A 72,089-nucleotide genomic window follows, 5' to 3' on the forward strand; every position below is an offset into this window, starting at 1 on the left:
TATGAACCAACAATTTCATTTCATTCAGTATTTCTTAGGAAGAAACGTCTCAGGAGAGAATTTTCTGGGAAGTGTTCTGAGAATTTTCTTTTTCAGGCTCAGTCAAAAACACTTGGAGAATTCTGCCCCCACCCTCATTCAGAATATTCATCAAAAAAATTGTCCTCCCCCCCATTTCATTGCCTACAAATAGGTAGATAATTCTGGTCAGCCATTTTCACCAAGCCTATGCTATCCTCAAAAAGGAAGATTCAGAAAATTAGTGTCATATTTCTCATCGGTAGTCCTCATTTAGGTAAACTAGAAATGATCAAGCAACACACATCTGCCCCCTAGTGGGTATAATTTTTATTTAAAAAGAGAATGTAACATTTGAAATCAGGAAACAAAGCAAGGAAAACTTAACCTAAGCCAGTTCTACACCAAGCAGGATATAACACTTCGAAAGTGGTTTGAAAATGGTATATGGAATGAGTTGTGGGCCCCAACAGTTGTCAGTGCACTTCAACACTGTTAGAAAGCAGTAGTGTAGATCCTGTCCTAGTTGCCTCTGGCACATACTCATCTGGCAGTATTTGATATTATCTTACAAATTCATGAGAACAGGTCAGGCCGTTACTAGACAGAACACAGATGTCATGTGTTTGGCTCTTTTTATACCAAGAAATAAAGCTCTCAGTTTTACTAGGCATGCTCCAAATAATGACTATAACATCTTCTCATGAGCATGTTTTTTAAAGATAAAATTACAGTTAAGTACTTCCTTTGACAAGGAAATTAGTTTTCCATTTTCCCTACTGTATTGAATGTTATTGACTGATTAAAAAAAAAGTTAGGTTAGGACGACATTAGATTCTAAAATTAGGATGAGTTCCCTGGAGGCTGGTGCCTCCCATGTCAGTGGGGAGGCAAATCCACTCCAGGTTTTAGTCAGAACCAGCCAGAACTCTAAAGGAACTGACATCGGACTCACCAGCCTACAATGGATGAGTTAATTTCTTCATATGAGCTCACTAACGCCAACATGTATCTCTAGCGCAACTGCCCAGACCTACAGCTGAACCAAGATGGCCACCACTATACCTCTGCTTGGTATTCTGTGGTTGCTGGTGATGGGCAATCTTCCTCAGACCATTTTTTTGGCGGGGGGGGGTAGTTTTCCCAGAGAATACTAGAAAATGTGTTTGTTTGTTTATTTATTTATTTATTTTAGTTTTCTAAGAAAGCTTTGGGAGGGGGAGACAAATGTGTGAGGTGCATCCCCCCCTTTCCTGCCAGTTACCCCAGCCCTTTCTCAAGCACACAAGCCTAAATTTGCAAAGGGAGAAGGTTTTATCGGTAGTGTGGAAGGCTTTCAAAAGACAGAAGAGGGGTCGCTAGCCTGAGCTGTTCTTAACTGGAAATAACGTTCTTGAGCATATTGCTCTTCTAAGGAATAATGCACCCAAACTAAAGCTAAGGCCTCTCCTCTCTTTACTGAGCTCTATAATCACTGCTGGCTACCCCTCTCCTACTCAGGGCTATGTTTGTTTTGCTTACAAAGAAAGGGGGAGCCAAAGGGCGCTTTTTTGCTTGTCTCAGGCAACCAGGCAGCCTCCAACCTATAAGGAGGCAACATGATTTCCACCCCGCCCCATGCAATGCCAACTACCAATAAAGTCTACAGAAGCAGGAATGGCCAGCTGTTTCTCTCTGGGGTTAGCACCTTGAACTAGGATGCATGAGCCAGGGGACTCTCAGACCTTACAGGACACCACTAGGGCTTAAGAAACAAGGGTCCAAGCCAGCACCCTCTATTTCAACCTCCTATACCTGAAACTGTATACAGCAGCAATAACCAAACAGAAAGCTCTGAACTTAGTAGCAAGGCTTAAGCATACATGTACAATTATGATAGGTGGTAAATATATTTCCAAAAGGGGAAAGGGAATAACATACAAGGAAACAGAGCAATATTCAGAAACAGTACTTACAATGCAAAACAACAAACAGAGCAATATTCAGAAACAGTACTTACAATGCAAAACAACAAAGCTGGCTATACTTGACTACATGTACCAAGGCAAGGATCTTCAACAGAACTAGATCTCAGAAACCAATAATCCCAAGCAGACAAGGGAAAGGGCCCAACAAAACCAGACAAAGACAACAGGCAGAGGCATCTAGCCGGATTACAGGCTCAAACCCCAGACAACTCCAAAGTGATCCTTGTTAGCCAATGACAAGCTGGCTGGAACAGCTTTCCCCACCCCTGTGGGGTGGGGTGGGGTAAGAGTTCCCACAGGAATGCAGCTGAGATCACTCAGTCATATTAACTGATGCCTGTTATATCCTTGGGGGTGGAAGCATCTTGAGATAGCCCAAAAACTACGTATAGCCCCAGCCTTACAAAATGGAAACTTACGGACTGCTAGGACTCAGAAAGAAAATGGAGTTCTTAACACCTCGATTCAATCCACTTTTGGAAATAACGGTGGCAGTAGCATGATAAGCCTTGCTGTCTGATGAAGCAATTAGATTGTGCCACAGGCTCACAGTTTACCACTTTCCCGTCACATACTGTACCACCTTATTGAAACAGCTCTGAGAAAAGTCTTTGAGTTCTTAAGGCTGGGAAAACTTGAGTCACTAATTATAGAATGCCAGCAATAAGATTCCATGTTTTTTTAAAAAAAAAAAAAATCATTTTTTTCAAACTGTAAAATGCAAAACTGCAAAAGCATCTACTGTACACAGGTAGCATATCAGATAGCCTAGAACTATTTTTATCTTGTGTTAATAAAAAAATCCAAATGCATGTGTTTTAACACAGAGAGCTTACTTTTTAGCACATTCACTGCAGTAGGTGGTGTCATGCTGTCAGGCTAGTGTATCTTAAGTATTATGGTAGGAACGAGGCAAATTGGTCTTGACATCTCTCTGATCCGTCCATGGACAGCAGGGCTATTTTCTTTCCCCTTTGCCACAAAATTTGGAAACTTGCAGAATGAAGCTGTACCTTTCAAGAATACAAATGTGCTATACCCAGAGCGATGACGCAGCACATGACCTTGATGCTACACGAATTGAAATCCAAGTGTAATCCCTTTCTGTCAGTGTAATCTTCTTTGCCACAGAAATCATTGATTCCTTTTTTCACCCAATAGAGCAAACAGGGGCTATTTCTCTCAAGCCTGCTTTTACCAGAGGATGATTTTTTTCCTCCTATCACAATCATTTTTAGGCTCTTTCTAATAAAGATACACACAGATATTTGTGACACGAAGGTCTGAAGGCTCAGTTAACCAGTGCTCCCAGATCTGATTTAAGACAAGCAGGAGGCTGTGGAAAGGAAATTCCACCAGATAAATGGGACACCTGTCTATATTTTGCAACCTTCTACAGGCTAGGAATCCAGCTGACAGATTTATGATTTTGTGCTATGACTGATGTCCTTCAGCCCTTCCATTTTTTTTATTGCTTCTAGACAGAAATCAGATTGGTGGTTATTTGGTTTACAGGCCCAGTTTCTGCCTCTTTCCCATAGTGGGGGTAACCTATCCAGCTGTAAGAGAAGGGGGTGGAGCTGGTGAGGGGCTCTCTTGAGGCATAAATAAATAAATATATTTAGCCTTTGTCAGAAAAACAGCTCCGTTATCACCCTGAACAAGCAATACTGTGGGAGTATAGGGGTTTGTAAACTTTAAATATTCCTTCTGTCCTGTTTTTTAGTTTAAGCCCTCAAAAGGAGGTTTTTCCTCAATCCCCAGCAAGTAATCCAAAATGCTTCAACGGCAGCAAGAACTGTGAAAGTGTTGACAAAACAGGACAAAAAAACCCGGATGCCTGTAATCAGACTTGTAAAAAACAACCCATTTGATTTATCTGACTTATAAAAAACAACCTATTTGATTTGTATAAGACAATTTGACTTTCTATGCAGTTGTGTGCATTTTAACATTCTTTAGTTTTGTTTTCTGTTCAACTGCTGCCCTCTTTGGTTTGTTAAGCTTTCTACTTGGAATAGAATTTATTTTTTCAGAGCCAGCAGAGGGAGTTCTAACACTGCTGTAATTTTAACTGTTGTAATTACTTTGAAAGGAAAATATTACTTATGGAAAGAAACATGTATGCTTACATGAAATTCTTATGGACAAGTTCAAGTATGCATTTTCTGCCTTTATATACAGGAATCCGCTTATCTGAAGGACGATCCATGATTTTTACTAAGCTCTGAACTTGAATACAATAGGATCTTATTGTAGGTGGGTCACGTTCTTGCTCCAGTTTTAAGACTCTGGGTCAGAAGTGGTTTTTTAGATGTTTTCCAAGCCTATTTAAGTAGGGTTGTAGAGGCACCTTCCTTTCACCATCTGGGGTCAGCTAGGTGGCATTATGCCAAAAAGAGAGTTCCCAATTTCCAGTTTCTTGCCTGTCCAAGGCAATCCTACTGCTGCAAAATGGAAAGAAAGCTCACTCCTCTGTTCCTAACATAGATAGCAAAGTATTATTTTAGTAGCAACAATCAAAACTGCATCATAGTGGATGATACTGAGAATTTCTAAGACTGAAATGCATCACCTAAGAGATTACATTTTGATTGAGCTGTATTGAATACATAAGGGCATTCACATGATAAAACTTAGCAAAGATAGCCCATAAAATATTAAAATGATGAAAGAAATGGGGAGGGGGGTCTTAAACCTAAAGTTATTTAGAACTCTGAGGGGACGGGAAGCAAAGAGTATATACAGATGCATCACTTCTTTCATTTCCCCACCAATGTTACCAAAAGAAAGTGGGAGATCTCTTGCCCTCACAGGATGATTAGCCTGTTTCGGGAGCTCAGCACCTTAATCAGCAGCAGCATGATCTATACTTTATCCCAACCCAACTTCCATATTCGTTTGGGATCCAAACTGTATTGCTTTAATTCTCAATTTAAATGGAATGTGGGAAAGAAACAGTTTACCTGTGGGTATATGGCATAGTTTCTGTAGGATAGTGTTTAGGTTGCTGATAACTAGTGTCTGCTGATCTTCTCACCTTCTTTGCCTTTTCAGTCTCATCTCGCCCCATTCTCCCTCAGTGACTACAAGTCTTGATAGCTATGTGATACCTCCAATATCAGAGGCAGTAAGCCTATATACTGGGTAGGAGGGTGCTGTTGCACCATTTCTTGCTTGCAGGTTCCTGGTCGACAGCTGGTTGGCCACTGTGTGAACAGAATGCTGGACTAGATGGAACCTTGGCTTGATCTTCTTATGTTCTTATGTTAAAAGACAGATTTTACAATATGTTAACCAAAACCCACTTCTTATGTTACCCCAGAAGAGGAGCCCTTGTCATTCTGTTCCTTCCTATGCTGGGAACGCGTACTAGAGTGGTCTACTTATGGCAGAATGAGGATACTGAGTAGACTGTACTACTTCACCTAGCTGGAGGGGAGTAGCATATTTGAATGCCTCCTCATGCACAAAATTCCTTGTACAGGAATACATACATACTAGGAGAAATGTTCTATCTCAATCGACTTTTCTACACACACGGAACATTGAAAAATTTGATTCCTCAACCTGCAGTCTGAAATAGCACAGTCTATTCTTGTGCATCCAGATGCTACCATGTCATTCCCAGCTCATTTTACTGTACATGTTGAACACGCTAGTGTGGCTTTTAGCCTTGCCTGTGTTAAAAATTGACACTTGCTTTGGGGGAAGATAGGAGGACTAGCAAGAGATCTCCCACATAAAGCTTCATCCCACATACCTACTTCCCTTGGATTATCCCCATAGCACTAAGCTTTTGCGGTTGTTGTTGGTTTTGCTATCAGGCGACAGCGATCCTTTGCATACCAAGAAGTGAGTTTAAGAGGGGGAATGTAAACAATCATTAAAAAATCAATGGATGACCCAATTCAGTTCAAATTTGGTGTGCTTAAAGCTCTCCCTAATATCTATTACTGTCCCAATTTTGGTGTCTTTATCTTTAAAGTTTGCGCAGACGTAAGCATTTCTTTAAAATCCTGCTCCTGCGCCCCAGCAGCGGCTCGGAAGATACGCTCAAAATGTAGGGGCTAAATACGGCGAATCTTTTTGCTTTATTGTACAATTGGCAGGATGCATGGGAGTACTTCACAATCAAAGCAGATTATAAGATGGAAAACATCTCAGTCCTTTGCATGCAATTCGCAGTGATTGCACAGTATAACGCTGGTATGATAAAGCTCATAGTCTGGCGCTTCACATGTTATCTAGTAGTATAGAAAATAGCTGTGCTGCAGCTCTTATGCCACTAGGCTTGAGTGGTGCCATTCTCTGGGCCATTTACAATAATTAAAACCCTAAAAATACAATACAATATAATATAAAACCATTAACATAAGAAAATATAAAATCCTAGGACCCATTTAAAAGCCTTATCATATGCTGTCAAATGCCTGCAGAGTAGAGGGAAGTCTTAACATGGCAGCAAAAACATGACAATGTTGGTGCCAGGCGGAGGTGATCTGAAAGGTGGTTTGGAAATCACTTGTACTGCTGCAGGACAGGCATTCCCCAGGGCTACCTCACCACCAATACTTCACTCTGAGGAAAAACCCTTCAGAGCCGTGGGGCTGTGCCGTGTCATGCAAACCTGACCATTCTGGGTTATCCAAGGGTTAAACCACCCCCAGGTAAGCCTCCATTAGTAGTAAGGTTATGTCACTTTGTTCAACCGTCAAATAACCCACAATGGCAGGGTTCGCATACCATGGTGTCATATTCAAAATGGCGGCTGGATGTGCCATGGCTCATCGTGGGTGAAATAAATAACCCACAACGAGCTGATTGTGTTGAGGGAACCAGCCCATTAATTCAACAGGTGAAGCTTTTTCAGTCATTGTTGGGCGTGCATGCCAAGAGCTTTACTTTGCATTTCTGTTTGTCACGTTGCCCCTTCGGACAAAGATGGGAGGGGGGGAAACATCTTTTGAGTTCTCTACTATGTGAATCAATCCATGCAGAAAACAAGACCAGGAGAGAACATTTCTTGCATTTCTGCTTGTCACGCTGCAGCAAAAGACATTGAGGCGACGGGGGAGAAAAACTTGTTATATGTGCATGTGTGACTACAGAAAAAAATGAGAAATATTGGTTAGGCGAAAGCCGATAGGAATCGATTCAAAGGGCCTGTGGTATTGTATATCTACTCTGAAGTAAGTCTCAGTGAGTTCAATGTGGCTTACTTCCAGGTAACTGAGTATGGGAGTGCAGCCTGAATCTCTGCATCTTTACCCCACCCCACCCCATTAAACTAGATACTGGAGGGGGGGACCGATTCGGATTGCGGGGACCACATCTCCTGAAAATTAAGAGGAAAAAAGATCGTCGCTGCTAGACACGGATTTAAAAATAATGCCCGCTTTGGCCTTATGAAAGGGGGGGGGGGGAGAGGGAGAGCAGCGAGAAGGCAAAGGCGACCTTGGAGGATGGGACCACAGCCGCCAGCCTCGCCTAGCCCGGCCCATCCGCACTGCGTGCCGCGCCTCCCTGCTCTCCACCCCTCCTGGTATCGTGGAAGCCAATGGGCGCCGGGAATGTTAGCGGCTGGGAGGTGGCCGGGTTGCTACAGCAGCGGCCCCACTTGCGGCGGCGACCGGGAGTTGGAGCCTGAGCTGGCGGCGGCGCGCCATGGAAGGGCTGGACGGTAAGCGTGGGATGGAGGAAGACGCAGAAGAGCCGGGCCGAGCGAGCGCCCCCCAGGCCCACCCCAGCCCGGCCTTTGAGGAAGGACGGCAGACGCATTCCGGGACTGGCGAGGGCGGGCCGAGCCTTTGTGTGTGTCCCGAGTTGGGGGAAGGGTGTGGCGTCAAGGGGAAGCGGGGAGTCAGTGCGGGCTGGGTGCGGGGGAGAAACGGCGTCGAGGCGAATCCCGCCTCTCCCCAAGGCGGGAGGTGCGCCCGCCCCATACCTTCGGCTAGGAGAGAGCTGAGGAGAAGAAGGGGCGGTGCGGGCAGAGGGCTGCCAGCCTGCCCCCCCCTCACTCACCCCACGCCTCGGCCTCTGCTCCCCGTTTGTGAGCGGGGGAGGTGTGCGGGCCTGCTGGGTTCAATGTCAAACGCCTCCCCTTCCCTGTCACTCCCGATTAACCAAATCCATCACCCAGGGGCTGGGCTGCGCCTCAGACAGTGCTGGGGGCGTATTTACGAAGTAGGGATTGACTAGGACTAGGGCGGAAAGTCAAGGCTAGAGGGATCGACGAGGGCGAGGAGTCTAAAAAGCAGACCGCTTTTGTTTGTGTGGGCTTTGCCGACATGTGTTTCTGAAGCCAGCTACAGAGCAATGTGGATTTAAAACATCTCACTTCCCTGAGTTTGATGGATTTTGACATTCGGGGAGGGTTGGTTAGTGTGTGTTTTGTTTTTAATGTATCTGCCTTAATAAATGACTTGTGGTTGTAATTTATTGGAGCTTTTTGTTAGTCAATTTGAGCCAGGGGTGGTGGAGGAAGCAGACTGTAAATGATTTAAAATATTGTCATTATTATTTAAAAAAGGAGTGGTGCTAGGAATGGTTTTTGGTTTGGAAGGCATCACATGGTGACTATTGGCATAGAAAGCCCGAGAGAACCGTTTTTAATGCAAGAATACTAGCCAGTGTGGGTTTTATATTTCAATTACAGATGCAGAAAATGCAAGGGAAGGCACGGGAGGAATTATTTCAGCATCATTTGTGGGGGAAAGGCCTAAACCATCTGGTCTTGGAATGAGCCCTTTGCTGGCTTAGGAAATCTCCCACTTGGTGGAGTAGGATTTGGCTGAGCTCTCTTGGCATGTCAGAGTTATCTCATTCCAGAGCAATAACCTTGTATGGCTAGCTCTGGTTGTACAAGTTGAGCATTCATAGCTTACTTGTGCCTTTAAGATAAATACATTTATTTCAGTATCTTACCCTTCTATCTATCTAGTCAGCATTCTTGTCATGTTTAGCCAACAAAATGCTTGTTTAGTTTTGCTGTGGACAGCTGACATTCTGAGGATGACGACAGCATTATTTAGGATGCCTTGTCATCTCCTTTGTATGCCTGTGTGTTAATTTCACAGTTCTAGCTTACAGTGATCACAGTGAAAAAATGCTTTTCTCAGTCTGATAATGTTTTACTTTTCCAGTACTGTGGGAGAGGATGTGATGAGTTTTACTAAGTAAAGTGTTGAACTCATAAGACTTCAGTGGAAAAAATGAAAACTGTAGCCTCTTAGGACCATAACTCCCTTCTGCTGCAATCCTGTCCACAGGCTGCTTAAATCCCATTAACGTTAATATACACTGAAGAACTGTAGCCATTGTCTTTAAGACAAAGAAGCGCTTCTACAAATAACTTAATGTCTGAAAATGTATGTGAAAGATTTATGTATAATTCTGTGAAAAGCAATATATTCCTGAATTTTTGGCTTATATAGGTTATACTCTAGACATAAATGCACATGATTTAAAAGAAAAACATTCATAGGAAGAATATTTGCCTGTGAACAAAAGCAAGAAAAGTAATTCAGGTAATCTATAGGTGATAGTCAAAAACTTTCTGGGAGTCACTCTTGGTGGCTGAGAGCCTGCATTTCATGCTGGGATTCATTACTGAGAGATCTTGCATGTCCGTGCCATTGTTAGTCCTTGCCTTGTCTCAGGATGTTCAGTTTGGCAAGGAAAAGGGCTGATTAGTCCACCCTATCCATGCAAGTCATCACATGAAGTATTTCCAAACAGGCTGCAGTTCTGCAGATTTTCTTGGGAGTAAGTCCTATTGAATTCAGTGGGTCTTCATTCTTAGAAACCATGGGCTTCCTCTTCAGGTGGACTGATCTTAGGCATATCCAAATAAAATTTTCTTCAGAAATATTGATTTTATGCATATAAAAATGTAATTAATTGATTAACATTGTAATCCTATAGTTATCCACTAAGAAGTAAGCTTCTCTTAAGTTCAATAAGGTTTATATCCAGGTATAGGATTGTGTATAGGATTGCACTACTAATATTTCTTTATTTGGTTGAGAGCCACAGCGCACAATCCTATGTCCCCTAGACAGCACCTGGGGACATAGGATATTTCACTTTACTGGATCCAAGGCCAGAGACAACTCTGACCTCAGAGCCAGGAAACTAAGGTCCCTGCCCCCTCCCTTGTCCCCTCACAGCCAGCATGGAAAGAACATGAGCTCATAGTAGGGTTAAAGGGGGCATGTCAGTGGATGGGGAAGGGGTGAGACTGGGAATGCGAGGATCCAAGCTCTCCCCAGCCTCCCCCACCCTGAAGCCTCCACTAGACAGGTGAAATGCCCGTCTAGCAATGCACCATCAGCTCTGCATTGGATACACAAAAGCCTCTGAGTTCAGAGACTTACAAGGATCTAGGGCGGATCTGACAGGATTGTGCCCTTAGTCACTTTCTTCATTGTGATTCTGGCTTTTGCTCCCAATATGCCGCATATGGTGTTTGAATAACCCCAACATTGTAGATTTCCTAAAAAAACCTTCAACTTCCTTTGTACTTCCAAACTATAGGCAAAGTGAGGCCCAAGCTTCTCAGCAAGCTATAGATTCCAAGAGAAGACTGATAGTCTTGAACAAAGATAAACCCTTCGAATAATGCTTGGAATTATTGGGTTTAATTCATATATGACTTTCATTTGTGCAATTGGGATAAAACTTATTAAAACTTTAAATTGGGTTTTATAAAGTTAGATTATCCTCCAATTATGCTCGACAGAGTTGGGTCTTCTCACTCAAGTTATTTTTTAATACTCCAACAAGATCCTTCACTGGCTACTAGAGTTCAAGTTTATGCAGGAAATCAAACCAACTGTTTCCCCTTTCAGACAGAAGCAGAAGTTGGAACATTATTTCAAAGCCTATATTACACCCAAACTAGAACATAACCGAAACAAAATGTATTGGTTCAGAATAAATGTTCAATAAGAAACACAGATGTGTTAGAATAATGCTTTGCCTTCATAAAACCACATATGAGATTTATGGATGCTTCTGTTTTCTTCAAGGGCTGGGAAGTAGCAGCACAGAGATCTGCTGCTTTAAGGCTACGTTTGTAGAGCAAACTTCAAAGTCTGTTGAATAAAATATTTCATACATTGCAGACTGCCTCCCCTATGCTGTAGTGCTCAGTCCCTAGATATCTGAAAGGTGTTGTTGCTGAAAGCTTTCATTTCTGTCCTTTGACTTATGAGTCAGTATATACTAGGGCTGTCAGGTTTTGAAAAGCTAAGTTTTAGTACTTAGGCAGATCCCCAGTGGAGCTTAGGATTCAGGAGCAGTGCTCAGTAGTGGTACCCAGAGATAATGGTGGGGCGATCACAAAAAGTGACCTTTCACAGGAGACACCCTGCATCCATGTGCCCGTTCCCTCTCTGAAAGATGTGGAGTGCACAGAACTGGCTTTCTCGGGATCTGCTGCTTCAGGACATCTTGGGGGGATCTACACTACTGCTTTAAAGCGCTTTAGAACAGTTTTGACAACTGTTGGGGCCCAGGACACACTGCATATACAGTTTTCAAAACGTCTTCAAAGTGCTTTAAAGCGCTTTAAAAGCAATAGTGTAGATCCCCCCCCTTGAAACAGCAGCTACTGAGGAAGTTGGTTCCACATGTCCTTCAGCTTTGGGAAGATGAGAGGCATGCAGAGCTTACTTCTCCGGGGCTCTTCCTCTGTGTGTGTGTGTGTGTGTGTGTGTGTGTGTGTGTGTATATGTGCACGCACGTGTGTGCACATGACAGAGGGAGAATGTGTGTGGCCATGGTCCCACCCACCCTGGGCTGTGGTCCTACCCTCTGCTGGCATGCGGCCCTCAACATCCTTTCCCCGCCCCGCATGAATGTGTCCCTTGGGCCAAAATATGTTCTCTATCCCTGATCTAAAGTGTTTGCAATTCCCCTACCACCAAGTAACACATCTATGCATGGACTACAATGGTGTTAAAACACAAAGCAATAACAATAAGTCGTAATTACAGCAAGTGAACCCAGCTGCATACTGCACATTCCCACTTGTATCACACACATGAGCATGGTATTAATGGCTTAGGTAACTAGAAATTCTTTAAAACCTTTACAGATGGAAAAAAAATCAAGGCTGAAATTCTCTACGGAAAAGAAAATATTGAAAATTTATAGCACAGATCTCAAACCCCATGCTAAGTAAATCAATTAAGGAATTGAGTCAACATAATCACAGTCCACAGCTCAGGTCAAATCATAAGCATGATATGATGAACAAATGTATGCATCTAGAAACATTTACCCACTGTACAGTCTTCTTCTCCCCCCCACACACACACATATACTCTCATACATACATGAACATACAGTGGCACACACTGCAGAAATGCACATTCCACTGGTCTTGTCTACAGTCTCAAGAGGATGAGCGGAAAGGCTTGTACTGTCCTTAGCTGGTAGTTTGAGAGCTTACATGGGCTGCAGAGCTGGGCGGGTGACATTGGCAGATGGCTGACTGAAGCAGAGCAAGACTGTCATCCATCCCAGCATGGCTTCTCATTGCTACCTTCACTTTCCATCCTCTTCTTCCTGCAACACTACAATAACCTGAGTGAGTGAGGTAGCCAAGTAGCCTCCACCTCACCATGGCTCACAATGGGAGGCTCAGAAGACAACAACTGAGTATTGTCCATTACTGCACTTTGAATTTCTATGATGCCATGCATACAAATGTGTTCACACCTTTTTCCAAGTCTCCCCTCCCACCAATGGTCAGGGATGATGGGGGTTGTTGTACATTTGGAGGGCATCAGATTGGGGAATTCTGAATACGAAAGAGGAGATGGATGATTTGTGTGCAAGAAAATGAATGTAGCTGGTTTTAAAAAATGTAAACTTAAAAATTAAATCATTTTGCTGCTCTCAAAAACCGTTGTTTTTATACTGTTTATGTTTTTGATGGTTTTACATTTTGTATACTTTTTAATGTTCACTGTTTTTAACTTTTGTAAACTGCCCAGAGAGCTTCGGCTATGGGGCAGTATATAAATGTAATAAATCAAATCAAATCAATATCAAGTGATAATATGGTAAGTATATTGTTTTGCTTATATTCTTGCTATTTTCATGTTTCTGTCTATTATGTTTAAGACATAACATTAGAATATAAGTTTCTATTTATATTGAAACATTCAAGATTGCTATGAACTAGGATAAGATATAGATAGATCATCTCTCCACATTTATGCAAGAGAGTGCTGGACTATATGGACCCTTGGTCAGCATGGCTCTTATGTTCTTAAGTGTTCCTATGCTGCATCATTGCAAGAAACCTGAGTCTTTAAGTGTGCAACTACAATGGTCAAGTAGCTGTGTCATGTAAGTCATTGCATGGCTTATAAGGAGATAGAAAATGTTAGTGTCATGGGAGAGATGGCAGTGATGGAATTATACAGCATCTTGGTGTCATTATAATGACCTGGTATATTTCCTTGCACAGGTGTATTGTTACCTCATTTCCTACACTAGTCGATGCAGGATCCCATTTGAAATATAGGCCAGACATTGAAACATTAAGTTTCAATTAAGCATGCAAAAAGAATCCGACACATCCACCAAAGATTTGAGACTCATGTGCATTCAAACACAGATTAAGGAAAGCAAATGAACCCTCAAAGGGAGCCAGGCACGTGTGACACTTGGGAAGTACAGCAATGAGAAAATGGAATACATGTTCATTCACATATAATGGTAGCATCTATCTCACCCAAATGTTGGATGCTATTATACAGTCTGGGATTCCTGATCTATAACTGTCCCAGCAACACAGCAAACAAGGACATAGTAGTCACCGATAACACTCCATTAAGAGTATCTCATCACCATGAAGTATCACAGTCAAACATAGGACTGGACAACATAAAGTAGTGCATGCATGTACAAAGGCAGAATCTACATATGTAATAAAAAATAGTTACCCACAGTAAGGAATCCATGTACCATCACAAAATAATTGTGCCCCCACCCCAGTACAGAGACCACATCCTTGGCTGCAAGGACTTCAGTAACCAATGACCAGACAACTTGCAACAAGTGCAAGAAATCTGTTAATGGATACAGCATTGCTCGTCTGCAAGACCGCACCAATAGTCTTACACCAACAGGCTAGCATACTTTACAACCAAGGCACAAAAACCAGCAGCATATGAAGAGGCCATGCATATCAAGACATGTGGGAGAAGACTATGCAACTGCTCTTGAATATACCAGAACATTATAAACTGGAAGGGAAATTAGTAATAGGGATCACTGATGAAAACACATAAAGTCACATTCAAAACAGGATTTTTAACAAAAAACACTAAGAGCATCAGTTACCAAGAAAACAGCAGCTGTATATTATCTCTTTTCTCAAATTTTCCATAGTTACCCTGTGTAATACTTCTAGATACACATGCCTCAAAGTTGCACTTGTAAAAGTGGGTATGATGAAAAACATTCCAAACAGGTAACTGAGAGGCCTGCCATGTAATGGAGAGTAGGGCAGCCCATAACATTACTGCTATTCCCCAATAGGCATAGAGTACCTGGACTTTAACAAACAGTAAGTAACAAAGCACTACAGGAAGCAGATGCAGACAACAAGTACAACCCCCCACCCCAGGTAAACACCCCCTACACTAAGAAGAAATTGGGAGCAAATGCACCACTGGATAGAGCACCCAACAGCTATCTATATTTGGTGATCATCAGATGTTTACCTCTACAGTATTCTTCCTTTCAGGAATTCAACCAGGGTCTGCATAGTAGATGAACTTGATAGCAAATATGGGTTATAAGCCAAGAAGTGAAAAAAGTGGGTTTAATTACTACCTTCTCCCCTAATATATACACACACACATACACATGCAGGCTTACATACAAGCAAACTAATGAGCCTCCTACAGAAGAAATCCATTTGAAGAACAAGCCATGTGAACACACAAATAGTTGTGGGAGGGAAAGGGTACATTGGACCCATTCCTACAACCATTAATCTACACTGCCATTTAACTGTTCCAATTTTAAACCATTGCCCACAACAATTAGTATATACCCAGGGCCGGTGCTACTATAGAGGCCACTCAGGCGGCCGCCTAAGACGCCAAGCTAAGAGGGGCGCCGGGCACAGCGCAGCACTCACACGCGTTGGCTGTGAGCTGGCCCGGCCCGAGGATTCAGCTGGGCCTGGGCGGGCGAGATGGCGCCCCGCGCCCGCCCAGCCGAAGCGAAGCCAAGGATGCTGGGGTGGGGCGGCTCCACGTTTGGACTTCTGGAATGCGCCCGGAAGAGAGAGAGAGAGAATGTATGGGTGAATGGGGTGCATGGGGTCTTTGAGTGAATGCATGTGTTCATGCGTGTGTTTGTTTGGAGTGAGTGATGCTGAGTGTGTGTGTGCACGTGCGTGTGAGTTGGGGGGGGATGATTTGGAGGTAATATTCCTATTAATGCATTTTAGACCCATAGACGTTCCTTTCCAATTTGTTTGCTATAAATGGCACGATGTATTTCTTGCACTTTAAAATAAATTTAGCAGTTTCAAGTTTTGTGCTTCTTATTTTTTTCCAGGAAACATATGTTCTTAAAAATCAAAGTTGGCATTTGTGGGGGTGGGGGTGGGGGTGAAAGTAGCTCACCTTGCCTAGGGCGCAAAATAGTCTGGCACCAGCCCTGTATATACCCTGTCAGTCTGCATGGGCAGGCATCCATCCACTCTTGGCAGTAACTATGCTATTTATACAGAATTGAATAGTACTTGTAAAACAGAAAAACATAATGTGTAAGAGGCATCTGTGGTTCTGGAACAACTTGCCACTCACAGAATACAATAAGAGCCTTAAGTAATACAGTTGTGTAATTTAGACCACTGTGAAGCAGTGATGCACTGTTCATGGCTGAAAATCAGTGTTAAAAAAAAAGTTCAAAACCAAAAAGTCAACCATGGGTTGGTTGTTCAATCAATATGCCAAAAGACATGAAAAAAGAGATATCTGGTAATGCTGGACATAATGGGATGGGATGGTTAGAGCAATAAATGAAGCAGGAAGCTGGGTAAATGTCTTACAAGAGAAGCTGTTTTGTACTGTTTAAAACCATTGTTATGCCTAGCCTAATATTGACTATACTGACTGGCAACAGTTTACCAGGAACTCAGTGGGAGCCTTTTCCAGCTTTGTTACTTGAGCACCATTAACCAATTAATGTCTGGAAGTAAACTTGTGAATTTATATAAGTAAAATGTGGGCTCAACTACTTAAGTTATGATTTCCACGGGGTTGAAAATTTGTGCAAACCAGTGCAAATTACAGGCCATGTCTTTTGCTGTTTTTCAGAGGTTATTATGAAAGCCCTAGTGCCTACCCATACAGGTAATTTTTTATGGCTGAGCAGAAGACTTGAACTTACTGATTCCTATCTCCAGGCTTTTCGGTTTGGAGTAATAATTTAAAGAATGGAACTTTGAGTTTCTGATTTGTATTGGGAACAACATAATGCAGTAGTTGTACTAAAGTTTATAGAAGGGATGGCTACTATTCCTTATTCCTTCAGCTTTTGTTGCCCATGGTATGGAAGGCTGGGATTGGGGAACAGTTTTAACTATTGGTGGTGGAGTTGTCTGGGAATGACATTGCAATGAGCTTACTACTGGGAGTGTTACATCTTTAAATACTCTTACTCTGGGTGCTTCTAGGGAGCTCCTTGTACTACAAATCAAAAATATGTTAAGTTATTCTGTCTTTTCCTCCTTAATAGATTCTCATTCTCTCTCTCTCTCTCTCTCTCTCTCTCTCTCTCTCTCTCTCTCTCTCTCTCTCTCTCTCTCTCTCTCTCTCTCTGTGTGTGTGTGTGTGTGTGTGTGTGTGTGTGTGTGTGTGTGTAAAAAGATGAAAGAACTGGTGGGAAAACACCGGGAGGATTACAGGTGAAAGATGACATTGTCTGGACCTCTCTAAAATTCCAAGAACAAGACAGGCTAATTTCATAAAAGCTTTCTTTAGAAGCACCCTTTTGTTTTTGTGTTGAAGTGGTGCTGCCAGCTAGATAATACTTAGTTTGCAAAATTGTGACAGTTCACAACATGGTATTCCCTATTTTCTAAAAATAACTCCAAATACAACTAATCTTAAAAAGATGGTAGCACAACAGGAGAGAATTTAATCCTGTTGAAGAAACACAGGTAATCAGACTTGTTACAGAAATCCCTTAAGCAGTTTTGCCTCCAATCATTACCGTTTTAATGACTTAGGTCGTTTTAGTTTTCTCTTTAGAGATTGGCTGCTCTGTAGGACATTCGTGTGCTTTAAGCGATAAATGTAAAGTTTTGTTTAATAGGAGATAAATGCAGATTCTTGCTGTCGATGTAATGGAAATACTGTTTCAGAATCTTGAATATTTATATTCATTTTAAATGCTAATTTAATATATGTCTATATAGAATAAATGAATTAAACACTGAGAAAATGAAGAGCAATTTCCATTGGGACTTGAAATGTCCCAATGTCTTAATTTCTTGAGGCTTTGAAACAAGATGACTAAAACAATCTAGGTAACTGGTATGTCTTTGCTATGTGTGAGAAAGTAACTTATATAGTGTCGTAAACTACACTTGGATTGCTGTTAGCTTATTCCTTGGGTACTAGCAATGCTGGCACATTTATTGTCATTTATTGAACAACATTCCTGAAGTCCATTCAAGGAGCCACCCACCAAGTACTGAGCTTTGGGTCATACCTTGTACATTAACCTTTCCAGCAGGGCTTGGAGGAGTGAATTGCTTGATGGCAAAGAAAATGCTATGAGGCTTATACATATTGTTAAATACCCCTGATACTAAGGGAATAGACCCAGTGGCATCTTACTTTCATCAATCTTCTGAGGACTTGTAGAGCACACAGCAAGATTGCTGCCATTGATCTGCCACCGGTGATAATCAGATGAATAGACTCGACATTCTCTCTTACAGATGTTATACCACTGATGAGGACATTGGTCATAATGGTTGTAATTAAGATCAGTTGTTTATATAGTGCTTGGTAACCCATCACCTGTGAGATTGTAATACTTCATGCTCTACCATGCGCTGCAATGTTGATAATTACTGCTGGTTATGCCACCCTTCAAATCCTTCCTCAAATTCCACCTTTTCCATGAAGACTTTGTCACAACCACTAGTTCTTATGCCCTGTTACAGGGATCGGCAACCCAGTGTCCTCTGGATATTTTGGACTACAACTCCCATCAGCCTCAGCCAGCATGGGCAATGGTAAGGGGTTATAGGAGTTTTAGACCAAAACACCTGAAAAACATAAGGTTACCTACCCCTTCCCTACTGTAACTTAACATGCAACTAACCCTAAGTACATTTAACAGAACTGATCTATTTACTCCTGGCTCTTTCCCAACCCCTTTCTTCTGTTGTTACTTTGAATTTAGAATTTTAGAATGCAAGCCCCTTCTGGGCAGAGACCTGTCCTCTTTTATCCTGTAAAGTTTCATGCACACTGATGAAGCATTATTATTATAATTATTGATAATTATTATTACTAAAAAAAACCCCTCATTTCTGTTTAAGTGAGATAATATGATGAAGATGATTAACTGATTCTTTGGGCTCATCTACACCAAACAGGATATTCCACTATGAAAGTGGTATGAAAATGGTATATAAGAGGCAGGATCCACACTACTGCTTCATAGTGGTATTGAAGTGCACTGACAAGTGTTGGGCCCCTGACACATTCCATATACCACTTTCATACAGCATTCATTATGTCATATCCGGCTTGGTGTAGATGTGTCATGGGCCCCAATAGTTGTCAGTGCACTTCAGTACCATTATAAAGCAGTAGTGTAGATCCTGCAGTACACTTCAATACCGCTACAAAGCAGTAGTGTAGATCCTGCAGTACACTTCAATACCGCTACAAAGCAGTAGTGTGGATCCTGCAGTACACTTCAATACCGCTACAAAGCAGTAGTGTGATTCCTGCCTCTTATATACCGCTTTCATATCCTGCTTGGTGTAGATGAGCCCTAGGTCATTTTAAATAGAAATGAGTTATCAACACTGGAGGTATGCTGCAGAATGTACTATAGACCTAGGTCTAATCTACACTAGCAGGGTATTACACTATGAAAGCGGTATATGGTACTTGTCAATGGGCTCCAACTGTTGTCAGTGCTCTTCAATATCACTATAAAGCATTAGTGTGGCTCCTTCCTTTTACATCCCCCTTTCATACCACTTCCATAGTGCAATATCCTATTTGGTGTAGATTAGGCCCTGGATTCATCTCCCTCTGCCATGTATTCTTACTATATTTGACAACAACAGCCTGTATGGATTTCTGCCTTGGTTGGCTTGAGTCAGACCTAAAGCCAATGTTTCTCATTCAACTTATCTTTAAAGTCTTAACAGCACGCTGAAGCTGGAGTTTCTCACAAATACACAGGATCCTATTGTCTGTGTAATCAGTTTGCTCTATCTGAGGATACTTCTGGAAAAGAGGGATTGTTCTTGCTGAAGCATTTCTTAGGTCATCAACTGATCAAATATATCAGGAGGAGACACATAAAACTAGACTAATCTGTAATGTTAGTTAAAGAGTTAAGGCTGTTTCTACAACATCTTTGAGCTAATATGAACATTCTTGTCAGCCGGAAGCATTGCTTCTTACTTAGGAATATGCTTATTAGGTTTTTTTTATGTGAATTATTGTCCTTTGAGTTCATTTCTTTTTTTAAGATCACAACTATAATGTTATTGGGTTGGATCGACACGCAGTTGCAAGCGGGTCCCATTGAAATCATGACTAATTTTCACATCGATTTCAGTGAGACCAAAGTTCAACCAATTTAGTCTGGATCCAACCTATTGTTAACTTGTAATCGGAAACTGACTTGTGTATTCCAGTGCAGAATGTGGACTCGAAATATGGAAAACTTTGCACAGTTTTTCTGTGCAGTATGTTTTGAACGTAGCACTTGCCTGCGTACATTTCTGTGGATGTGTGTTTCTGTAAGGGGGGGAACATTCTGATAGTGAATCTGGCAGCCTGAAGGACCTTAGATTATGAGAATGTGCCAGTTTCATTTCTGACACATTGGATGTGTTCAGATGGTTATTTTCACGGATGGCTATTTCTGGGGCACCTTTAGGTGACACGGAAGTGCTGCTCCGTGGAGTGGAATTTCCACTCTGTGGAATTGTTGTCTCCTCCCCAAGTCTCGTCACTCCCCACCGAATGGCAGCACTGGCTACTGCTTACCTTACTGGGGGCACCATTCTGTGGCGGGGGAGGGGAAGTAGATGCACCGTGTGGAGATGTGGCGCCCATTGCCAAGTGTTGGCCGTGGTGGCGGAGGAATCCCACCTCCTGTCAAGAGGAGAGAGGGCTCCGCCGGGGCTTCTTTCTCCAGCAACAACCATGACATGTCTTTCGCAGTGGCCATTGCTGGAGAAAGAAGCCCCGGCGGAGCCCTCTCTCCTCTTGACAGGAGGTGGGATTCTGCCGCTGCTGCTGCAGCCGTCACTCGGCAATGGGTGCGCTGCGACTCCCCTGTCATGGGAGGCAAGGCACCCGCCGGTTGTTGCTGCGCCCAACACAGAGGGACAGGCGATGGGGATGTTGCTCAGCACTGATGCATCCTTCGCTGGAGGCTGGATTGCACACCCTGACACACAAGGAGACCATTCCAAAGCCTCTTGTTTGTGCGGTGGCAGAAACACACGCTGTCCCCGTCCCAGAAGCAAGAGGCTTCGGAATGGTCTCTTCGTGTGTCAGGGCGTGCAATCCAGCCTCCAGCGAAGGACGCATAACATCATCCCTCACAGGGGATCACATGGCTTGGGCCAACCTGTCCTTCCCCATTGGGGCCATAGCAACAGGGAAGTGGGCGGCTCTAGCAATGTTGCCATGGCCCCAATGGGGAAGGATGTGTCAGCGCAGAGAGAACTTCGCTGCGAGAGCACCATTTGTCTTGGCAGTGCCTCTTTTGTCCCCATCTAGTTTCGAGGCACAGAGCGGGGAAATCTGAGGATCACAAGTCTCCCTGCTCTGTGCCAAGACAAATGATGCCCTCTCAGCAGAGAAGTTCTCTCCACACCAATGCGTCCTTTACCCCCGTCTCCATAACACCAGGGATAGGGGCGGCTGCAACAATGCCACCCAATGCCCCGTTGCTATGGAAATGATGGTGACAGAGGGGCGCACAAGGATCCTAGCTGCTGTTGCGACGAGCAGTACAGATTCTTCTGCATCGGTGGATGGGTTTCTCCTACAGTTGGACATTTCATGTCCACATGGATTGGGGGGTGGGGGGGCAAGGGACATGCACGTCCCTGGGAACATGTGGGGCACCGCGACCAGTGGCGCCCCACCAAGGGACGGCATGTGCCCATGCCGGGAAGTGCATGGGGAGCTGAGGATCACGCCGCCCCACCAAGGGACAGCACAATTGGGGCTCCACAAACGCTTGCTGGGATGGGTTTATTTCCCCTGCTGGTGGAGTCCTGCTGGGCAAGAGCAGCCGTGGTTTCTGCTGCTCTTACCTCGTGACTCTGTTGGCAGGGGAAATAATCAACGGAGCCTGCCACACGACATGATAACCAACGGTTGTGCAGAAAAACAACTCTGCAAACCCTTGGTTATTTCCGTTGGTTATTTTTTGGAAATAACCAACCATGGCGTGGTTTTTGTCTGACAGATGACATGTTAGTCAACGGGGGACTATTTAATCAACAGTTGATTAAATAGTCTACTGTTGACTACTGTGTCATCTGAACTGAGCCACTCTGTGTGTGTGTGTGTGTGTGTGTGTGTGTGTGTGTGTGTGTAGTTTTTAAAATGTCATGCATTGTTCCTTAATGGAACAATTTAGGAAAAAATGTCTCTTGCGTATTTAAAAGAGCAGCATTTTCCTCTCTCTTTCTTTTAATTGCTCTATTGACATACAAAGGAAATATTCAGCTTCCTAACAGATCACTTGTTTTTGACAAATACAACTGCAGTCAGTTGGGCATCTGCCAAGAGTAATAGTTGAAGGATCGGGAGATGAAAGGAAATATAGTACTGCCATTGTTGTATCAATGGGATATTACTTGTTGAGTATTCTGTAGTATTATTACTATTATGTCTGGAGCATATAAGCAATGCTTCTAGATCAGCTGAGCGGCATTAGCTTCCATTAGATTTTCAAAATGATGACGCTTCTTATTTACATCAGTGTTAGTACTGTGAATAATTAATTTATGAACAATTGCTTGCTGAGAGACTATTTTGAGAAATTAGATAATTAAATAGGCAAACCTAAGCAGTTCCTGTGTTTCAGAATATAGTATCCTTGGAAACACAGGTTTCCATTTAAGTCTCTCTCTTCCCTTGCATCAGGGATAGGCTGATTTCAGTCTTGCATAGTCTGCTCTCCCCCCCCTTGCATTTTTGTTTATTTGTTTGTTTTGCAATTTTACTGGATTCCCCATGATTACTGAGTTTGTTCTGAAAATTTAAAATATGAATACATATACTGGCTCACTTCAGACTGCACATTTCTCAACGGTGGTTTTAGAACTCCACGGTGGAGTGTATACACCACTGCTGAGAAATGTGTTGTCTGGCAGACAAATTCCATGCAGTGGTGGAGTTTTTCTTGAAAACACTCCAAACAGAATATCCACGCTTTGCAGAGGAGAGTTCCTGCACAACCGTCATGTGTGGCAGGCTCTGTGGAGTTTTCTGTTGCATTGAGTTGATTTTTCCCACTGGGGACAGAGTTCCATGGCAAGAGCGGTGAAAGGAGCAAGTGCCTTTCTAGGAGAGCCACTAGGATTGGTGTTTTTTTTCCAGCAATGGCTGATGGGATACCATCAGGAGGACTGGGGGAGGAGAGAGGGTGGACGAACTGTCAATCAAACGTTGCGATGGATTTTACTCAATTCCATGGTAGCCCACAGTCACACAACAGTGGCGTTAGAACATGTTGTGTGGGAGTACCTTCCACCATTCTAGCATTCTTTTCAGGAATACCGATAGACTGTAGGTGGCCCATTGGAAATTAACCAGTGGCCTAATGCTGTCTTTCATTATTTAGTGTGGCTCTGGTCCATATTCTAACTTGCTTAACAGAAGGATTTGCCATGGTATGGAGCACAATATTTCTATGATGTTGCCCATCTGTCTTCCACAGGAAGGAAGGCTTGCATGCTGCTTCATCTATATGTTTTATGAACTAGCTAAATTTTTGGTTCCCTTTTTATAATCTTACATAGTTTGTAGTCTGTGGTTATAATGACATTACGTATGAATATATTATTGGGGTGGGGTTGTAAAGGGGGAAAATACTTCCAAAAATTGCCTGTGGCAATTTTTATTGGAATGGTAGCCAATAGAGAAAGTTCTAGTCATTAATTTTAATTTTAATTTCAATTTTCAATTTAATACACACACACACACTTCTTTATTGCGATCCATAGATCCATGAAAAAGAACAAAGAACAAGAATCAAACATGAAATCATACACTTAGAGCTATTATCAACTTATGTCTAATACATAGAGAACTCTAATCCTGGCCGCCACTGTAAGAAATTTAGCAACAGCCAAAGTTATTCTTGAGGACTTATCTTCCAACAGAAACTTAACATAAAATTTGTCTGAACTTCTGGACAGTTTACTCAACAATGGGGTGATCATAAGATGGCGGGCCTGATTATAAAAGCTACAGGACAGAAGGATATGCTCCATCGTCTCCACTTCCATGTTCCTACAGGGGCACCGTCGTTCCTGATAGGGGACACCAGCATATCTGCCCTGAAGTAATTCAATAGCCCTCCACCCTGCATGAAAGCCTTTAAGGGATAACTTCAGTCCCCAACAAAAAGATCAGTATCCTATTTGGAATTTTGTTGACCATCTCAAACTCAGAATCCACAGATTACTCATGAATGGAACTTTATGAGCTATTTTCTCAACATTTTAATTTCAATTTTCAATTTAATACACACACACACACACACTTCTTTATTGCGATCCATAGATCCATGAAAAAGAACAAAGAACAAGAATCAAACATGAAATCATACACTTAGAGCTATTATCAACTTATGTCTAATACATAGAGAGCTCTAATCCTGGCCGCCACTGTAAGAAATTTAGCAACAGCCAAAGTTATTCTTGAGGACTTATCTTCCAACAGAAACTTAACATAAAATTTGTCTGAACTTCTGGACAGTTTACTCAACAATGGGGTGATCATAAGATGGCGGGCCTGATTATAAAAGCTACAGGACAGAAGGATATGCTCCATCGTCTCCACTTCCATGTTCCTACAGGGGCACCGTCGTTCCTGATAGGGGACACCAGCATATCTGCCCTGAAGTAATTCAATAGCCCTCCACCCTGCATGAAAGCCTTTAAGGGATAACTTCAGTCCCCAACAAAAAGATCAGTATCCTATTTGGAATTTTGTTGACCATCTCAAACTCAGAATCCACAGATTACTCATGAATGGAACTTTATGAGCTATTTTCTCAACATTCATTTGCTGTGGTTTAAAATGCATAAATAGTAGAATAATAACAACAACAACTAATAATAATATATTTCTTATTATTATTTCTCTCCCATTGGATCGAGGTAGGGAACAACAACAAGCATAAAGCACATAAAATACTGATTAAAAACATAGAATCATAGAATAGAATCATAGAATAGCAGAGTTGGAAGGGGCCTACAAGGCCATCGAGTCCAACCCCCTGCTCAATACAGGAATCCACCTTAAAGCATCCCTGACAGATGGTTGTCCAGCTGCCTCTTGAATGCCTCTAGTGTGGGAGAGCCCACAACCTCCCTAGGTAGCTGATTCCATTGTCGCACTGCTCTAACAGTCAGGAAGTTTTTCCTGATGTCCAGCCGGAATCTAGCTTCCTTTAACTTGAGCCCGTTATTCCGTGTCCTGCACTCTGGGAGGATCGAGAAGAGATCCTGGCCCTCCTCTGTGTGACAACCTTTTAAGTATTTGAAGAGTGCTATCATGTCTCCCCTCAATCTTCTCTTCTCCAGGCTAAACATGCCCAGTTCTTTCAGTCTCTCTTCATAGGGCTTTGTTTCTAGACCTCTGATCATCCTGGTTGCCCTCTTCTGAACACGCTCCAGCTTGTCTGCGTCCTTCTTGAATTGTGGAGCCCAGAACTGGACGCAATACTCTAGATGAGGCCTAACCAGGGCCGAATAGAGAGGAACCAGTACCTCACGTGATTTGGAAGCTATACTTCTATTAATGCAGCCCAAAATAGCATTTGCCTTTCTTGCAGCCATATCGCACTGTTGGCTCATATTCTTGGCTGTTGGCTCATGGTATACACTGTTTAAAAGCATCCTAAAAGCATCCTAAAAACATACTAAAAATATCCTAAAATTAGTGAATTAGTAAAATTAGTCAAAGTAGTGAATAGTGCTGCAATGTTGATCAATTACTTTGGCCCGTTTTTCTCTAATGATAGTTAATTTCCTGGGCAGTTTTAATTAAAAGTAGAAAGAAGGTCTGAATGGTGTGCTAGTGTTTCTGTTCTGTTGAATGCAGAAATTTTATCAGGTACAAAATTATATGGCGCGCTTTCTGCTCCTCGTCTATTGTATAAATTGGGATTACAACTGAAAACTTTGGAAAAGAAATCATATGGCCTTCAAGCTTATAGACACTGCCTGTAGTGAATTCATTTTTAAATGAATTAAAAAATTGGTATGTACTTTCTTATAAACTGTATGCTAAAAAGCGTATGTTTCTAGATATAGACAATTTTAGCATTTCTAGGATTCTTTAGTTCCCCATTTATTTTTAGCGAAGAGATCGGGGCCACCATCCCAATCAATATTTAGTTCCCCAATGTCCATAGGATCACAAGTTTACTATCTTTGCCCATGGGAGGAAAAGGTTTAATGCTGTCAGCTGGGAAATGCAGAACATTTCCATTTTTATAGGCAATTTTATGAATGATATGGGGAAGGGAGAAAGGGGGGGGGGTACTCAGACTCCTTGCAATGTAGACAGGGAGTATAAAACAAACAGTATAAAAACATGATATACAATACAATATAAAAGCACACCCAGGATAAAATCAGCAGCAGTGCAGAAATACAAATTTAAAATACAAATTTAAAACAACCAAGTTAAAATTAATTTATAGACTGTTAAAATACTGAGAGAATAAAAAGGTCTTCACCTGGCATCTAAAAATATATAGTGTAGGTGCCAGGCGAACCTCCTTAAGGAGCTCATTCCACAGCTGGGGTTCCACAGCAGAGAAGGCCCTCCTGAGTCACCTGCCTCACTTCCTTTGGCAGGGGCTCACGGAGAAGCTTCCTCAGAGATAAGCCTCCTTATCCTGGCAAGCTGACTAAATTCCTTGGCTTTCAGAAGGCAAGTGGGGGGTGAAAAACTCTCACTGCAGCCCAACTGAAATCATTCAGTCTACTTTTGGCAAGAATTCAACTCTGACCTTGATGGCCTGGAGACTAGATTAATATGATGGTGGTTTCATTAGTGTGTGCAGGATCATCTTCGTGAAATGGAGTTTCTTTCCAAGCAGCTAAATCTTAACAGGAAAATGGATGCAGTTTCTCTCAAGAAAGGCAAGGAAGTTGGTTTGAGTTTAGTGTCTGATTTTTAGGTCTACTGAAAATAAATATAGCAAAAGAACTTGCCTGTGGCTATGAGGTTATAAGTGAGAATTGTATTGCCGTAATAGATCTGTGTCTTTTTCTTTTTCTTTTAAGATACTGGAAGTGTGGGTCGACCTGAAGATTTGTTACCATGCAAGATTTGTGGAAGGACGTTTTTTCAAAATGCATTAGTGAGTAAAAAAAATCGGATGACTTAAATCAAGTTTGAGAAGTGATCATTTTTTTTAAAAAAAAAAGATGTGGTTGTGCACCTCTGCTGACAATTTTTCTCACTTTCCAGTGTTAGCAGTTCAAACATAGATGCTGTTCTTCTGAATATTTCATGAATTATTTACCTAGGTCTTAATGAATCATTCCATAAAAGCAGCTGACTGGCAATATGGTACATCTTTATTCATGTGCAAGGGAGTGACCTGGCTCGCAGATAACACTAGCTCATTGTTTATTTAAGTCATGGGTTGTTAAATTCTGGGTTATCCTAATGAGTGAGCCCAGCTGCATTAAGGAACCATGGTTGGTTAACCACAAATAACCCATAAAGAGAAGGCATGATTTGTTGTTGGATTGTAATCTCTGGGTTGTTTAAACCATGGGTTTTCATTACATGTTAATCCAGAACCATGGGTTGTTTCGCAAGACTACCGAGGGGGCGGGCAAGAATAGTAAACGAACAAGCAAAAGCTGCTCTGCATGCCAGTAGCACCACAGAGGCATTTGGAATACAGGGAGAAATCGCCAAAGGAGGAAAATAAAGTACAGTTTATTCTATTGTCTGCCAAACACACTGGATATGGCAAAAAAACATCGGTTAAATAAAATAAATAAACCATGAATTAGTGTTATGTGAAAATCGGGTCATTGTGTGCAAGTAACAGGAACTCTTTTTTGTTGTCTCTTTTCTGGCCAGCATTATTCTTTTGCAGGCTGTTTTTTAAAGCATAAAACTTTAAAAAGAAGCCTATATTGCTGAATAGTTCATGAGATGCGACTGCTTTTGATACTTTAATCTTGTTTCATACATATTTGTTTTTGTTTATTATTAATCTATTCTTCTTCTTCGTGGTCTCTGTGCATCACACATATGGGCTCTGCGCCTGCGCAGGGCCCATATGTGTGACTGCACAGATGACCACTCGAAGAACTACAGTTACAGGTAAGCAACCTGTCTTTATTACCATCATCATCATCTATTATTATCATCATCATCCAAAGCACTTGGAATAAGGTGGAAATGATAATTCATATAAACAAATACAAGCTTTATCCTTCCAGGTCTTCCTGTCCCTCTTTCATGATAGGGATAGCCAGTAACCAGAGGGTGGGAAAAAATCTTCCCAAATCTAAATATTGCCTTTCTTTCCTGTTCTACTCACAGAGAAAACATGTTCCCATTTGCCAAAAATCTGCTATTAGAAAAAGAAAAACATTTGACTCCAGCAGGCAGAGAGCTGAAGGCACTGATATTTCCACAGTAAAACCTCTGAAGCCACGGGTAGGTATATAGATTTTTGGATAATACCATACTAGACGGCTGCCTATCCATGGGTATGTAGTGCAAATTATTGATTAGTTGAACAAGAGAGTGGTAACCGTTTTTAGGGGCATATCTTGCATGGTACCCCATTAAACCTACATAATTTATTAAGATACTGATTGCAAACTTCGTATCAGATTTGAAAAATTGAATTGGGAATAATTCATCCTAAACCTAAGCATGATTACTCAGAAGCAATTCCCTACCAAATTTAATAAGATTTATTTCCTCCTTTGGATTGCAACCAGTATGATTATTAGGTTGCTGTTGTGTTTAAAGAGTTCTAGTCATATATTGCATAAGCTACTATTATTAAAGGTTATTTTTTAATTTAAAAAAGTTTTGTTTTCTAAAGAGTTACAGGAGCCAGCATGAAAAGCTAGAGCAGAGTAGTGTGTTGCTATGAATATTTCATGGCTTTGACATTGGGCTTTGAACCCAGGTTATGTGGCAAATTTGAGATTTTTGAAAGATAGCTAAGAGAGAGTAAGGAATATTGTTGAGTTTGGCTCCAAATAATTTTGCATCTCAGAAAACTAGTTTTCCTTGTGCAAGAGAGAAAACATGCAAAATACATAAGGCCATAACCTGTACTGGATCACTTTGTGTTGGTACAGAAGTATGCAAACTTTTGGATTACACATTACTGATGCTTTAGACCATTGTAGTTCAAAAGCTTGCCTACCCCTACATCAGTGGGAGTTGATTTAGTATACCAGTAATTTCTAAGACAGTCTAATGCAGCAACTGACTGCATATCAAACTACAGTTTTTATAGGTATCCTGATTCTCCCAAGGGGCAACGTGACTTCATGATACAGGCAGGATTTATACTTAATGGTGGTGTTTGCAATATAGCATTCAAAACAGGAGAAGTCATTTCTGTCAAATTGCAAATATATGTGTGCTGTCCCTGTTGTCTTCTTAGCCAGAACCCCCAAAGAAACCATCAAACTGGAGACGGAAGCATGAGGAACTCCTAGCAGCTATACGAGCAGCCAAAGGGGTTGATCAGGTTCTTAAAGAAGGGGGGAAACTTCCTCCACCACCACCACCTACTTACGATCCTGGTATGTAATGTGAGGATCTGAAAATGTGAATCATAGTATCAGTTCAAGCAGTATTACTTCCAAATGGCTAGATCAGCCTTCTCCAACTTGGTGCCCTCCAGATGTGTTGGACTGCAACTCCCATCATTCCCAGTCAGCATGGCTTTTCCAAAGTCTCAGGTGTTTGGTCTGGTCATGATCAGAATAATGTGCAGTTCAAGGCATATCAATAGCCCATTGTTACCATACTTGCTTGTGACATGCATCTCTATACAAATGTGAAACCTTTCCAGGTTCCGAGAGTAGCCCTGCAGGAGCAACAGGTGACTGGAGGAATTTAGAGTGGGTACTGAGGAACTTCTTTCCTCTGCACCTCTGGCTGTCTTGCTTATTTGCAGAAGTTTAGTGTTTGTTTGTTTTTACATGGACTTCCCGTAGGCCTGGATATGCTGTCCTGTTTTGTCTTCTCTCCTGCCTGAGCTCTGTGACTGCATCATTCCTGCGTCTAAAATTGTAATGCTGGAAAGAGTTATTTATTTATTTATTTAAGGATTTTTTATGCCGCCATTCAGCCAAAAAAGGCTCTCATGGCGGCTTACAAAAGTATTTCTTGACAGTCCCTGCCCACAGGCTTACAATCTAAAAGACATGACACAAAAGGAAAGGGGATTGGGAGGGAGGAGGAGGAGGAGGAGGGGGAAAAGGAAAGCAAACTCAGGCACTACAATCTTAGTTGGAAAGTTCAGCAGTTACAGGTGACAGCAGGAGGGAGGGGGCTCTCAGCTGGAGCTGGACCCAGGCATGGTGGAGAGGTGCCTGGTTGCTGCTTCCTCCCTCACTGGTGGCCTCTGCAGAGACAGTTGGTAGCAGGAGGGAGGGGGCTCTCAGCTGGAGCTGGACCCAGGCACGGTGGAGAGGTGCCTGGCTGCTGCTTCCTCCCTCACTGGTGGCCTCTGCAGAGACAGTTGGTAGCAGGAGGGAGGGGGCTCTCAGCTGGAGCTGGACCCAGGCACGGTGGAGAGGTGCCTGGCTGCTGCTTCCTCCCTCACTGGTGGCCTCTGCAGAGACAGTTGGTAGCAGGAGGGAGGGGGCTCTCAGCTGGAGCTGGACCCAGGCACGGTGGAGAGGTGCCTGGTTGCTGCTTCCTCCCTCACTGGTGGCCTCTGCAGAGACAGTTGGTAGCAGGAGGGAGGGGGCTCTCAGCTGGAGAGTTATACATGTCTACACCTGAGAGAAAGACACAAGTATTCACAGCCGCCACCACCAGCCCAGTTTCTTGGCACACATAGTTTGCCTAGGATTCCCACTGTATTTTTTTAGACATGGGATTGTAAGAATATTCCCATGGCACAAAATGTAGATGGAAAGAAGCCTGCAGTTAAGTAAAAATTTGGTCTATTTTCTACATAAGTTTCGTCTTGTTTTATCTTGGAGTGGTGAGTGATGAGGCAGCAGGCATAGTAGCAGGGTGTTATAGCAGAAAACTGGCAACAGGTCTGACAAAACATAGGCTTGAACTCACTTGAAGGTGTATTCCTTGCCAATGATGGCAAAAAACATAGCATCTGTGCAGTTCCATCCAGCAGAACTTTTACAGGTGGTTAAAGGCCTTTTACAATTGAAATGTGGGAACAGGAGGAACACCCTGTAACTTATTTGCTTCATACTTTGCAAATAAACTCACTCAGATCCGTTCCAACTTAATTTCATATCGACTGCAGACCTAGGCACTATCTAAGCCTGCCACTATGCTCCAGCACAATTGGTTGTGCAAGTGGGACCCACCACTCATGTAACAGAAAGTTAGCAGTTCAAACAGCAACCCTGGATGCAAACAGAAACACTTGCTTCTGGATCAGTACATGTCAGGAGAGCTTCCTTCTGCAAGCTGTGATGACCTGTCCCATTCCAAAAAGAAGGATTTCCACTCATTTCGGATTGCTTTTAGAACCACTAGCTTCTGATGGCAGTGTTTCCCTGAATCAGTGTTTGGAGTTGGTAATGAATTGTATGATGACCAAGCTTGCTTAATCCAAATAAAAGGGGAGAATTGATGGGTGATTGGGTTGAAATAAGAGTACGTGAATTGCCTCTTCTGTGGTCACATGCCCCTTGAAAGAGTAGGCTCACAGTTTAAGAGTGCTCTTGACCCAGCAGCACATCTGAGATCTAGGTGGCATCTGTGAAGAAGGCTGCCTTTTTCCAGTTTGGACAAACTAACTTACCATCTGAGCCCTCTCCAGGGAAAATGTGGTTTAGCCACTGTTGTACATGTGCTAATAAATGTCTAGACTAGTCTGTAACAACATGTTATACTATACTTGGAGTTGCTCTTGAATACTAGTTGAAAGCTATGACTGGTTATAAATTAGGCAGCTGAATTTTGATGGAGACTAGTTTCTTAGGTTATATTATCCCAATATTAAGAGAACTTTATGGATTGCCAGTTAGCATGTGAGTGAATTTAAGGTGCTGATACTTTGGTGGGCCGGGACTAAGTGGTCTGGGATTTACCTGAATGAGCACCATGCCCCATATAATTCTCCCCCCACTACCCCAAATAAGCTCTTAGAACACATTCTGATTCTCTTCTGTAGCCTGGCGTTGATGAGTAGGGTTTTTTTTTCCCCAATAATGGCCACCGTTATTTGGAACTCCCTTTTGAAAGATGGTTAGCCAGATCCCTTTGCTGCTTTAAGTGCATGGTAAAAACATTTGTTTAGAAAGGCTTTTGGAAGTTGATGGCTTTAGTGCTGCTTCTTCTTAATTGATTATATTGGTTTACTGCTAACTTTTAATATATGTTTAAATTATGATGCAGTTCTATTGATTTATAGTGATTTTGGTACTTGTATTTTTATGCTGTATTTTGTTTTTATTGTAAGCTACCTTGTGAGTCTCGCCTGGAGTGAAAATCAGGGCAAAAATCAAGTCAGTGAGTAAATTAATAAACAAAATTGTATTATTATTTGTGTTTCATGGATTGCTATTGAATGTAGATTACATCCAGTGCCCATATTGCCAGAGAAGGTTCAATGAAAGCGCGGCTGATCGACACATCAATTTCTGCAAAGAACAGGCAGCACGCATTTCTAATAAAGGAAAAGTGGTTACTGATGTTAAAGGGAAGCTCCCCACTCGAGCACAGGTAAACAGACTGTTCCATCTCAACAGGTTTTTCTCTCCATTTCATTACTTACCCCAATCGGGGGGGGGGGGCGGTGTTACATCAGTGGTAGAGTACATGTTTTGTATGCAAAAGGTCCCCAGTACCTCCAGGTAGAGTTGGGAAAGACTTTCTCTGGAAACCTAGACAGACGCTTCCACACTGTAGACTAGCCTTCCCCAGCTTGGTGCCCTCCAGATGCTTTGGATGTCCGTTCCCAGCCCCACCTGGGAGTTGTAATACAAAACATCTGGAGGTCATCAAGTTGGAGAAGGCTGCTGTTAGCAATACTGAGCTAGATGGTCTGACCTAGTACAAATGCAAGAGGTGATGACCTTAACCTAACACAGTATAAATGAAAACAAGGAAGTTAAGGAAACAGGTAAAAAATGCAATTTTATATACTAAAATATAATGTTAAAAATAACATACACAGAGCATTTCACAAGTACAGTAATACAACGAGACAATCAGAATGCTAGACAAAAAATGCTCAGTAAACCTGGTACAAGGCAGCTTCCTGACCTGGTACAAGGCAGCTTCTAATGATTCTAATTATTCATTAGTTCTTTCCCCCAACCACTATAGGTAGGCAATATATTTTAGCTAAGGAACAAGGTGTTTCTCTAGCTGTGCATAGAAATGTCCATAATTTCAGTGGTGAAGCCGCACTGGAAGGATGCTAAATGTGCCCTTGCTAAGCAGTTTTCCTGTTCAAGGTTAAGCTCCGCTGGTGTGTTACAGCAGCTGTTGGGTGTATAGCTCAGATTGGCTTGTCCCTGTGATGTCACCGAACACACACACACACAGCAGTTTTGCAACTTTTACAAACTGATCAGGTTTTTTTTTAAAAAAAACACACACCAAATGAATGTTCTTTAAATATAAACATGTGTTAAAAATGGACCAGGGGAAAAGAACAAGCCTGTGGACTGAATCAACATTGGAATTGCTGGTATACATTTCTTTTCTTTTCACAAAAGAGTAGGTAGAAGATAGGCATACCTTGGAGGAGTAAAACAAGAACAACAACAACGACATGGAAAACCCTGCCTTTAAGATACTGTTTAAAATGTCCTATGGGAAGGAAGAGGTATTCATTATCGCTTCAGGAAATCAGATCAGAGGAAGACAAAACACTGCAATTTTATTGACTGTTCTGTTCAATAATTATCTTATTAGATATAGAGTGGTATATAAATCTCGTAAGTAAGTACCGTATTTCTTCGATTGTAAGACGCCATCGATTGTAAGATGCACACGAATTTCAGTACCACGAACAGAAAAAAAAAACCCTAAGACACACCCGCGATTCTAAGACGCACCCCATTTTTAGAGATGTTTATATGGGGGGAAAAGTGTGTCTTAGAATCGAAGAAGTAGGGTAAATAATTAATTGCTTTGATTCATTTTCATGTCTGTTGTTTCAGTGCAAGCTGCCATCAGTGAAGAAGCTGCCTTCTACAGGAATAACACCGCCAGCCTCATCACGCTTGCCACAACCAAGTAACATTTGAAAAGTCGATACAGATGTTGCACATCAGGGATGCTTGAATAAACATTACCACAGGGCAGGGGTGCAAAAGGACCTTTTTCTGTTGGGGGCTCAGATTGCCCTCCACTGGACCCTCTCTATAGGCTGGATGTAGAGAAATCCCCCCTGGAGGAATTCCTACTGCTATCTCAGATTGGAGATCAGAGATAACAGCGAGGATTCCCCTGCACGCCACTCCCTCTCCCAACGGGAGGAAGAGCACCATGCAAAGGAATTTCCACTGCTGACTGTGACCTCAAATCACAGACAGCAGCAGGAATTCTTTCCAGGAGGGATTTTCCCAGGGTTGGCGCTTGGAGGAGTCCAAGAGGCTCCATGGGCTGGATTGGGAAGCCCAGCCAGCTGGGGATTCTTCACCCCTTTCACAGGGCAATAGCTAGCAAGATGTAATTAGTACGCACATACACAACTATGTAGGCTTTGGGAGCCTTTCTGTATCTTGGGCCTCATCTACACCAAGCAGGATATTACACTATGAAAGCAGTATGAAAGCAGTATATAAAAGGCAGGAGCCACACTACTGCTTTATAACAGTATCGAAGTGCACTGACAACTGTTGGGGCCCATTGACACATACCATATACCTCTTTCATATCACTACATCCTGCTTGGTGTGGCTCCTGCCTCTTATATACCACTTTTATAGTGCAATATCCTGCTTGGTGTAGATTAGGCCTTGGTGTTACTTCTGTGAAACTCCGGGTTAGAACAAAGGCAAATAGCACTCTTTGCATAGAACTTGTCACCTGCAAGTGGTGGCTCAATGTTAGAGCACTTGGTGTGCATGTGTCGAGGTCCCACGTTCAATCTGTGGCATCTCCTGATGGGGCTGGGAAAGAACCCTGACTGAAGCCCTTGAGAGAGGCTGCCAGTCAGGGAACTAAATGGACAAATGCCTTGTCTTTGTATAATAAGAAGGTGAATAAGACCCTAGCTATGTATTTTATTGAGGCTGCACACAACTTGGAAGCTTTATCTGAATTTTTTAAAACAACAGCAAGGTGTAATTTTGAAAGCAGTTGTGCAGTTGCCACAGAGCAGAAGAGGTTAAACACGAGAGCAGAGGTGCTACCCCAGCCATAAACACGGTGGCCCCGTTCAGACGACACGCTAAACCATGATGCTTAACCACAAAATGGTTAATGGAATGCGTTCCGTTAACCATTTTGTGGTTAAGCAGCATGGTTTAGCATGTTGTCTGAACAGGGCCTGCCTCTCTTGGCTCCCTGTGCAGTTGCTTCTTCTGGTCATTTAAGACTGCAGCAGGAAACTGTGGTTGTACGGGATGCTCTTTCTGATCTGGGCAAAGAAGGTTGATGTGACTGAGTAGGGAAACAATGATCAATAGAGGGGAGGAGGAAGGCTGGCAGGTAGACAAATGAACTGATGGGTTTTTACGTGTTTGCAAGTCTGCTTTAAAATATATTAAATTACACCGAGCGGTGAGGCTAATGGCCTTGCTAGTGGTTTTGACTTGGTTTCTGCCTAATGCAAGCCAGCCTTGCGTAGTGCGTAGACTGAGCTTTGGGCTTGGATGGGGGAAACGTGGATTGAAATCACTCTGCACAAAGCCATACTGTTGTCTGGGTGACCTTGCGCAAATCATTGTCTCCCGGGATTGTACTACTACACTGATACTAGGGAGTTCCAGGCTCACAAAACTTCTTTATTATGTATGACTTGGGACGTTGTATGACTGGGGATTTCATTTCTGCCTGCCTCAGTTGGAAAATCTCCCCTCCCCACCCTGCTGCTTTCCCATTGAAATATCTCTCCCCTGCCCACCCCCTACAAAGTTGCTGTTAGCGCTAGTCGGAGAAGTGGGACTAATGGCAACTTCAGGGTATGTGGGGCAATTTGGATCAGGAAAATAGCACAGGGGGCAGGAGGACTAACCTGCCTGCCCCCCAGCGCTAGTTTTGCAGCTGTTTTGGTCAGCTCCTGCATCATTTCACGGATCTCCCACTTCATGTGTAGTTTGATGCTGTGGAGTGGGGAGGAGAATATAGCTACAGAAATGATGATTTCGCTTTTACTTTATGAAAGGTACACCTGCAAATAAAATAATGACTCCAAGCGGCCCTGTGGGAAGCAAAATCCAGAGTTCCTCTCCGGCTCATAAAAACTTGGCGAGGACAAGCCCACAAACAGGGTAAGTGCGCAATAATTAATGATGTGTGCCCAGGGTGACATCCAACATCATGCTGGTAGAAGGGAGTTCATGGAACCTAGCTGCCCAAAGAAGCCTGTCCCCCTCCAAAGCTACACTGAGGCTGGAGGCACCACCACCCATTGAATAGGGTGAGCTGTGGTAAAAAAAAATAATGGAGCTGTAGGATTATTAGTTTTAAAAAACCACCAAACTGGAACAGTTATTGTGAGACTTACTCTTAAGAGCTAAATATTCCTATCATTATAACACATCACAATAATCTTATTGTGTTGAACTTAACTAGGACTTGGAAATTTATTTATTTTTTTACTCTGGCTCTGGCAGAATGAATGCAAACCTTCGAAAGAAATCTACAGGACAGGAGGATGGGGAAGTGAAGATTGCTTCTTCCATTCCTCCCAGCACCCTGCATCGGGTGATCAGATGCTTCCAGGGGCTTCTAATCGCCGAGGGTGCAACCGTTAGGATTGGGTCCTTAATTTCCCTTTCTACTCATTTTTGAGATGTTTCCTCTTTTAAAATCAAATGTGACTCTGTTAGACTGTTGGATGGAACTCACTACCACAAGATGTCGTGATGGCTTTAAAAGGGGGTTGGATAAATTCCTGGAGGCAAAGGCTATCAATGGCTACTAGCCCTGATGGTTATGTGCTAATTCCAATATTTGAGGCAGTAAGCCTGTGTGCACCAGTTGCTGGGGAACATGGGTGGGAGGGTGCTGATGCACCATGTTCTGCTTTGTTGGTCCCTGGCCAACAGCTGGTGGGCCACTGTGTGAACAGAGTGCTGCATTAGAAGGACCCTTGGTCTGATCCAGCAGGGCACTTCTTACGTTCTTATGACATGGTAGTCACATATATTCTAAAATCAGCATATTTTGGTCTTGTCCTCTAGGTGGCAATATATAACCTCTGTATGAGAAGCAGATATGCCTATTTGCAGCAGTAGCTTTTAAACCTTATTTTTGAAATGAAATTGAAAAATTACTTAGAAATTGCGAATTGTGGATGGTAATCAATGGCATTCTATTTAGCTGCTAAAATGTAGTGCTAATATAGTGCTTCCTGGGGATGGGGTAGCTTAGCTTCTCTCCCCACCCCCCACCCCAATATGTTGTGAACCGCCCAGAGAGCTCTGGCTATTGGGCGGTATAGAAATGTAATAAATAAATAAATATAAATAAATAAATAAATGTTACATCTTATTTGCTTTTCCATTTCTCTCTTGCCATTTTTAACTCCTTTTCTTCTAACGGGGGAAATTAAAACTAAAGTAAAGCTGTTTATATTTGTACAGCCGGACAGACTAAACCTAGAATTGATTTAAATAAACACCCTTGAGAAAATTTTATTTATGTGAAAACTAGAACAATATTCTCCTAAGGAAGAAAGATTAGTGTTTGTAGTTACCTGACCAGAAAATTTAACCTTTTAATAGACTGGTCCAGCAGCTCCAAGTACCTACAGTAGAGCTTTTATGTTCAAGGGCTTCCTTGTTTACTTCTGTGGAAGGGAAGCTCTGCTTTGAACATGGAGATGAATGCTTGGAATTGCTTTCTCCCCATTGAAGTGAATGGAGAAGCCTTCAGAATTTGGCAGTTGAAGAGCTCATCCAACCCTGTGAGGTAGGTTGGGCTGAGAGTCTGTGACTGGCTCAAAGTCACCCAGTGTGTTTCCATGGCCAAGTGGGGACTAGAACCCGGATCTCCTGACTCCCAGCCTGACACTTTAGCCACTACACCACACTGGCTCGACAGTGTGAAGAGTTCCACTCCCACCCCAGTACCCAAAGACGTTGTTGGTGGAACTAATTGGTGTGCTTTTCCAGACAGTGCAGTGGCATATCACTACATTCTTGTGCATGGCAGATAGTTTAGGAATTTGTACATTGCACAGGGCACAGCTGTTGTAGATGTGAATGAAAAATAGTCCCTTTGGTGCATTGCACTGAGGTGGAGGTGGAACTCTTCAAACTGTTCATCTAGGTTGATTTTAAAAGAGGAACCTTCTCTTTTAAATGAAGTGATTGGTAAAGGGAAATTGAAAGGGAAATTAAGGGTGCAACCCTATCAATTGTGCCGTCAGTGATTGGAAGCCCCTGAACTCGGAGATGTCCAGCCATCCAGTGCAGAGCGGGAGAAGGTTCGGAATGTGTTATTCTGTAGCAACATAAGGGGACAGTCCAGTGTTGTTGTCCCCTCACCCTGCACACACACACATACACCGTATCCTACTGTCTTCTTTGCACAGCTGAGCACAGAAGGGACTGCTACCTCCAATCAACAACCCCACTGGCAGCCCTCCTCAATGGAGATGGCTGTATTTGCAGGAGACCCATGTTGTGTGTTGAGAGTGGATTGTACCCTCAGCTTTTGTCTGTTTTTGAATTCTGTCTAACATCTCTTAATATCTTTTAGAGGGTCCCTGAAATCGCGGACAGTAGCACCTACTAATATGACTCGAAATGCTGGCATGGGTATGATAGCAAACAAAAGAAAAGCCTATGGTACTGAAAGCTACTCAAATAGGTAATTCATTACTTTTGCTATCTTGTAAAAGAAAATTGTGATTTTAGAGGCGTAGGATGGCTTGCAAATACCTGGATGCTTGTTTCGTGAAGGGATGGATAGGGTGGAAATAACTCAGAAATAAATGGGCATTCTAGTCTAGTGGCTTCGTGTTGGCGGATGATGTTGCAGGTAACAGCTGTGGAGCAAGGGAAACTGGACTTTGGGATGGGATCCTAACAGGAATACTAGCCGCTTGAACACTCATCGTCCCTTAAAGATTTGTGAATCTGCACCATGGAAGAACAATAATAAATATGTATTAATTATAAAGGGCAGTATCCAAGTTGGTATGAGCGCTAACATAAATTACATCGCTGTACCGTAAGGGACCTCTAGGGCAATAGCGTTAGCTAGCGCAATGGGTTTTCCAGGGAATCCTGGCACTGGGCTACAGTCTCTAATGCTAGCACAACGTGATTTAAGATAGCACTTGTGTCAACATGTGTACTCCCCAACGTGATTATATTTTAAAGGCACAGACCTGGCCCACAAGCTTACAATTTAAAAGTCAATGAGAATGAGGAAATGGGGGATGACACAGAAGGAAAGGAGGGGAGAGGAACAGAAGAAGAGATGCTTTTTCAAACTATGTTTAAACATTTGCAAGGATGTTGGAGAGCAATGAGTTTCATAGAAAATGGGCAGTGAGAGAGAGGACAGAGGTGTGGAATAGAAATAGCAACCCAAGCTTAATCAAGGGGAAAATAGAGCAATAAAGAAGAGAGGGAGGCATAAATGAAGAAATGCTTAACAAAAGATATAATCGCTTAATCTGAACTCAGTGAGAACATAATGGTCAGTGAGGGAGTGCAACAAAGAAAAAACAAGGGCAAAGCCAGATGGAAAACAAATCCCAAATGTGCAACAGAGTTTAGAATGGAGGAAAGAGGGAAAAGCTGAGAAAGAGATAAACCAGAAGTATAGAAAAAGAGCATAAACCAACCTTTCTCAACCTGATGACATCCAGAAGTTTTGGACTTCAATTCGCAGCACCCCCAGCCACCATGGTCGATGGTCAGGTGTCCTGGGAGTTGTAGTCCAAAACATCTGGAGGGTACCAGGTTGGGAAAGGCTGGACTAAACCAATGTCTTTGCAGTGAAAGGAGATGAAGAAAGACTGAGAAGTGGAAACACAGATAATATTATAAATGGGTTAGCTTCTATGGGACTGTTTCCATACAAAAAAGCTTGGCTAGTAGCTTTAGGGATAAGGCAGATGAGAGCAGCATCTCTGCTTATTTTTCCCTTGTCCCACAAAGCTAATACCAACTTTAGGGGGAGGTTTTTGCATCAGGGGAAAGGGCATGGCTAGAAAGGATTAAACATGTTCATTGAGCATCACTTTCCTGATCTTCAGAGTAGCCCGATGGCACTGTTGACTAACAACAACTAAAAAGTGTGGGAGATCCTCCTACTCACAGAACTTGGATTCCATGTCTTGTTTGGCCCTTAGATTTGACTGTGGGCCTTGCTAGACGAGGCCTTAGCGCGCCTTGAGAGCCGGTTTCCCTGCTGTGCGTCCACATGACGCACAGGGGAATCCGGCCCCAGGCTGCACTGAAGCCTCCTCTAACGCGCCATAAGCGAAGTCGCTTATGGCGCGCCTTTTCCCCAGTCCCGGCCTGAGGCCGGAGCTGCAGGACGTCTAGAGACTTCCGTGGCTTTTTGCGGCTACTCGCTTACTCGTGAGTAGCCGCAAAAAGCCGCGGACTGGGCACAGCGGCGCTGTGTCCATCTGGGCGGGGGGGGGGGAAGGCCGGACCCGGCAGGAGGGGGGAGAGCAGGCATCGGGTATGGCAAGGGGAAAGGGCAGGTGAGAGAGAGAGCGGCGGGCGCCGCTGCCCGGGCAATGCCCAGCGTGGAGGGGGTGCGCCGACGCCCGGGGAAGCGGCGGGCACTGCCGCCCGGGCAAGGCCGGGGACAGGGAGGGCAGATGGCACAGGCATCAGGGATGGGGAGGTCAGGGGGGCTGGGGGGATGTCTTGGGGGGGCTTAGTTTTTTAAAAAACCGGACTTACCTGGTCCGGAGTCTTCAGGCCGCACGTGGCCCCTTTAAACTTTAAAAAAAAAATGGCGGACGCTGCAGGGATCCCGATGTCCCTGCGCATCCTGCATCTGGAAGCCGGGGCGGCGCGCGCTAACGTCAGGACGTCGTCGCCTTGCCTCCCTGCCGGCTTATCCCGGCAGGTCTAGCAAAGCCCTGTGTTTGACTTTGGGTGGTGCCTGTTAATTTGGCTTTACCTTTTCTGAGGGGAACAGATGATAATTCATAAGGGGTGGTCCAGTTTAGTCCATTGTTTTGGTGTTCTCCATTGCTGGCATGGAGCATTAGTTTAATCAAATTACAATTAAGATTATGAAGTCCTTTGGGGTTTTTTTTTGTAAAAAGCCCACATATTTAGAATGATTTATTATTGAAAAGCTTTTAGAATGAATACTTTGCAAACCACGTATAAACTATTAATATTTATTTAGCTAACAATTGTTACAATCTTCATTTTGAATTTTTAATGCTTGGTGAAGAACTGGATACGAAAGTGGAGACTGCTCATCTTCTGTCAATGGAGGAAGTTCAAAAAGCAGTGAGGGAAATTCACCTGCGCAGTTACCAAAATTCTGTTACGAATGTGGCGCGAAATACCCAGTGGAATCTGCAAAATTCTGCTGTGAATGTGGAGTCCGAAGAATGGTTTTGTGAACACCTTCTATGAAGCAGAATGAAATATAGCCAGCTCTTCATCCACTACGGCTGCATGGAAATCTGTGCTATTAACTTCCCATCAGAACTTGTGCTAAAACACCATAGTAGTTTTCTAAGAGCAATTCTTTTTGGTTGCAAAGTAATTTATATAGATATATAAATATACTGTATATAAATGATAAGGTACCTAAAAACTGTGCCATTCAAGAAGGTATTCTTGAGACACTGTTGAAAATATCTCTAATGGAGCAAAATATTACACTTCAAGAAGTAGGATTGTTTTGTGGTTTTTTTGTAACCCTACTATGTATTATATCTATAGATAGTTCTCTTGTCATTCACCCATGAGTCATTTGGTCTAAACCAAGTGTTCTAACAAAGAATTCATATACATACAGAATATTGGCTGATGCTCTTATAAGTCAGCAAGTAATTTGCTGAGTAGCTCCACATAAAACTTATTAACAATTTAAGTAGGTTCAATTCAGATTGATCTTCATTTTTTTCTGGGTCTGTTCCAAGACTTGTGTACAGATGCTTTCCTCATGTGTGGTATAAGATTTCTCCTTGCCATTTTTCACATATCCTTCTTCAAATAGAATTTAATTAAGCTGTTAGGATCCTAACTAGTTCTGTTCGCCTCCAAGTCATAAACATAATTATGATTGTTCAGTGTGGACTAAATTATCTCCCTTTGCCCCCCTTATAGAGAGCTCTGTGGGTCTTACAAGGTCTCTGCTTCTTACAAGAACAATAGCAATAGAAGTCCTTTAAAAAAAATTACTATATTTTTAGAACAAATGAGCTTCAGAATATGAAAAGTAAATAATGGTTTTTTTTGTCTTTACAGTGTTTTTGGTGGCTTTTGAGGCCAAAGCAAAAAGAAATAGTTTCAACAGGAGTAGAATGGCCCACTGAAGCTCTTAACTCACATCAGTATTAAGTTACTTCTGTTAGTAATAGTTTACATTTTCACAGAAATTATTTTTCCCTATGGAGATGAATCCAGTAATATTTAATTGTGCCTTTCCCAAAATTAGTTTTGATAAAAAATAAATTCCAACTGCTATTTCTAAGCCATTGTAATTCCCAAGAATAGTAACAGTTTAAGCTATTGGCGGGGCATTTTGCAGCATTTGGCCTTACCCTGCATGATTGGTAATCTAATTTTAAACTTTTTCATTCTTTTTAAAGCTTACTCAATGTGTCTAATGGCAACTGGGAATATGTTTGGTTGATCAAGTCCTCTTCCCTGCTTCTTTTTTCTAGTACTTTCTTGATAATGGCAAAGTGCCGCTCCTAGACAATTAGAATTAATGAGGTCATTGGTGTGGAATTGTACTTGTGGATCTTAGGCTTCATGTGCCCCAATTTCGTGCTGTGACCCAATTTTAATTCTAGCAAGAAGGCTGATATTCTGCCATTGTATAGTATGTAATGGATGTATTTATAGTAACTGTATGTAACAGAACCACCAATACTGGAAGCAAGAGATCAACATGTATAGAATTCTGTTGGGGCTTGCACATATCTTCTACTCCTTACGTATTCAGTCCAGATATATTTTATGTCTTCATTATGAAATTTTTAGGTACAACCCAAATTACCAGACTTGTATTCTATCCATTATGATATTGTGCTTAAATTTGAATTTTGCTGGGAGGGTAGATGTTAATTAAGTTCTTTAAGCAGTTGCACTTTTAAAATATGGATGTTTTGTTAATGGACCCAACAAATCACATTGCTTCTTGAAGGCTCTACGGTGTGTATGATCATCCCAAACTAGAAAGGTTATTATGTGAAGTTGATTCAGATTTTGAAGTCACACTTTAAGATCTTATTTAGAGTGATTGTTTTATATGAGCTTATCCGTGATAGAAATCTAAAAGGCTATCACCAAAAGATCCTAACCACTTATAATGAATTTGATTGAAGTTAATGGAAGATTTTGTCTCTGAATCAATAAATAACGTATTGTTTCACAACAGAGCACGCTGTTTTTAAATAATAGTTGTTACTGTGTAAATTAGTCACAATCAATTAAGGATGCTGTAATGCTTCTTTTCTAGGTTTTTTTTGTTTCATTTTCTGTTTTGAGCACTTGCAGAGCTTCTACCTTTTTGTAACACTGTTGAGAGCCATTTTATAAGATGAGCAGGGCACAATGTTCAATGCTGTGGCTAGAGATTTTCAGGGTCCTAGTTTTCGACTGCAGCCCTTTGAGCTCCTTGAAAAGCCACTGCTGAAGTTTGGGGGACCCTATGGAGAGGAGACTTTTATGTCTACAATGGACTGCATCCAAAAGAGGGTGAGAAAGGCAACAGCCCTTTCCTGTGTGTGCAGATGTGGTATGGCTGCACATTGTGCTGTTAGGAGTCAGCTATAGAAACTTAAGAAGTAGGCTTCTAGAACCCTCATGCAATCCTCAGAATACTAAGGGGAAAACATCTCTCAAAACATTCGTTTTGAGTTTTCATTTCCCAGAAAAACTAATAAATCAACTTTATTCCTATTTGGCAACAAGGTTCAGTGTGCAATTCAAATAATCAATGGGTTTTACATGTTTAATAAGGAAAATGTCATTCACATAGTCATTTTTATCAAATTTGTATTTTATAACACTAAACCTGTCAGATTATTATTTCCCATGTAAATAATGACCCTCACAGAGACATGAGCTCAGTATATTTAAGATTTCACTCAGGGTTACTTCATGTTACTTTTAGCTGCAAAGATTAATCTCTTTGTCCTTATATTTCCCTACTGATAGAGTGGCAGAGAGATCAGTCTTTGCATCTGAAAAGCTAATAATTTATATTCCACTGGATCTTTGGCATTTTATGGAAGAAAGACTGGTATTTGGGGGCTTATACTAGAAAGTTCTGAATGCTCTGCAGCTCCTGCTTAGTTTTGCTGAGATTACACGTTTTCTGGTTTGTTTTGGGTGTCAGCTATTTGAATGAGACTTCATATGCATGTTCATTCACCAAAGATCCCACATGTTTGTTATTTAAATGTTTTCATGTGTTTCTACAGTGGCTTTATTATACCTGCATAACAATACAGATTTCATACAGCATCTGCCTTGATACCTTCAATATATGGTCCTTTTTAACTAGCAAGATCTAAATTTCCACTAAACAGTTATGTGAGCTTTCTGTTTGCTCAGACGACCTTTAGGTTTTCTTAAATGTTCAATTTAAATGCAAAAGCAGTCTGTAAATGCTTCTTGTATGTTATCTAGTCCTTTGTTAAGAATAAAGCAAATATTGCATACAGAAATTCTATTACGTCTTAATGCTGCAGAGTGGTTCTTGTAGCTGATGTTCCAGGCAGTAGCTATGTACCCAGTATATCAGTCCTCCGGCCCTGCAATCTCATACAGTGCCTAGGTAGAGTGCTAGGACTAGATGCCGGCAATCTAACTGAATCCTGACGAGGCAAATGTAATGGGAAAGTATCCCTTGCGACTTTTGGAAGTATTGAAAGATTCAGCCTAAGCATGTTTGTGCCCTGAACTTCATTATCTTGGAGACTGACCAAAGCTTAACCCTGCGATGTGTTGAGAACATCCATCCATTTTGGTGGAGGGGTAAGCTTAAGCTTTTAATAGGGACTGAGTTCTCAGTCTGCTTCATTTAGAATTACATTTAATTGAATAATGTGTGTGTTTTATATATTATAGGCTGACTTGAACTTTAATGATTAAGCAGGCTCAGTTTGGGAGATATTTTAAGGTTTCCCCATAACTAGAAATGAGAACACTGTTCGTTTATCATCTTGTAAGGAAAAAGCCATGAAATTGTGAAAAACATGGTTGTCTTGTCTTAACCAAATGCTAGCATACATTCTGCTACAAAACAAGATGATGCTGAATAATTTGGGACTAGGAATCTCTGTGCAATAGAAATAACTAAAGCATAGTAGTAATCTGTGGTCATTAACTGGTGTAGCTACGGGTAAGACTATTTAGGTGACAACTCAACAAACTTTCAAAGTTTTATGTAAGTTTTATTTAAAATATGTAGGTACTGGTTTCATATTAAATATCCAAAATTGTTTCTAAACTAAAGTTGATCAAACACAATAAATCAGCAATGAACACAATTTAAAGCAGCAGCACCAATAAGGGAAGCAGCCTAAAATCACTTAACATTAAGAATAAATCCAAGAAAATCAGCCACCCATTGCCTGTTAAAATGTTTGAAGAGTAAAGAAATTTTAACCTGTTGCCTAAACAGTGAGCACTAGTGCAACCTTCCCCAAGCTGGCACTGTCCAGATATATTGGACTACAAGTCACTTCATCCCCAGCCAGCCCCAAGGCTCTGTTAGTGCCTCCCAAATTTGCCTGGGGAGTAGATATTCAATAATAAGCTTTTAAACTTTGAGTTTGTTCTGACTCTATACTGTTAGCTTCACCCTTCCCGGTGCCTGTTTACACTTCCCTGTGCCTGTTTGCATTCTCCTTCCCTTCTTATTGTTTACTACAACTTTATTAGATTGTAAGCCTATGCGGCAGGGTCTTGCTATTTACTGTGTTATCTGTACAGCACCATGTACATCGATGGTGCTATATAAATAAATAATAATAATAATAATAATGAAAATACTCTTCTTAGTCCCCCCAGCCTGGTCTGTTAAAGTGAGAGAATGTAGAATCTGAAGCAGACCTTATATTTTGGGTGGGGTCATATGGGAGAAGACCATCCTTTAAGTATTCAATCTCTAATCTTGTAAGGGCTTTAAAGCTATGCTATCAGTTGTGGCTAGAAACACTAAAGCCAATAAAGGCAGATCTATGGAGCTGCTGTAGAATTGGACTAATACAGATCTCTGGTTTGAATCAGTGGCTAGTTTGCATGATCAAACAAGCCATGATAGCTTGTTTTAATTGGTGACACATGCCAGATGTCATTTCCCTAATTATCCGTCTGGGCATAGCTTATCATATCATCTGAACGTGGGCAGCACGGCTTGTTTGAGGGTGAAACTGCATAAATGGTCCTACAAGAGGCACAGATTGAGGATTAATTTTATTGTGCGAACTAGTGGGTAAATCAGAATAGTTGGAACTTTGAAAGGTATTAGTATTTAGGCTGAAGGAAGAGTATAAAAGCTTTAATAGTTATTGAATCAACTTCTTAGAAACAAGAAGGCATTTATATGTAATGGCTATACATTTTTATAGTAATATTTTGTTAGCATTGTAAATGGACCCCAAATTTTCTTAGTTTAATCCCTGAGAATGAGATCTTAGTTATACTTTCAGCATTACATTTTCAACTATCAAATAGCATTTTTTGCCTTCTGCCAGGCAATTTTGCTCAGCCTCTAATATTCTCCTATAGCTAACCAGAACAAAGTTAACTGTTAAATACCCAAAATTATATATACACCATTATGGATACTTCAATACTAAATAATCATACTTGTATAAAATTGCAAAACTTACAGCCAACTATAAAAGCATTTGTTGAATTAAGTAAACATGCTAGCTGTACAGTGCCAATAACATTTTATAAAAATATTTTTTTAATATTTTAAGTTACATGGCTTTATGCATTACAAAGCTTGCATCCAAGAAGTTAACCCCAAATTTGAGCAATTCCTGAGTATTTCTGTAAGAATCTCTCTTGACTCCATATGACAAACGCTCTCCCTGTATTCGCAATCCTCACTCCTGGCTCTCACCTGCACTGCCTTTTTGGTATCGTTCTCCAAACTGCCAGCCTACTGTTAAACTAAAGAACTTTTCAAATCCATTAGGAACAGTATTTGTAAAACTTCTCCAGGAAACCCTTCTTTTTTAAAAAAAATGTTTTAGAATCCTCATGTATGCATTAATAAAAACACGAAGATTTTGTAAGTTGTGTTCTTTGGAATATCAGAGAAAACAATGTTTATGGCAAATACAGATTCAAGGGACTGACGAAGTGCACATTACAGTTCCATTTGTATGCTCAATGCTTCCACTGGAGTTGAGAGCCCTCTTGAGATGCTTAGAGTCCAGCTTATATTCTTCCAACTTTCCCCTCCATGTCCCCCTCTGAGGAACAAAATTACAACAGTCTTCTCAGGGCTTTGGCACAGAATATTTGCATAAGCAGAGAGGAGATACTTGCAATGCATAGTTTTATGTAGAAAAATGATGTGCTCTAAAACAACCATTGTGCATGACGTCGTCCATAAAGTTTCACAACTGTAGTGATCTTTCAAAAACTCAATTGATAAACTGTATCCAACATGACCTGAAGTCTGAAACTATATTCTTTATGCAACTTATAGGATCCAACTTTCTGCAGTTCTTTATGCCATGACAACATCTTCCACTTTGAGCGGTGGTGGCATTACCGTTCTACATTAAAAAAAAAAAAGTTATTAAGCTGCATACACTCCAGATTTGTGACAATGTGTCAAGCTTGTAAGCTGGAGATTTTGTAAGTATACACCAGATGTATTTTTAAATAACTGAAATAGCAAAAAAAAAAAAAAATTAAAGACAATCTAATGTGTTTTAATAAATGGGGTGGGGTGGGGGTTAAACTGGCAAGTCTACACCAAGTTGTTACACTAAGAAAACAACTGCAATGTTGTTTTGAGTCAAGAAAACCAGTGTCTAACCTATCAGAAGTATATAATGTATCTACAGATAAATGGAAACGGGTTGGGTTGGACAAAAGAGAAGATATCTCTAGCCCCCTTTTTCATTGATCAGTTCATAAAATGAATCAGACTGCTTTCTTTGCTTGACAGTCATTCCGTTGTACTAAGCAGTCAGATATAACAAATGCCTTCTCACCCCACCCACCCCCACAACGAAATGCAGTGGGCAGTATCCAATGGTATGCCTACACAGAGTAGACCCATTAGGCCCAATGGGCCTAATCTATCTAGGACTTTCATTGGATACTGCCTGGTGTATCCCTGATGTGTATGTGCTAACTTGCTCTAACCTGTGTCTATTTTAATGTACAATGTTAAAACACATATGCCAAACATGTAAGCACTCTGCATGGACCATGAGGCTTTGAATTTAGCTGAGGAAAGTCCAAAAATATCTGGAGGACTATAGGTTCGCCAATCAACATAGTATCATTTCTGATACTAAGGGCTTTTCTACACCAGCCAACTTCTCCCATAATTTACTAGGGCTTCTGCTTCCAGATTCTTTGCGGGATTAAGATTGGCTGACACAGGCTTTTTCCCCAGGACTTCTTGGTCTGCAAGTTCTACATGTTTCATTATACTGCCACTAAATAGCACTGAAGTATAGCAGAACTGCAATTACATAGAGCCAATATATCGCATTAACGTTTCTTATCAGATTATCTCAGATCTTTTAAAAACCAGGTTAAATGCCCTGGAGGTTGATGGCATTTTGTAAGGGATCCACAAACTTGCCTGAGTGGCCAATCGCAAGCATGCAATAAAAGTCTCGTGTAGAAATGCTCTAAGTCATGGGGTGGTCTGAGGGCTGCCTCGAAAAACATCTGCAACTTCGGCCGTTAACATTCATTGATTCTCCTTCTGCTCTTTGCTCATTTGTTGTTGCGCAGGGACAAGCAAAAGTAAATGTACAAAAACGAACTGCAACAATGATGCAATTTTGCAGACATACCTTCTTTAGCAGCTTTATTGTCTGATTTGAAACGGTTTCCATGCTGTGCTTTAACTGTGAAGGACATGTCCTAGATAATCTTTGAAGACACCGTGCCAAAAAATATATGGCTCTCTCCTGCAAAGAAACATATCTTAATGAGTTGGAGTGTGCTGGGCTTTACAGAACAGTCTTGCAGACTAAACCCGATTGGTGAACGGCTGGATACCCTTTACAGATTCCCCACCTCAGATCGGAACAAAATTGTAAAAGTCCTTGGAATCAAGGGGTTTAATACAGACTGGGCATGCCTAAAGCAGTTCCAATGAAATCAGTAGGAGATAAAATAGTCACAACTAACTTAACTCCCACTGATTTTGATGATTCTACTCTAGGTATGACTTAAGTCTGGATTCATTCCATAGGATCTTGGTAAATGTAGTCCTCTTTGAAACTTAGGAATTTGAACAGAGGTGGGGAATCTGTGATCTTCCAGATTGTGAACTATAGCACCTAATATCTGACCTTTAACCAGTCTGGCTGCAGCTGATAGGAGCCGGAGTCCAATAATAGCTGCAGCCCTGACTTAGTATTATTTCTGAATTTATAACTTAGAACTATTTAGGATTATTTTAGAGTCTTAAGTCTTGTAAAACCTTATACTTTGGTTTTTAGTTTGAAATTTTAGGTTTCAGTTAATCCTTTAAATGTTTTTTCTGTGCCTTAGCTCTCATATTTAAGTCCCATATTAACCACTTGTGCCTAGAGAAACTGAACTATGCTTATAGCTTATCTTTTGAAATTTAAGTAGCATGGAAATTATATTATTCAGCATGTTTTAGCTTTAGCATTTAGGGTCAACTAGCATATAGGAGAGTACTGAGATGCTGTGGGGCTAGTCTAGATTGAGAACAGGAGAGGGAGGGAACGCACACACCTTGCTGACCCTCTGGGCAGAGCATAGCCTAGGGAAAGGGAAAGAAGAAGACCATGCCTCACAGGTGTGATATCCTTCCCTGCTTATGTCTACTTCATGGCAACTACATTAACTCCACAAAATCAATATTACCTGATCTGAACTGCAGGCGACAACTGTAGCATTACTCCACTTAGACGCAGTAGCATTTCGTCCAGTTGTTTTATTCTATAATAAATTAGAATGTAAGTACCAACATTTAAATTTAGATGTTTCTGTTTTAGATTGTTCTATTTTCTATGTATGATTTTATCTGTACGCCACCCTGTGATTCCTGTGATATAGGGTGAAATAGAAATGCTTTAATAAATTAATAAATAACTCTTTCCAATGTAATAAATCTAATTAGTCAGAAATGATTGCTCATGTCTAGACCAATACCTGAGCAGGGAGCTGGGACTCACTAATTAGCCCTGCCCCTGGAGTCTATGTATGCAGCACAAACATCTGCAGTGACAAAGCCTTCATACATACATGCAAAGCCATTATTAACACAACATAGAACCCTATGCAGCACAGGTTCCAGGTTGTGTGAAAGCCTTCATAAATGCAGCTACACATGAAGGTCGACACCCTAGAGAGATTCACACTCACATGGGGCCAGGCTAACTGCCACATCCCAATTCCCTGCTCATGCATTAGTCTAAATGTCAGTGATGCCTTCTGAATTGGGCTAAATTCACTACTGAGTGTATCTCATCAGTGGCATAGTTCAATCTATTTGCCAATACTGCATTATCAGTTGAATCTAATATTTCATCCTCTACCCCAGCAGCATCTGGAATGTCCCTTTGCATGCATGTTCTGATAGCCAGTCACCTCGCATACCAGAAGTCGAGCCAATTTTTCCAACCTTCAAGTCTTGTTTGCACAAAGGATGCACAAACTGGAATTAGTTGTGACAAGTTGAATCCAGTGAGATCCAATCAGTTTTCCTTCAAGGATCTGATAGGAGTCAAAACAATCTGTTCAATTGTGTTTCATTACATATAATCCTACCGGGGCAGGGTGTGTGTGTGAGTGTGAGTGTGCATCATCTCACTTTTCACACTACTTCCTTAGAATCTGGTTTCAACTGGCACATTGTCAAATTTCCTGAGTTGCTGGAAATTCAAAACTTCACATGTGCTGCTTCAATGTACTGCAGCTGTAATTTAGCTGTATTTATCTTGGGTACAATTTTCTTCCACTGGGGGTAGTCAGGATATTTCTCTCCTACTATCATCCATCTGCTTGATGTAATGTATGAATACACATCTTTCCAAGAAATTGTTATCCATTTGCAATGTATTTTGAAGCTGGGTAGAGAGGTTTTTTCAGCACAGATCATAGCCCTCCACAGAACGATATGCATTCAACTTCAACTCCCTTTTAGAACTCCCATTTAAACTTTGGCACTATTACTATTCCTTCTTAAAAACCTATTTGATCAAAATATCTCCTAAAGAACATTACCTTGTTTTCTACATGCCTGGTTTTGCTTTTATTTATCCAGGCAACAACTACCCACATTCTCCCACATTCTGTTAGAACTGTACTAATGGTTACAGATCATAGATCGGAGACCAGAGAAAGAAAAGTCCTCCATGGAAGAGGCAGTCCTGTGTGGAGGAATCACCTGGACGGGGCCCTGAACTCCCTCTCTCCCACAAGATGCTTAAGCATGGAGAAAGAAAGGGTTTGAGGCAGTTCAAGCTCTCCTAACGGCCAATGTTGGTTACCTAAGCAACTCAGACAAAAATTTAAATGATGGACTTTGTGATCTTACAATACTTTCACTTTTCAGCACAGATTACAGACTGGTTTAAGTTAACAATAATCAAATTAGCCCTGTGCCGTACTGAATATACAATCTGTCCCAGGTGGACCGATGCACATGCCTTCTAGTGTGCTTTACTGTTCAAGAAGAGTTCAGGTACTTGGGACACAACTTGAGACACAAGTTGTGCTATCCGGTGGTCTAGCAAACCTGAAGGTCAGGGAGGATGTGTCTTTACATTTGGCCGCCATCTGAGGTTGGGTCATCTGTATTTATAGTGTGGGATAAACAAGTGTCCACTTCTCTGGTATGTTTATAAAATGCTCTAGTAAACAACTGATCTGATAACCAGAAATCCAGACGCCTATCTTTCTGGTTACTGATAAACAAGTTGTAATATTCCTAAATCCATATTTGGCTAACCATCTGGATGTGGTGTTAAGTGTCCAGTTTGCTATAGTCAATGCACAATCAGGATAGTTCATCAGATAAACTTAACCTTCTTTGTAAACAAATTATTCTATCATTTCTAGGGAAACTCCAGTGTAAGGATGTTGGTCTCCGTAAGTCTGTTTTGCGTGTTTCCGTTCTGTTTAAAAATTATTGGTGGCCCTATGCCAGAGGTGTAGGGTGCTTCCAGATAAAACTTTTACTGTGCAATCACCCTGCCTCTTCCATGGAATTTTACAAAAGCTCCAGACCTCTCAGCGGCCTTCGATACTATCGACCATGGTATCCTTCTGGATAGAGTGTCTGAGCTGGGAGTTGGAGGTACTGCATTGCAGTGGTTCTGCTCCTACTTGGATGGCCGATTCCAGAAGGTGGTGCTGGGGGATTATTGCTCTTTGCTGTTGCTCCTAAGCCATGGGGTTCCACAGGGCTCTATCTTATCCCCTATGCTGTTTAACATATACATGAAGCCGCTGGGGGAGGTTATCCGGAGATGTGGACTAAGGTGTCATCAATACGCGGATGATACCCAGCTCTACATTTCCTTTTCATCAAACCCAGGTGAGGCAGAGACTGTTCTGAACCAGTGCCTGGGCACGGTAATGGACTGAATGAGGGCTAACAAACTGAGACTCAATCCAGACAAGACGGAGGTGCTGTTAGTGGGTGGTTCATCTGTCCGGCGAGGTGATGTTTACCCTATCCTGGACGGGGTTTACTAACAGGGACTGGCCAGCGAGATCACATTATGCCAGTCCTTTTACAACTTCATTGGCTGCCAGTCCGGGCCCGATTCAAAGTGCTAGTATTGACATTTAAAGCCCTAAACGGTTTGGGGCCAGGTTATTTGAAGGAATGCCTCCTCCCATATGTACCTACCTGGACCTTAAGATCATCTACAGGGGCCCTTCTCCGTGAGCCCCTGCCAAAGGAAGTGAGGCGGGTGGCTACTAGGAGGAGGGCTTTCAACGCTGTGGCACCCCGGTTGTGGAATGAGCTCCCCAGAGAGGTCCGCCTGGCGCCTACACTGTACTCCTTTCGTCACCAGCTGAAGACCTTTTTATTCTCTCAGTATTTTAACACTTAATTTTAACTTAAATTTAAACTTTACTGTTTTAACTCTGTATTTTAATTTTATATAAATTTTGCTGCGTGGTTTTTATCCTGGTTGTGCTTTTTATACTGTATTTTGTGTTTGTGCTTTTAACCTGTTGGTTGTTTTATTATGGTTTTAATTTTTGTGAACCGCCCAGAGAGCTTCGGCTATTGGGCAGTATAAAAATGTAGTAAATAAATAAATAAATCATCTTCCACTAGTAACCCTCCCATGTTTTCCCAATACTTCATAACAGAAAAAAATAATAATGTTAAGGATGGAATGACAGAATTGCTGCACAATGCCTTTTGACTGGTAGCACTAGGAACCCTACATCTGAAAGGCCCTTTAGACAATATACAAGAGATTCAACCCCTAAAATGTGAAGATATTGAAAAGTAAGTCCCACAACAGTTGGGATTGCAGCCTAACAGTCTTTGGAGCTTCCAGGCTATTTCCCAGATCACAACTTGTTCCTCATGACTGCCCTCCCCACTGTAGCCAACTCCTTTAGACAAAAATTTAGCCCTGCTGGACTTAGAATCATAGAATAGTAGAGTTGGAAGGGGCCCTAAAAGGCCATCGAGTCCAAACCCCTGCTCAATGCAGGAATCCACCCTATAGCATACTTGACAGAGGGTTGTCCAGCTGCCTCTTGAATGCCTCTAGTGTGGGAGAGCCCACAACCTCTCTAGGTATCTGGTTTCATTGTCATACTGCTCTAACAGTCAGGAAGTTTTTCCTGATGTCCAGCCAGAATCTGGCTTCCTGTAACTTGAGAACATTATTCCGTGTCCTGCACTCTGGGATGATCGAGAAGAGATCCTGGCCTTCCTCTGTGTGACAACCTTTTAAGTATTTGAAGAGTGCTATCATGTCTCCCCTCAATCTTCTCTTCTCCAGGCTAAACATGCCCAGTTGTTTCAGTCTCTCTTCATTGGTTTCTCTACAGTTTCTCTAGATAGTCTTCAGTCTGATCCAGCATGACTCTTCTTAATTTCTTTTGACATATTGAATAGAGCACAGCCTAGGCAAAAGGAAGGATGAAGACCATGCCCCACACTTGTGCTTGCTTCATAAACTATGCGTGCATATAACTCCAGAAAAAGCAGCATTACCTTAGTTGAATTGCGGGAAACTACTCTGGTGTTACACAGCTTGCACTCTGCAACATCTTGATTAGATATTTTCTCCTATAATAAATTAGAATGTAAGCAGCAACATTTTAATTTAGTTGTTTACACGTTTCTCTTTTCAGTGTAAAAAACTCACAATTATGTTAGCAAGCAATGATATGGTCATATTACTGTGATCAGTTGTAGAAATCTGCAAAATGTTTCTGGCAAATAATCATTTGCAATAAATAGTTTGAACATTGTTAATTTTTCAGTTAACTTCTATGTGTTTCTTTGACCAATGCAGTTCCTTTCTTTATTAAAAGAAACACATACATTTTAAGATCATCAAAAAGTAACTAGGCATATATTTTGAAAAATCTCTTTTTTAATGCAGTCTGCAGCCGTATCTCCTAAAAATAAGTGAATAGCATAAAACTGAGAGCCTGTCACATGCAGTCTGAGCTACTCTGTGTTCTGGTTTCCATTCTGTTAATACAATAAAATAATAGCCATCAAGGTTGTTAAATTAAGTGGAGTATGTGCCACCAATGAGCACACACCTGAAGGTGTCTCTCCACTGACTGAAGGCTCTTTGATCCAGAGAAGGTTTCCATCGCTTGAATGGGGAGGAAGGTGATTTTTGCTAATTCCCCATCCCTCTGCCCCTGCACCACCATCTCACACGGTTCCATAGAGAGCATCATTACACGGGGAGAAATTACATTTCCTTAACATCGCTTCTCCACCCACACTTTTGCCCTCATTTCCAGGGAGAGGAAAGAGGAAGTAAACAACATGCTCGTGGTGGGGCATTTTGATCGTGCTGCTTCTCCTGCACACAGCAGGAGATAGCAGCAAGTTCCATCTCATAAGTAAGTTGAATTTACCAGGGTCTTTTTTTTGTTGCATGAAGAAGGCAAGATGGGGCAGGAAGCATGCAGGATGCAGACAACGTCATGAATAGGACCTGGGAAAATCCGAGAGTGCCCAGTAACGAGCGTACAATAAAATAATTGTCTGATGACGCCCAGAGTCTCCCAATCTTCTGGAGCAGACAGGAGGGCACAGCAGAAGAAAAGGGGAATCTACAAAGGTCACCTTTGTCCCCATTCTCCCAATGAAAGCCTCTCTTGGACCAAAGAGCCTTCTGTCAACAGAAGGGCAGTATTGGATCCAACCAAATATGCTTCAATGGAGAACTGAACAATGCCTTCATTTACTACCAATCTTAAGATTTACTGCATCTTTAAAATTAATGGAATGCCATGATTGGTACACAAGCAAAATGCATCAATACTTATTGCACCAGCAACTGCCACAAGCATTATATATATAAAAGGATGGGTTTCAGTTAGTTTTTGACCAGAATTTATCCAATTTGCAAACAAATCTGGACTCGAACTCAAACTGTTAGTCTGAAGTCCATTTCAAAGGTTGTGATGTGACTTGCGCATCGAGAAATCAGTTTGCAAAATGCAAACCCTTTAGCTGATGGGGGGAAATGCATACATTTGACAAATGCACACAATGTGTACATCTGGAAACATGCAAAGATATGCATGGATTTTCATGTCAAAAAAAGCTCCCAATCCAATACAAACGCAATCTGAATGAGCTTCAAGGTACAAATCAAGAGAATCATCGAACTCAAGTTTTGCTGATTCACTCATCCCTAGATACATGCTGGGATTCAAAGAGCTCGAGACACAAGGAGCTTGAGGCACAAGCAGAAATAATTTCTCTCCGCATGAAGTGGAGCTGCCCATTCCATACCCCTGTACCACATTGCTTACTGCTTTGGGGAACAACTTCAACCTCAAAAGCAACTTTTGTGGTGCAGAATACAAGGGTGGCAAAAAGCACTAGTGTATGTGCGCCCTTCGAATCTCAGCAACTGGGTACTGGTGCTTTGCAAAATTCTTAAGGAATTTATCTGATTCATCACTGTACCTGTCAAAACACGCCTCTCCCAAAAGACAGAAGATTAGCACTCAGACAATCTACAGAGATGGCACTTTCTTTTTTCATTTTTTACAAAAGAACTAGGATTTTCTGAGGTGTCAAAAAAGAGATGGAAGGTGCATGGGTGGGATGAACTTTTCATGAATATAGGATGACTGCCTTGAGTGTCGCTAGACCCCTTGAGTACCATTTTTTGGTAGAAAGGTGGGCTACAAACCAAATCAATTAATAAATAAAATTTATTTATTTATTCCGCCCTCACCAGAGGAGAGAGATCTGCTATTTATTGCTTGCCATCTAGGCCAGATGGTGTTTCATCCTGTTTCTATTAATATCTGGGATGGATAACTCAGCCTGCCTGCCTTTGAAGCTGTTTAAAAGAACACATTCTACCTCTGCTGCTAACTAGTAAGGTCAGAGAATGTTTCACTGTTTGTGTTGGAAATTGAATTATTCATTAATTGTTTTAATATGGGTGTTTATTATGTACTTGTTATGAAATTGTTCCAATTCTTCTTATAAATTGGATAGGAATGTGTTGGGGGGGTTATCTTGCAAACTGCTTTGAGCATACTTGCATATGGAAAAGCAGTATATAAATAAAGTGATTGATTACAACAGCTTATCATACAGACACCCCATAAAATGTGAGCAAAAAAAGAGTGGCAATTCCACAGTGCATACCTAGTGCACACACACTACAATTCAAAGATAATCTAATGCAAAACTTTGACCAATGGTAGCATTCCTTTGCATCAGTTGCATCTATAACACACATCAGCGACTTTTATAGATTAATCTCGTCATCTCAACTGTATCTAAGAGGTTTTTGCAACATTCAATGAAAGAGTTTATAAACCACTTCATATTGCAAAAGCAAACCACATACTACATTCCCTATTCTCTTCCCTGTCATTCTGCTCTACAAGGGCAACCCCTCTATCTCAACATAAGACCAGAAAGTCACAAGATAGCCTGTAGTAAATGTAAACCAAACTTTATTTCCCAAGCATTTAATAAAGATCCAACCTTGTCTTAATATCTGAAAGTAGCATCAGTCGTTTTCTTTTGTGAAGGGTTACTAGCTGTTAATTCCTTGGCAACTGAAGTGCTTGCTGTATTTTCTACATTTTGGCACAAAACTATCTGGCAATGGACCCACAACCATGATGGGAAAATGACTAGCAACTAAGCAGGGGAAAAACCCTTTCTCTAGAACAGAACACAACTGGGGGGTGGGGTAGTTTCTAAGAGGAAATGTCAGCTGCTCCCTAGCAATGTGTTAGGGAATCATGATAATGTTCATACATTTGGGTGGAAGGGTATAAATTAATCTTCATGGGTAGTCAAATTCTAATAATTTGCAGGGGGTGCTCTTACCTATAAATAAAGGGTTTCTTTCTTTTACCCTTCCCCCACTCAAAAAAGAAGAAAACGGAATTAGCTTTTCTCATCAAGCGTAATCAGATGGGGGGGAATCGCTTGCCCCCCGCTTCCGTCCCACGATACTTCCTTTCTTCACACGGGGGAAGAAAGAGGAAATAAACCATGACCACGTGACCCATTCATGAACTTTTTATCATCCTGCTTTTCCTACACACAGCAGAAAATGGCAGCAGGTTTCACTTCCAAAAAAAAAAAAATTGGATTTACCAGGGTCTTATTTGTTGCATAAAGAAGACCAGAAGGAGTGGGAGATGCACGGGATACAGACAGTGTCGTCAAAAGGACCTGTGAAAAACCGTGAGTGGCCAGTACCAAGCATGCAATAAAACACTCGTCTGATGATGCTCATCAGCCCAGCCATGTTTCTCAGAAAGGAGGTCTGTGGGAACATTTATGTCGTGAAACAGCATTGGCACCATGGGCAGTCTTGGGAAGAAAAGATGACTACTCCTATGGTAGCCAATGGGGGTGACCATCTTTTACCCCTTGGATGAGAGCAGCCAATGACCACTTGAAGCAGTGGCAAGTCATTTTTCTTTTTGTTTTGGTAGTGTAAAAAACAACAACCAAACACTTCGTCACCTCATATTTAAAGGTAAGTCTTTCCCAAATAATCCTAGTGTTCAGTCCCCATGAAAAGCACTGAATAGGCTTTTGTGAGGGGAGGGGTGGGAGGGATGGTGCTGTGAAGGGAGATTTGGCACAGCTTTAATTTTGGATAATAATTATACAAATTACATCTTTAATCACTTGATGTCATTCAATTGTTTATTGAAGCTAGCCTCCTTATGTTGGATATTAAAAACAAACACACTATCACCAGGCCATAACTAGATTTGTTAATAACATACACAAACATCAGCAACTGAGTTGTTTGTCCTAGAGATTGCAAGGCAGTAAGATGGAAGTGGAAGAATTTCTCTTCCAGATCAAGCACTACTGAAGTAAATTTAACAACAGCAACTGCAATTATGTATATATCTGTTGCTATTATTATCAGTGGTGAGAGGCACTTTCCAGCATTTTTGATCTTGCAACTTCCACATTATCTTATAACACCACCTTTTCTGATCTAAAGCCTTGCATCTGGTCAGATTTTCCATCATCTTACCTGTCATAGCTCTTCATTAAAGAACTAAAGAGAACACTGCAGTTTCTGACTATGGAAAGGGAGTCAAGATGAACAGCCACCAAGAATGCTCTCTGCTGAGAACAAAGAGACTCCTCATTATGAGCTAGTTCACACAACATGGGCTGTCATGTCGTATGAAACAGCTCATCATGAGGAATCTCTTTGTTTTCAGTGGCTTGCGTTCCTGGTTGCTGTTCATCCGAATTTACCTGCAGGGATTGTCGCATCATGCCAAATAACTCTAAAACAAGCCATAGGTTATTTGAGGGTTATCTAACCCTCAAACTTCCTGTCACCTGTTTTCACACAACATGACAAGCTGCAGCAAGCTGGGTGCCATACAAAAATGGTGCCCACGGGCGCTCAGCATGACATGAGTGGCCCTGTAGGTAAATTAACCCATGGTGGGCTGTCATGTCATGTGAGCTGGATCAGTGCCCGTCTAGAGACCTTCATGACCCCACCAACACACATACACACAACCTTTACCAATCTGGAAAACTAAAACATCTTAAACTCCTCTATTTGAAGCTCCAGGTAGTACCCTGTGCCTGTTTGCATTCTCTTCCCCTCCTTATCGCTTTACTATGATTTTAATAGAATGTAAGCCTATGCGGCAGGGTCTTGCTATTTACTGTTTTACTCTGTACAGCACCATGTACATAGATGGTGCTATATAATAATAATAATAATAATAATAATAATAATAATAATAATAATAATAGCTGTAGAGAAGTTAAAAATAAAGTTCCAGTGATTCTCAATAGCTACTGGACTAGATTCAACATCCCCAACTTTATTAAGCTACATTTGACGTCCCTTTAACCATCTCTCACAAGCCTTCCTTGCACTAGTATATCTTATAATTTGTTCCTTTTGTTCAATACAAATACTATTTGTACAATACACTACATTTGTACAATACAATATATTTGTACAATACAATACTGAGGAAGGTTGATGTGAGTACATAAGATGGGGTTTATAGTATATTGGCGGAAACCTGTTTTCCTGACCTCAGGCATTAGCATCTTTACCTCTGCCTATTCAAGCCAATGGTGATTTTGTGCCTTTTAAAGTTTCACATTTTATTGTAGTCTACTGTTTTAATCACTGATATTATTGATTGTTTTGTCTGTATTATACTGATTTTATTGTTATTTTACAGCCCTAGGATCTCTCTGGTTGAAGGCTGAAATATAAGCACGCTATATAAATAAATAAATTTCAGAATATAGCATTTATTCATAGACCCCACATATAACACCTTATTTCCATCACGCAAGGCAATGAAGTTACTAGCATCAAAACCAGAAACATTGCTCAGCACGTTAATATTGCTCATGTATATATACTTTTAATTTTTTTTTATTTTTTTTAAAAAAACCAAAAAATTCTACCTACCAGATTAATAATGTCGTGCCTTAGAATATTATTATAAACTGTTCGGATTTCATTCATGCTATCAGATGAAGCATCTGGCTCCAGAGCTAGGAACAGTGGCAGAATCGCAAAGATATACCTTAAAAAACCTAGATTACAAAATTACATTGAATTAGTACCAAGGTGGTGTATGCTCCATTGGATATGGTAACGTGCTATAATATTAAATAGTGACTTATTGGACATATGTAAGAGATTAGTGCTCAGCAAGTTTACTTAGATCCAGATAGAGGCATTGACATCGTAACTAGAGATTATGGCGAATAGCTATCTTGTAATTCATGAGGGTGAGAAAGCCTCCCATCCAATTCCATCGGTAAAGGAGAAAATTCAAAAACAGATTTCTCATCAGATCCCTGGTTTCCCATAGGAATAACCCAGGGATTCAGAGGAACATTAGCATGTTGATGAGCAGCAAACTCATACTGCCCGATCGCTCCCACTGCAAGCTAAACAAATTCCAAATCTTCCATCCATGGTTTGCTTAGCTTTATGTGTGAACTGGAAACTCTGACTTTTCTCTTCCCTGACAAGCCAGGATCATAAACCGCTCTGTCATTGGTTAATGATTCTGGCTTGTTGGTGGAGAGATAAGCCAGGATACCCATTCTGAAAGACATCCCAGTTCCCAGAAAGTCCATGGCTTGCAGCACAAGGAACTGGGCATCACGCATGAGCTTGTTGTTTGAAAACAATAAGGCAGGGTTCCTCCAGAACCCTCACTTATAGTAACATGCAGAACAGGCCTACAGTATATTCTTCAAAACGATTTCTCTAGGGGAGGGGGAGAAAGAACAAATGAAGGATTGCATGGTCAGATGGGAAAACAATGTGGGGCATAAGATTCCAATAGAACTATGGAAAAATATGTGGACAAAAGGTTTAAAGTATACATTAAGTACCAGACTAAAAGAGGATTTTTATAAGATGATGTATAGATGGCAAATGTCTCCTTCAAAATTAGTGAAAATGTACAGCAGTTGTTTGGGGGACTGTTGGAAATGTGAAGAACAAGAAGGAACCTTTTACCACACGTAGTGGTCTTGTAAAAGAGCAAATGCTTACTCGGTTAAAATACATGCATTAATGCAAAAAATTTAAAAGATAAATATAGAAATGAAACCAGAAATGTTTTTGCTTGGACGTATGGATGATCAACTAAAAGAAAAAGGATTGTTATTCCAATATATGGTAACAGCGGCAAGACTACTATATGCGCAATATTGGAAAAAAACACAAATATCAACAATGGAAGAATGGCTCCTCAAGGTGTTGGAATTGGCAAAGATGGCGAAATTAACAGCGTTAGTAAAAGAAGGAACAATAGCTTCATACGTAATGGACTGGAAACCTTTTATTAAGTATATACAAGAACTACAAAAGGATGATATATTTCTATGCGGATTTTATATATAACTTGCATTTTTGCCTTTGTTATATACATTTGCTTGCTTTTATGTAATTCAGATCTGGTTAACTAGAAATAATTGATATTTGCAGTCTGACATGAAGATCGCTTTAAATGGAATATAGCCTTATTATTATTATATTATTATATTATATTTATTTGTATCCTGCCCAAATGTATTTGTGTTTATTTTAGTAGATGTTTGCATTGTGATTTAGTTTGTATAGTTTGTATTGTTGTATTGTATAGTTTGTATTTTTACCTTTCCTTATGTGTCTTGTTTTTGTGGAAAATAAATAAAAGTATTAATTTTTAAAAAATGATTTCTCCAGGAAATTTTATTTATTTATTTATTAAAAACATTTATATCCCGCCCTATATCAATAAGATCTCAGGGCAGCGTACAGATAAAAGCATACAGTATAAAAACAGTAAATATACACAGCTAAAAACAAATTAAACCATAAACCAAGTTAAAACGACATATAATTTAAAAGCAGTAAAACTGTTTTTAAATGTATGAACAAGACTAGGCCCACAATATGTTATGTTTTGCATTCCCAAATTGCATTCCAGAATACAAAATACATATGTAGAGCTCTATTTATTAATAATAAATATTATTATTATTAATAATAATAATAAATGTTAATAAATACCTGAAACTTTACCTATAAGCTTTAACTTCAATATTTTTTCCTAGGATGGGGCCAGGTTTTCCCCCCACTTCTTATAAGCACATGTTCCTCAGGAAAAATGTATAAATATGTATGCCCTTCATGAGTGATATTAAACATATATGCTATCTTTACAGGAACTGATTTCAAAGTACAAAAATAATGTGTTCAGATTCTCCTTATCTGTCCCAGCCATCATCAGCATGGTGCTTTATCTTACAATGCGGACAACAAATCTTCTAGACATTGATGAGATTATTTCATTTACCTGTCTAAAATGTCAAAGTTTCTTTATGTGAGCAAACTTTTTATGGATTAGTAAGTAAGTTTTGCTCCAGAAAATTCAAATTACACATAGGTATTTCAAATAGCCTAGATTTTTCAAAGGATGGCTCTGAATGGCAGTGTCTGCACTCTACAATGTCATTCCTGTGCTCTAAACAGGAATATAGAAAGCTAGTTATACAGGTACTGTATGTTTTAGAGTGGTCTTAGCATGCAATCCTGGCAGTGTACTGTGCAACCTATGTTACTTCTACTGATGGTGTAGACTGGCTAGAATGGGCAAAGATCAGCATGGGATGAAACCACTGTTCTACGGAGTTTGCAGAAAAAGGTGATCCACTGGACATCTATCATTCCTCTCTACAAAACTTCCATATGGACATAATCCAAAAAATTCAGTTTCACATGTCTCCTTCCGAGGATATACCTGTCTAATTGAGATTTCTTTTTTAATTATTGTTTTCTTTCATGAGGCTCTATGCAAATGTTCTCTCGAGTGCCTTAGAAAAGAGATGGGATATAAATTAACAACACAAGCAAGTGTCGACAATAATGTAACTGTTTTGTGCATTTATAGTTCACCTATCTGCCAAAGCACTCAAGAGTTCTTCTCATCTATCTGCCAGACCACAAAGAAAAACAGTAACAAAACAAAACAAAAACCAATAAAACAGGATATTATAACAAGATAATAAAGGTGATGTTTCACAGGTGTCCTAATTAACATTAAACAGCTGAGAAATTTAAAACTTTACATTTCCTCACGTACCCAACCAAGCCCTTGTATTGACGATGTCCGGAACGCTGCGCGCGGTGGAGCGAGGCACACTGCCGCTGCATTGATGCTCCTTCCGACCATCTATATCGGAAGGAGCACAGTTGTGGGCTTTCCGGGTGGCACTGCACCTGCCCAGCAGGATTTCCACATACACCCTTTAAATTATTATTTTTTCTTAACAAGGCTCCGCAGAGGCACGGAGCCTTGCTTCAAGCTAAAAAAAGTCAGGGGTAAGTACCCAGCTTTTTTAGTGCAGAGCTTTGGGGCTTTGCCCCTGGATCACTTCGGAGTGGCAGCTGCATCATGTAGATCACCTGCCGCCACTCTGAAGCTACTGCGGGGGAAAGCTCCCATGTAGACGAGCCCCAAATTCTGCAAGGATGGGCCTGAGCAATGAATTCTAAAGTATTGCATGTTGCTGCAAGGAGACTCTAAGCATAACCACATCTGCTATGGGTGAGTAGGCTTTATATGACAGAATAATTCATTAGGTACCATTTTACCAAAAAAAAATCATATAATAGGATAGTTTGGACCCATAGATTCTGTCACAGTTTATTTACTGTTAGATCAGTTCCATCCAGATAGTGAAATTATGCTGTGGCCAAGCCCCATTTCAGAGTTTCATCTTTCAAGACCTATAAAGCTTGTGTCCTCTGACCATTGAGCCAGGATCAGTTAAGATTTTGATAATACCCTGTTTCTAAAATATGCCTCTCAGTATTAGTGGGAGGATGCTAATTGTCCTCATGTCCTGCCTGTGTGCTTCTCATAGGCATCTAGTTGGCCACTGTGTGAACCACATCCTGGACTAGATATACCTTTGGCTGTTCTTATGTCTTGCCTGCAAGCTGTTCTTATCCCCTGAACTGTTTGGATTGTTCACATCTCCTCACCATAACCTTTATGCACAATGGGATCACGAGGAGGCTTCAAGTTTGTGAATTTCCTCCATGCTTATCTCTCCTGTTCCTCTCGTCATGCCTAGACATGAACACTGGAAGCAAGAGAGTTCAAAATATGCCCTGTATACAGATGCTGAAATTCCTTAAAATAACTGTGGTATTTATTGGTTCTGGTGCAGGCTTATACGAGCAATTATAAAATGGAAAGGAAACCTACAGGGCACCTTAATCCCACCCTCATTGATTGTGTAGGAGAGAATCACGGAGCAGCCCATGTTGTTGTTGTTGTTGTTGTTGTTGTTGCTAAAACCAAATAACTTTTATGTCTCTTGTATAGATTACAATTCATAAAGTGAAATACAGTGTGCATAGTGGTGGTTATTATGCTCAGATACAACTCTACTATAATGTCACAGATTTGGGGGGGGGGAAGAAAGGGGGTTAGAGTGCAACCCTATGCACGTTTAGACAGAAAACAGTCCTATAAGTCCCAGCATAGCTACCTGACTTTTTTCTGTCTAAACATACATAGGATTGCACCCTTTATTTATTTATTTATTTATTTATTACATTTATATACCACCCCACAGCCAAAGCTCTCTGGGCGGTTCATAAAAGTTAAAAACAGTGAACATTAAAAACAAATATCAGAAATTTAAAACCATCAAAACCATAAAAAACAACTATTCTGAGGTCAGTTAGAAAAAACTCAGCATATTATTAATTGTTCTTGCTGAGGCAGCACACCTTTTTTACAACTTCCAGGAATATTTTTGCACTGGTTAATAACATACCTTTGAAACTGAGCTTTATCACACCAGCGTTATACTGTGCAATCACTGTGAATTGCATGCAAAGGACTCAGAAGTTTTCCACCTTATAATCTGCTTTGATTGTGAAGTACTCCCATGCATCCTGCCTTAATTGTGCAATAATGCAAAAAGATTCACCGTATTTAGCCCCTACTTGTTGAGCGTATCTTCCGAGCCGCCACTGGGGCACAGGAGCAGGATTTTAAACAAATGCTTACATCTGCGTAAGCTTTAAAGATAAAGACACCAAAATTGGGACAGTAATAGATATTAGGGAGTGCTTCAATCATACCAAATTTGAATTGAATTTGTTCATCCATTGGTTTTTTATGATTTTTTTACATTTCCCCCCTTAAACTCACTTCCTGGTATGCAAAGGATCGCTGTGGCTCGATAGCAAAAACAACAACAACCACGAAAGCTTAGCACTACAGAGATAAACTGAGGGAAGCAGGTACGTGGGATGAAGTTTACTGTGGGAAAAGTTATACACATTCAGTAGCAATTCCGCTTTATATCCACTTCTGTTGGTACAGTGAAAGCACAATCCTAAACATTTCTATGGAGATTAATCTCAGGTAAATGCTATTACACTCAATGAGAATAATTTCTGAGCACAGGTGTTCAGTACAGGTATATAGAATTATTTTGCAGACTACCTTATTCCAGACAGGCTGGTAAATTCACACTGTAAATGGGGACAGAAGCAACCCAATTATTAGGAAGACTGAGGTGACTGCCTGAGGTTGAAGATTCTGTGTACCGTTAAAGGATGTCTAATTGTCAGCTATTTAACAGAGGATTATACTGTTAATGAGGGGAGGTGCCGTTAGGATTCCTGCCCAAAAATGCCTTAGGATCAACTTACATGCCATAAGCAATAATTTTATATTTCCCCTACTACTTTAAATGCAGAAAAGATACAGCAGTCCCATAGAAAGGAAAACATACCTGGGGGGGGGGGGGCGTTAGGTGACCAGCAAGTCAAAGAGAAATGGTTAAGCAATGGTTAATACTAATTTTTTCAGTCTCCTGCAGTAGCTTATTGTTAACAAAAACAATCAAACAAACAATTGTTTCCCTAGATTGGCCCTAAATGGGGATAATTGTTAGCCTTATTCACCATGGTTAAAGCTGTGGCTTAAGATGTCTTCTGAACGGGGCTATTACTGTTTTGTAGCATATAAAATTTTGTCAGGCAGCACATAAGAGTAATGGCTTAAGTATATATTTATAGTGGGGGGGGGGAGCGTTGCAGAGAAATGTAGAATGAGGTACAATTAATTACGGTCTATTTTGAACCATTGAGGTGATAATGGGATTTTTTACAGGCATCTTCCTTCCGAATTAAACCCCCCAGCTGGAAAGCCTCAAACTACAATTTTCTGGATATAATCAGTTTTACAACATTTACAATATTGAAGAATTTTTCCATTAGCACCACCTTGACCCTGTTCAGACGACACGCTAAGCCACGATGGTTAAGCATTTTGAGCTAAACATTATGGCTTAGCCTGTTGTGTGAACCATGACTTAGAGCCCATTCAGAAGACACCTTAAACTATGGCTTTAACCATGGTGGTTAAGCCAGAAAGCCAGGCCGTGTTCAGAAGACACCTTAAAGCGTGGCTTTAACCATGGTGAATAAGGCTTTTGTTGTTGTTTTATTCACCATGGTTAAAGCCGTGGTTTAAGGTGTCTTTTGAACACAGCCTAGCTTTCTGGCTTAACCACTGTGGTTAAAGCCATAGTTTAAGGTGTCTTCTGAACGGGCCCAAAGTGTGTCATGTGAACCATTCCTAACCATGATGGCTACAAAACTACAGTTGAAACATGCTCACTAACCATTTGCTGCAAAAGGGTTAATGGCCTAACCATGGCTTAGCGTGCTGTCTGAACAGGCCCATTGATTGAACATCTGAACAAAATTAGGCACCACAGGTGCATATACAATGGGGGCACTAAGCAGAGAGGCTCTCCTAACATATCTGCACACAGCCTGGGAAAGGAGAATGGTGGAGTTGAGCTCAATTCACCAAAAGGTGGTATAATTTATAACACTGCTTTTCTAGCCAACAGAAAGGAAAACTGGATGGGAAACAAATGAGCATGCAAACAAGCATGAGGGTGGCACAGAGGGAGATAACACAATGCAGGATTCCTTCATTGAATATTAAGTGGAACACAGTTCATATACTTCTGCAATACTGTTTTCCGATCCTCCACTGGCAGCATTTCTACATTACTGACCATAGTCCACACAGGGTTTCTGGGACTAGCAGCAAACATTGCTGCCTGCCAGGTTTATCTGTCTCATTCAGTCCTCACCCAATGAAACTGGAAGATTCTGCAGCAGCGATACATTAACTTCTGGAAAGCCTAACAATGGGAATAAATATAACTTTTTAAACAACACCAGGCTGCCCCTGGATTTAGGAGCTACTACCACAACCATCTTGGTTTTTCTCCCTATGGATTAAAATTCTGCCAAGATAAGAGTGTCAACGGAATAATAGCCTATCAAGGGTCAAAGCAACTGGGCTGTCTTGGTTTGCATGCTGTCCATGGGGCTGCCAACTTTGGAACAAGAGTATTGCAGCAAGGAAAACAAGGAATCTTCTAGATATTTGCTATCTGTCCCATAGAAATCTATGGAACTGTAGTGATCAGAGAGAAGGCACATGTCTGTGGTGGTCCACATATGCAAAGGTATAACTACTGACAAACGGATCCTACCGGAAAGGTTTGTGGTAAAGGGCAGCTCACTTGATTAAGACAAGATCATTCTTGGGAAGGATCACATTACACGCTCTCCAGGAAAGCCCTGGGAGTCCACTGAAACACACTGGAATTCTTACGCTTTTGGGTGGAGGGGCGGGTAAATGCGAAACCCACCTAAAACGCTGGTATTTTATTTTATTTTGCAATTAGTGATTTTATCTTCATCACCTTTGCCTTATGGATTGGATCCTTTCCGGAAAGCTTTACGGGAAATCACGGCTCCCTAGGAATCGGGGAAAGCACATGTAAACAAATGCCGATTCTGGAAGAAACTTGCCCGCTGGAATTTAGCCCAGCAAAATCGGCTAGAGGCGGCGGATATTCCCGGCTGGCTTTGGCGTGCGGACGCCGCCTTTCCCAACAGGAGCAGGGAAAATAAGTCTGGGACGGGGGGTGGGGTGGAGGCACAGCTGCGCCCGGGCTCCGCGTCTCGACCTGCCTTGCCCTTCTCGCTGGGAATTCCGCTATCAATCCACTCCCTTGCATTTGCCTGCGAGGGATTCCGGGTACATCTTCCCAACGCTGCTGGGAATAAGGCGCTTCTAGTTTCGTTCTGACTAAAGGCTGGGAAATTCCCGCCGTAGGGCCGAGGGGATAAAAGCGAGCGAACGAGCCGGATCTTCGGCACAGCATTCAGAGGCGGCGGCGGCGGCGCCGGCGCGAGGGACGCTGCCGAGGGCGCGTGTTCGGGAAAAACGCAAGGTGGGCCGGGGGATGGAAAGCTGGGAAGGGGCCGGCGCAGACAGGCTCGAGGAAGGGGGTGGGAGAGCGGGTCTTCGGTCAAGCTTAGCGCGGCTCAGCGAAAGGGCCGGCGTCGAGCGGGGCGCTTGCACTTGTCGGAGAAGGCGAAAGCCCAGTCTGCGCGCGCGCAGGCGCTCCGTCTGCTTACCATGGATCATGGTCCGCGAGGAGGGAGTTTGCCGCTCATGGTGGTGCCAGAGTCGCGTCCATCGTGCTATCGCCGGGAGGCTGCAAATGGCCGGCTCCGCAAACTTATTATTATTATTATTTCAAGAAATAATTTTAAAACACAATTTTAAAAGTTTTGCAGCCTCGTCTTCTGTGTGGACCCTTTTCGGGAGCGGAATAGACTGAGGCGCCGCCTGAGAGAGCAGAACCCAGCTTGGGTGGCCGTTTCTTCTGCCTAGGAGACTTCCGTTTGGGCCAAATTAGTTTCTCTTTCCGGGAGCAGCGGGCGCTGCTAGCTGCGGAGGGACTCCGCGTGTCACAACGACCGCCGGGCTGCAGGGCGGGCGCGCGTTCCTCCACCTGCTCAGGAAAGGTGGAACGGGAGAAGCGCGCTGGAACGCCGCTCTGCCGGGTCGGCGCCGCGCTGCAGCGGCTGGGCGCCTCCCTTCACCCTGCCGCGCGCACTGGGAGAGCGCGCCGGTGCTCCGCCGAGACTCCTTGGCGAGAGGCGTGGACGGAGCGGCGTGTGGGTTTTCTCCCTTGTCCCGGCTGAATGGCAGAGGAGGTGGGATTGGTCGAGTCTCCCCTCCCAGATCCCCCACCAGCGGGTTTACTGAGGTAGTAGCCAAGGCTTACACGAATGGGTGGAAAGAACCATTCATGGAAAAGCCAGCAAATAGGAGGCTGGGTGGGGTTTTCTGAGAGGGAGTGGGGCTGGCAAGGTCTGACTTATGAGTCTGTAGCTCTGGCTCTCCCTTGCCAGATATTCAGGCTGCAGGGCGCTTTCTCTTGGACAGAGCTGCGCGCTTGTTGTTCGGAGCCGAACGCCTCACTCTGCGCCTGGGATATTTATTTATTGCATTTATATACCGCCCCATAGCGGAAGCTCTCTGGGCGGTTTACAAACGTTAAAAACAGTAAACATCAAAAACAAATCTACAAAATTTAAAAACATAAGCATAAAAACATCACTATCCTTGTGAAAACAGCTAAGGAAAGGATCTTCCCACGGAGGGGAGGGAGGGCCTCTCCACTGGTGGACATTCCGTCAGCCTGTTCATCTGGTGGCAGTGTGCACTTTGGCCGGTAATTGTTCCGTGCTACTCCAGAATCTGAATGATATGGGCTAATCTCATCTATTCAATATGTTTGCTTACAGAAGTTCAAGCCAATGTGCTGACAGATGACCTGGCAACTTTCGCTTCTGCCTGTACATGATTCTGCACTTGTACAACAACTAAACTTTGCCCATATTTTGATACTTCCAATGGAGAGAAAGCATCCTGATATGTAGTGTGGCCTTGCTGGAGAGGGCTATAAATAGAACACACCAACACTCTCAGGGTGCTGCCAGGTGAGGCTTCTATGGTGCAATTGCCCTGCCTCATTCATGGAATTTTACAGGTGATCCAGACGTCATTGACACAGTTCACACAATCCAAACAGCACACCCTGGGATACGGCACATGCTGGTGAGGCTTTGAATATTCAAGCTATGGCTTGTGTCATCTGAACAACCCTCATGTAACCCACAGCCCCTGGGCTTGGCTGAGGCTTGAGTATTCAAAATGGCCACCTGCCTACCCCACGGTGGGCTGTTTGATTATGCAAAACTGCACGTCTTCCATGCGTGCTTACAGATGGAGGGTCCTTGTGCTACCCTTAAGAAGGCGTTGTGCAGCCATCCCATCTTTTCTTTTCTTTTGACAGATTTTTCATGGTAAGAAAAAAGATGGAAGAAATGATGGGAAAAGAGGGATTACAAGAGTAAGGCAGCATCTGGTCCCCCTGTAAAATTCTGTGGTATGGCAATGGCCTCATCTGGATGTGCCCCATTGGTACCCCGTCCTGTGTTTACCCACAGCTGCTTCTGCCTTTTCTTTCTTACCACAAAAAACTGTTAAGAAGACAGAACAGCTGCACATTCGTTTTGATTGATAGCACTAGGAAACTTCCATCTGGAAACACACACAGTCTGTGGAAATGAATCATAAACATGAGATGAGGGAAAGCAAATGGAAAAAGAAATAAAGATATTCATGTGGTTGGGTCTGAGATGAAAATAGGGCAGCAGCAGCATGTGCTAATGGACAAACATTTTATGTTATTAATCGCTAAAGTTTCAAAGGCTGGCACAACGCTGAGAAACTTGAACTGCATGAATTACTGGGCAGGTGGGGAAAGGAATCTTTACTACAGTTTTGTATTTATGAGGGCCAGCATAACAGTACTCAAACTAAATGGTAAAAACAGGGAGCCTTCTTGGTTCAGTATTGGCCATATACTTCCTGCAGTGAATCTTATCTTCAGTCTTCTTTTGCTGGTTATTATTTTGTCTCAACACACATTGCTTAACAGAGAACTGCTAAATCCAGCTGCTTAGTTGTTTAAACAGGAGAAATTGTGTAATAACATGTGAAGGAAAATGCAGGGAGAAGAACAAAAAGCATTTGTATATACTCAGTGCTATATTGAAGTATTCAAAGTGGCCTGAAATATTAAAGTATGAATATCCTTAATTAACTTTGGAAGAATAACTCCTAAAAGGCAGCCTAGGGAAGTTTGTGGATTAGTTACCAGGTCACAAGTAATGGGCGATAATTACTTGTGTTTTCTTTTCAGTACCTAAGTTGGAACAGGTAACCATTTCCATTTCCCATTTCCTGATTTGGCCCACCTCACCTCAGTTCCAAGTTGGTTCCAGGTCAGCCTGAGGCATCCCGAAGCTGATCAGCACTGAAGCTTTGGGGTGCCTCGGGCCACTTTGGAGCGGCACTGGGCCTCTCTCCCTGTTCACCTGCCACCATCGCCAACACCGCATCGCTCCTGCCGCTATCATCATCGTTGCATCTGATAACCAGGCCGTGATTTTAAAATATCGCGGAGGCTCTGATTAGTACCTCTATGGCCACTGTAGTTTGTGGTCACGGTGGCCATAGAAGTACTAATCAGAGCTTTCACGATATCTTAAAATCGCGACCTGGTTCTTAGATGTGATGGCAGCAGGAGTGAGGCGGTGGCGCCAAACCAGCCTCCAAGGCGAATCGGGGAGACCATGCACAGCCCTAGTAAGATACACATAATGGTTCAAGGTACACATGGTTCTGAACTGGTGATA

At 41.7% G+C, this 72,089-nt stretch overlaps 1 protein-coding gene across 1 annotated transcript; it reads left to right on the forward strand.

The window, feature by feature from the left end:
* Nucleotides 1–7,524: 7,524 nt before the first annotated feature.
* Nucleotides 7,525–44,761, forward strand: ZC2HC1A (zinc finger C2HC-type containing 1A). The gene is made up of 9 exons (XM_063130871.1): nucleotides 7,525–7,668; nucleotides 26,782–26,858; nucleotides 28,064–28,180; nucleotides 29,151–29,292; nucleotides 32,271–32,419; nucleotides 33,868–33,943; nucleotides 36,039–36,144; nucleotides 38,582–38,692; nucleotides 41,258–44,761. The coding sequence occupies exons 1-9, from the start codon at nucleotides 7,653–7,655 to the stop codon at nucleotides 41,430–41,432; spliced, it is 969 nt and encodes a 322-aa protein (XP_062986941.1). The 5' UTR covers nucleotides 7,525–7,652; the 3' UTR covers nucleotides 41,433–44,761.
* The last annotated feature ends 27,328 nt before the right edge of the window (nucleotides 44,762–72,089 follow it).

Source organism: Elgaria multicarinata, chromosome 7, assembly GCF_023053635.1.
Source record: "Elgaria multicarinata webbii isolate HBS135686 ecotype San Diego chromosome 7, rElgMul1.1.pri, whole genome shotgun sequence".
Classification (NCBI taxonomy): Eukaryota; Metazoa; Chordata; class Lepidosauria; order Squamata; family Anguidae; genus Elgaria; species Elgaria multicarinata.

Excerpts from the sequence above, each read along its gene's own strand:
- ZC2HC1A (XM_063130871.1), top strand. Across the intron at positions 26,859-28,063 it reads CGTTTTTTCAAAATGCATTA|AGAAAACATGTTCCCATTTG; the intron begins GTGAGTAAAAAA and ends TTCTACTCACAG. Across the intron at positions 36,145-38,581 it reads AGGACAAGCCCACAAACAGG|AGGGTCCCTGAAATCGCGGA; the intron begins GTAAGTGCGCAA and ends AATATCTTTTAG.